Source organism: Helianthus annuus, chromosome 3 (genome assembly GCF_002127325.2).
Source record: "Helianthus annuus cultivar XRQ/B chromosome 3, HanXRQr2.0-SUNRISE, whole genome shotgun sequence".
NCBI lineage: Eukaryota > Viridiplantae > Streptophyta > Magnoliopsida > Asterales > Asteraceae > Helianthus > Helianthus annuus.
Genome location: NC_035435.2, coordinates 129,182,591 through 129,254,679, shown reverse-complemented (window position 1 = coordinate 129,254,679; position 72,089 = coordinate 129,182,591). Strand labels below are relative to the sequence as shown.

At 39.9% G+C, this 72,089-nt stretch overlaps 2 protein-coding genes across 3 annotated transcripts; both read right to left on the bottom strand.

The window, feature by feature from the left end:
* Window positions 1-25,496: 25,496 nt before the first annotated feature.
* LOC110902257 lies at window positions 25,497-28,193 on the bottom strand. Its single transcript, XM_022148962.1, has one exon. It carries the CDS (start codon window positions 28,191-28,193, stop codon window positions 25,497-25,499), a length of 2,697 nt encoding a protein of 898 aa, XP_022004654.1.
* A 23,069-nt stretch (window positions 28,194-51,262) lies between these two features.
* Window positions 51,263-55,770, bottom strand: LOC110900202 (putative ubiquitin-conjugating enzyme E2 38). Of its 2 annotated transcripts, XM_022147106.2 has the most exons (8): window positions 55,480-55,770; window positions 55,287-55,362; window positions 54,144-54,224; window positions 53,406-54,038; window positions 52,920-52,983; window positions 52,706-52,845; window positions 51,856-52,167; window positions 51,263-51,784 (listed from the first exon to the last, which is right to left on the bottom strand). In XM_022147106.2, exons 1-8 carry the CDS (start codon window positions 55,521-55,523, stop codon window positions 51,518-51,520), a joined length of 1,617 nt encoding a protein of 538 aa, XP_022002798.1. In that variant the 5' UTR covers window positions 55,524-55,770; the 3' UTR covers window positions 51,263-51,517. The 2 variants fall into 2 exon arrangements, with proteins under 2 accessions (XP_022002798.1, XP_022002799.1); XM_022147107.2 differs by lacking the exon at window positions 54,144-54,224.
* Window positions 55,771-72,089: the final 16,319 nt, after the last annotated feature.

Here is a 72,089-nt window from a genome sequence, read left to right as displayed (position 1 = left end):
TAAGAATTTTGTGTATGAGCTATATAAAAATAGATTGTAGAATAAGAAATTCGTTCATATAAACAATGCATGTTGAAATAAATAGGGATTTGGCTAATGATAAAAGATTTAGATATAAACGTGATCATGTTTACGTAATATAGTCTATTAAGGAAAATATCGGTAACGATCACCTAGGTAAGGGAATCACCCCTACTATGCTGGCGAGGCCGTTGCAAGATGAGAAAAGAAACGGAGTTAGTCGTCAAGGTAAGGAAATCACTCCCACCTTGATGATATGTCTCCATTTATTGTTACAAGGGGTATAAATAAGATTACGTGAAATCATGCATGTAAATAATGTATAAATGTATGATAAAGTATTTATACGATATATGCGTAGGAAATGAAATTTCAAAAAATAATAATTCGAATTCGAAAAGAGGGAGTAGATGAGACTTGGTCATAATGTTTGTTTAAGAAAGTGAAATTGATCACATAGCATAAAGGGTCACATAGCGTAAAGATTCAAGTTGATTTGCATAGTATAAAAGTTTAAACGTCTCATATAGCATAATCATGAATTCCACATAACATAACATGAATAAATGAAAGCATTGAAATTTAGTTTGTTCACGAGGGATTATTATCGTTTATGATTGCGGTATCGTGCAAAATGATTAAAACGACATTTCGAAATGAAAGAACGTTCAAGTATAAAATCACATATAAATTGAGTTACATAAAAGAGAGGCTCAATAAAACATAGGAATGTTTCGAGTAGAGAAACGTCGACAATTCCAAAGTGGGTCGAAAGTCCTTTCGATTTACAGATATTGTGCTTTGGCCTATAAGTAAGATACTCTCGTCGAGAAGCGATTAACGGTATCTTACTCTTCCGGTTACTACATATCTCTAAATGATTGGAACATTCGGGACTTTGGCGAGAATAAAATCAAGGAATGGGACTTAATCGACAAGATGCGGGTTTCACCCCTAACTTGACGATTTCGTACCCTAAATGTGGTTGGTACTTGTCGGCCAAAATAAAATTTTGACACTTTGACAAGGGTCCACTAGAGTTGAAATGGAAATTACCATTAAGTTGTGGATGTCACTCCTAGCTTAATGGTGAAATTTCGTGCAAAAATAGATTAAAGGTAGAGTGAGAGTCGTTTACCAAGTTGTGGGTTTCACGCCTATTTTGGTAAAGTTGTCTCGTTGATGTTACAAGAGTATAAAATAGCATAAGTGTATTCGTGTTAGCCTTAGGAAAGGCACATAAATTTAATAACAAGAAGTGTAGCTAGGAAGCATGCATGGTAGAGTACAAAAGTTTTAAACAACAAATAGGAGACAAAATTCCTAAAACTATAGATTAGGGCAAAAGCATGGCAATTTTTCCTAATTCCCTATAGTTATGGCTCTGATACCAATCTGTCACACCCCAACCAATGGCGGAAACATCGGGATGAGACGAAGTGTGAAGATTGCTCGAGACATCATAACGCTATTTGTGACAATAATTTAATAACCCAAATTTCATTTCCAAAATAAATTGTCAAAACATTACAAGAAAAGCAAATAACAACATTGTTCAACATAACATAAACAAAATTGATACAACACTTTAAACCTAAACGTCTAAGTGAGTGTCTAGGCATCTTTGCTACCCGTTTTCATTTCATCACCATCAACCTGTAACATGTTTAAAAATACAATTCAATGCAAAAGCAAAGGCGAGTATACAAGTTTGGTACATACATATCATAAGATAAAAGTGTGAACAATTCCTCATAGCAAGCATGCGATTCAAGATAAACATTAAATATGGCATGTGTCTAACATATCAAACCAAGAAAACGCAACTTGCTCATGACATAACCAAAGTTTCAGTAGAGGCGGGTCGTTAATCCTATAGCGCTACATATGTCAAGGTTTGGCTCGTATGAAGTTAATGATAAGTTCAACACATAAGAATCACCCAAATTTAAAGTATCAAGCCATCACATATACAAGCATGTTATAGGAATGTTCATGTGTTTAGACAAAAGTTCATGTGTAAGTTTCAATAGGTAAACATGTTACACCCCAAAAGTGGTAAAAGTAAAAAGGGGAAAAGTACGAGTATACTCACGGTTTACAAGTCGTGACTTGAAGTTCCGAGAGCAAGTTTGTAGATGAATTAGTTCGGAGCACCTTGTCCTTCTACACAAGGAAACGTAGGTGTGTGAGTTTGGCGTATAACGGAAGATTATAGATTCGGAGTTTTTAAAATATATAGAAAGTAACATAGGTGAAAATAATCATCTTGTACACATAACTCTTGTTCTTGACACTATTGAAACTCAAAAGAGTTGGTATGATTTCATGGATTCAAGGATCCATTAGAGTCGTAACAAGGGCATGGTCATAGATGATGTAACATATTCTTAACAAGTAACTATTAAGTTATCATCAAGTTTAGTTATTTAGGTATATACATATAGGTTAACTTAGATAGTATAGATTACAAGTCTTAAGATTCAAGCATGAGGTAGGAGATTAATGTCTCCATTTAGGTACCTCTTTGTGACATAGAGTTCATACATGAGGTAGGAAGAACAAGCTTCCATTTAGGCACCTCTATTGTTCACCACTACACTTGTTGTTATAAACAACAAGGAGGGTCATGAACATACAAGTATTAAGGTAATAACAACAACTAATCTATAGAAAAACATCAAGTAATGAGTGGATTCTTATGAAGGATAGCCTAGGCTAAACCAACCATCACACATACATCAAGTTTCACACTTGAACACTACTTGTGGGTAAAACCCAAATTAAAACAGAAAGTTTGTGAGGTTTTAACCTCTGATTTAAGTGTCTCAACCATGTTTTTAAGCTTAACCAACCATAAGAGAGGTTGTAAGCATTAGGACATTGGTGTGAGATGTGTTAGGCACAAGTTGGATAAGAAATAACATGTTGTTGATTAATAGTAAACAAAACAGAAAGTTTTAGTCCATTTTAGGGCAAATCCAAGCATGATTCTTCCAAGGAAAAACCAAGGATTCAAACCCAAGGACATAACAAAGCAATAGGAAGAAGAACCAAGTGATTTGGTTAAGAAATAAGCAAGTTACACTCACTTTAGTGAAGTTACAAGAATCTGTCCAAAAACTCAGATTTACTGCAGATTGAGAGTGAATTTGTGAAGATTAGAGAGTTGTGAAAGTGTCAAATGGGTTGGAGAAGGTGGGTATTTATAATGAATGAGTTAGAAGGTGATTGGAGGTGTTTAGAGGTGGATTAAAGGTGATTGGGTGGGTTGGATTATTGGGATTTCGTGCAAAATTGAAAGGAAACACACATTCTGCCGAAACAAGGGGCTCGCGTGACGTCTAGGACCCTCGCGTCACGCGGCGCCCTAGTGCCGGCAAGTTTCAAAGTTTTGCATTTTACCCCCCTGAAGTTTATGCTTGATTCTATTAGGTGCATTTTTGATAGTTTAGGGACTTGTTTTGATATAAAAGCATAGTATAAAGTGTAGTTAAGCATGATGATCATAACCAAGGTATGTTTAAGCGTATAAATGTCATAACCAAGTATCGTTCTCGTTCAAAAGACGTTCAATGCATAAGTTTAGATCAATTACAAGTTTCGCACATAGTTTCCAAGAATAACGATTAGACATTGATTGATTCACGAAGTCGAACATACGAGCATACATAGAGTGTGTTTAACATATATGTAACAAAATGCAAGCTTCATTAATGATCCAAGTCTCGGTTTGAATATGATTACAATGAAAGGAGCGATTACAAGAATACAAGGTTTCCAAAAATAGTATTTCAAGCAATGGTTTCTAAATAGGGAAATTATGAAAACGCAGGGCGTTACATGACTGCCTCCAGAAATCTTTCTTTTCTTCTTCGTCTGCTGACGTTCCTGAAACAAATGTCATTTTGGATTTAAAATCATGAACATATTTTTCATTTTTCTGTTTTTCTGTTGGAGTAAAACCAAGACCTTTCTTTTTGAAATTACCGTTATGGTTTGATTTCTTTTGGAAACCAGAACCAGAAATGTAAACTTTTTTCTTGTTTAATCTTTGTTGTACTCTTGAGGTGTATCTTTTAGGTTTTTCATTAAGATGTAAATCTTTTATTTCAGAAATATTAATTTATGTGAGTTTGAAAACCTTGTTTATCAGTTCAGTTTTGACACCTCTTATTGGAAATTCCTTATCAGAATATAATTTGTCAGAATCATTCAAAGTGTAAACAACTTTAAACGGTTCGTCATCCAAATTAGATTTTGATAACAGGAATTTTCTATCATACACTATTTTGTCTTGTTTTTCAGTTTGACCCAGAGTGCTTGACTCAGATTTTGACTCTGACTTGGACTCCGACTTTGACTCTTCTATCTCATCGTTATCTAACACATGATCCACGACTTTCTTCATCAATTGAGACTGTTGATCAGTGTCAGACGATGTATAAACGACATCAATACTTTCTGGTAGATTGACTGACGACTCCCATTGTAAGTTTGTTGCCTTTTTTACTCTTTCATCATTTGGATTTCTAGCCAAATATCCATTTTCCAGAGGGGGTGGACACTTGTTGTAACTGACACCTTGTTTCTTACCAGATGTCGTCTCTACAGTGCCTTTCTTCTTTTTGGTCTTTTTCACTGGAGTCTTTTCTTTAATCTTTTCTTCTGAAACTTTCTTTTCTTCAGTTACATCATTGTCCTCAAATGCCTTTAAGCTTTCAGCTGTCGGATAAATCATGTCAATAACATAAGATGAACATGAGTAACTCTTTAATAAACGGTTAACTCTTTCAGTTTCAATTCTCTGAAGTTCAAGTTTCTGTTCAAGAGCAGCACACTTCTCAATATAATTGTTCACAACTTTTTGCTTGACCATGAACGCTCCCTGAAGTGTTTTCATTGCTGTAGCCTGCTCTTCACTTGTGTCATTGTACATATTCATTGCCATGTTCAACACATCATATGATTCTTTCAATCTGTTCATGTTGTGGATCAATGAACTGTTCTGTTTCTTTACAGCTTCACAATTTTCACAAGTTATTGAACTCTTCTTTGCAATGGCTTCTTCACTAATCTCAAACTTTGGAGTTTCTTTCACTTTTCTTCTCACTACCGGTACTGTCTCATCATCGCCGCTAACCGGTGTTTTTACCTTCTTCTTTTTCTTCTTTGCCTTCTCATCTTCACTGTCGCTTTCTTCCATCATCTTTAGATGTTTTGCCATTTGTCTAGCATAATACTCAGAATCATCATCTTCACTATCTTCTTCAACTCTGGCAACAAAAGCTGTGTAAGCTGTAGCTTGATCAGGAACATAATCATCCCATGTGAAATTCTCCCAGCTAAAACCCTCGGGTAACTTTTCATCATCCTGATCGATCAAACAAGCTTTTCCATCAGCTGTGACATATTTATCCCAGTTGAATGGCTTCTTTTCTTCCTGATTAACCACACAAGCTCTCTTTCCAGAATCTTCAATTATGGGTCTTCCATGTGCAGTTTGTGCTTGATGTTGATGCTGTTGAGATGGTTGTTGAGCAACTTGATGGTAGATGGCTTTACGGTAGTAATCATTGTTGTTGAAAGGATTCTGAGCTCCACTTGCTTCACGGTTGGTGCACTCCCTCTTAAAGTGACCTTTCTCCTTGCAACGAAAACAAGTAACTTTAGATTTATCAAAACCTAAAGTAGAAACATTAGCCTCACGAAGATCATCTCTCCCCGTGATCTGCTTGAATTTCTCAGCTCTCCTTAACACGCTTGCCAAACACCATTTTATGTCCATCAGTTCCATCTCTTCAGCATCTATCTGGTCGTAATCTTCCTTGGTTAGCATTGGATTCCCAATACGACCTGCAACAAAACAACTGTAAGATTCTAAAACCATTCCTAATAAGACATGTGGTTTTTAGCAACTTCCTCAGAATAATCTTGATCATTTTCAAGATTTAAAACAATATTGCACTGAAGTTTTCTCCCATTTTTTGTTGCTGAGATGTTCGGATCAAAAGACGGAAATGATGTGAAACTTGTTTTGCTGTTTGATCCTGATGATGAACCTCCAGAAGAATTCTTGGCGTTGTAAGCAGTTTCTATTTTTGGAGATAAATTTATAGACTTCTCATTCACCCCTGCTTTATAATACAACCCAATATCCTGTTCCCAATCGAAATCTTTCATCCGAACAATCTTTCTTTGTTCCATTTCCTGAGCTTCCAACTTTTCAATGAATTTGCTCAAGGTTAACGTGCAAAAACCCTTTTTGTTTCTGAGCATCATCAGATAAGTTCCCCAAGTTTCATGTGGTAAAGCATCTGCAAGTTTTTCAATCAACTCTTCATTGTCTTTATTGATACTTAACCTCTTCATGTTCACTAACAAGTTGCAATATCTTTCAATAATTTGCTTTGTACTCTCATTCTTCAATCCTCTAAACAAATCAAACTCCTTTTTCAAAAGCGACTTCTTATTCTTCACCATCTCCTGACTTCCAACAAACTTTGAACGTAATGCTTTCCAGATGGAATAAGAACTTCCGTTGTGTTGTAACAAGACCATAATATCTTCCTTCACTGCTTGTTGTAGCAGACTTAACATCATTTTCTCATTTTTATATTTCTTCTTGTCATCGGCACTCATGTCTTTGATCGCAACTTCCTTTTCATCATTTAACGGTCTTGCATACTTTGTTTCAACACACTCCCATGCATCTAGGTAGTTAGCTTGTACCCAGTTCTCGAAACGACCTTCCCATCCCTTATATTCTTCAATGTTCAATAGTTTGGGTGGTTTTTGCATTGTTCCCGTTTCGTTTTCGAGCATTGTGGTTTGTGCAACAGTAATTGGGGTAACCGGAGTAGCGAATGCGTTGTAAAATTCCTCGTCCATTTTTCAGATTTTAACAATTTTTACAACAGTCCTTAAAAGCGAAATATCAACTGTCCTTAAAAGCGAAACCTCTGGTCTTGTTCACTGGAGCGAAACCAGTATGTTCAAATGAGCGAAACCTTCTGATATGGTGACACAAAAGCGAAATATGATGGTCAAATGAGCGAAATAGAAGTTTAAGTATCGCTATGAGCGAAACCAGGGTGTTCAAATAAGCGAAATTACAGAATGTACGAATAAGCGAAACCTAATCGGATTCAATTTTAGTCCATTTTTAGTTCGAATTCAGATCTCAAACTTTCCAGGGTTTGTTAATGTCCAATTACGCACAATCTGTGAAGTTTTGAGCTGATTTTGACTGGTAAAACTTTCTGAACTGAAGAAAGAAGGTGTAGAAGTAAGAAATTATGATGAAATCCAGCAAATCCCTGCAGAACTCCTCCTCCTGAAGCTCTGATACCACTTGTAGGATCGTGTTTTGACCCGAAGGAGTCGTTCAGAGGAGTTTTGATCAGATACAGGTGCGGAAAACAAGTATCTGACTTAGAAACAGCTAGCAAATCACTTTTAACACCTTTCTGTATTGATATCTGACAGATTACATCCAAATCTCACACCGGCAGCACCTCGGTATGATCTACAAGACAATGTTACATGGTTTCTCTTATGTGTCCCTTTATATAGGGCTTGAGGTTTCGCTCCAAGGACATGTCCTTATGAGCGAAACCCTAACATGTACAAATAAGCGAAACTATCAATTGACACATAAGCGAAACCTCTAGGACCATATAAGCGAAATCTCTATCTATGATACATGCTGTCCTATTTTCTCGTATAATGTGCCCTGATCTAACAATCTAAGACTAAGACTCGATACAAGACGAAGTCGACAGATGCATGCACCAACAAATCTCATAAAATATAAAAAAGAATCTAAAAAATGATAAAAATTATAAAAAATCAAAAAATTCTAAAAAACCAAAAAGATCAAAAAATTTCAAAAAAAAACCATAAAAATCCTAAAAATCAAAAAAATTCTGAAAATCATAAAAATTCTAAAAAATTAAAAAAGCTATAAAAATTAAAAAAAAATCCAAAAAATTCTAAAAAACAATAAATATAAAAATAAAAAAACTTCTAAAAATAAAAAATAGGATTTTTTTTTTTTGAATTTTTTTATTTTTTAGAATTTTTATGATTTTTTGAAATTTTTAATATTTTTTAGAATTTTTTTTATTTTTATGATTTTTTTTTAGAATTTTTTTGATTGTTAAGAATTTTTTTTTTATTTTTTTAAAATTTTTTGGATTTTTTATAATTTTTTTGATTTTTTAGAATTTTTTGGATTTTTTAGAATTTTTATGATTTTTGTAATTTTTTTTATTTTTTTTTTTTTGAATTTTTTGGATTTTTTAGAATTTATATGATTTTTAGAATTTTTTGAATTTTTAAATTTTTAAATTTTTTTGATTTTTATATTTTTTTTATAATCTTTTTTATTTTTTAGAATTTTTTGGATTTTTTATGATTTTTTAGAATTTTTTTGATTTTTTAGAACCCATCTTGACCCATTACCCATCCAACCCTTTTTATAAAATACCCATCCTGACCTATACCTATTCTAACCCAAACCCATTTTGACCCATTACCCAAACCCATCCAACTTGCCCACTTTGCCACCACTACTCCAAAGTATGCATGCCAAATTGAGAGGTCACATGATGCAAGTGCCACAAGCATAATGGTGGGATGTCCATGATCACCTCGCATACATTGACATTTCCATTTAATTAGACGGTTTTTCCAAGCCTAATGCATATAATCAATGCTTCCTAAGTCCTAACATTCTAGGAAACTTGTGCCTAGTAGAATGTTTCTCTAGTAACCATTGTATGTCACTTTGGTAAGGCTTTCTTAGATATTCTTCTGAGAAAAGCTCAATGACACATCTATAAAACTCTTGTAGACGTTCCATGGTGGTACCTTCACCAATGCGTATGCAGTTTTCCCATTGGTCAACACCAGTGACATGCCAACTGACGTATGGCACAAGTGCATTTCTGTAATAGGGACCCACCACACACTTTCTCATTTTCTTGGTCTAAAGTATGGTTAGACATACCTTTAATGATTCGATTTAAAAGTCGGCCACTGATTTGGAACCGACGTCTAAAGTAACTCTCACGTTACACCAAATATAGAGCAAAGTAATCATTCCAAAGGTGGTCGACCTCTTTTTCACGTTCCCTTTTTATATTTTTTATGTATCCCCCTTTGATCGGCTACAAATTAACCTCTCTTTGAGATGGTGATCCATCAATTGCAATACATGTTTTTGAAACCCATCAAGCATTGTTCTTCATACTACTAAATAGCTAAATGCATAAACATATCTTTAGCATTAGAAGGTAAAGTAGGAGGTGAAGTTGGCAGAATTTCACTATAGTTAGAAATCATTGTCATGTGAGAATTAAAACTGAGAGTTGGAAAGTGTTTTAGGGTGTGAGGAAAAATGAAATAAAGGATGTACTTTTATTGTGGAATATAGTTGTTGAAAATTGAACACAAGTTAATTAATGTGTGTGTAGTATGTTTTTTTTGAACGGCATGTGTAGTATGTAGATGACTGTTGGAAGATATTGGAAAGTGGACAAATACACAATCCGGCGCGTCCATGCAAGCCCTCTAACGTGGGCGTCCCTCCCCTGTCTGAAATCAAGCATTGGAACGTAAAGACTATAGTTTATATACTTAGGGTGAGAGGGGCACTCCCCTAAGAGGGGAGTCCCCTCTCTTACGCACCACCAATCAGCTAGTGCCACGTCAACTCCCCTCTTAAACTCCCCTAACACCCCAATTTGATGGCGGCACTCCCCTCTTAGGGGACTTGGGTTTTTTTTTTTTTTTTTGTTGTTGTAAAATTATGCATGTTTATAAATTAAAAAAATATTAATAAAAATAAAAATTAAATAAAAGACATTTCATTAAATTAAAAAAAAAAACAAACTAGAAAAATAAAAATTACATTCAAACTAGAAAAATATAAAAACAAACTACTCGTCGTCGGAACTCACTTCAAGGTGAGGTAGATCTAAACTTCCGAGATGCTCAACGAGATCGTGTTTTAGTCTCCAATGCGTTTCTTCGTCAATAAGCTCGCTATAAGCTGTATCATCGAAGACGGGTGTGGTAAAAAATTTGATTAAGTTGGTTATATTTATATTGTTAAAAAATTGATTTTTTTTTTAAATATGACCGTTGCCCAACGGTCCTCCATCGAATTTCGTGCATTCAACGCGGTGACTCCCCCCCCCCCCCCCGAATCCCCTCCCCGATTCGGGTCCCCGCAGGGATGGCGGCGGTGTTCCCGATCGGTGGATGGGGTCACCGAACCACTCCCCGCATGGTGCCCCGTTCACCCTTAGACCATAAAAAGCATGATTAAAATAACATCCAGTATTTTTCTATTATGCTTCATCAGGGGTTGGTTCTGGTACAAACCATATTTATTTTACAAACCGTAAGAACAGATCCTAGCACTTAAAAAAAGTTAAATTGGCACATACCAAAACAATACATATATAAAAGTAGCACTTTTGAATTATATTAGCACATGAAAATTAATCAAGATAATTGATTTTAGCACATATTTGAATGATATCAACACTTTTCTTAATCAGCACATTAAAAACAAAAGAAATATCCAAATAAAGAATTAATTGTTTGTTAGCATATTTATAGAGAATTCAATATAATTGGTATTATTTAGGATATTATTTTATCATTTCTCTATAATTGGTTGGATGTTACGTGACACTTTTTAAATGGTTCTTACAGTTTGTATGCAAAATGTGGTTTGTATTTGATTTCTGAAGGGGTATGGTCCCAAAAAGCCGCGCAAACCTCCTCTCAGGTTGCGCGTGAGACCATACTCCTTATTTCAGTAAACTTATTAATAAGATCCTCGCGCGGCACACTCCACGTTCTGATCTACCCCGCGCGAGGCACGGCCCTCAAGAGGCTCAGACATCAGCACTTAGCATAAAACAATGGAACAAATAAGCATACTAACCCCGCGCGGGTTAGTTTACTGTCCAACAAGAACCACACAGTAGGGAAGCGCACGGCTACCTACAGTGGTACACAAGGTACAAGTGGCAGTAAAAGGAGCCAATGAGCGTCCAGCAGGCTCTGGTCAATCGTGCGCCACGATCGCCTGACGAAAAGTACACAAGGACGTCTACGTGGCACCAATCAGAGGACGGAGACAACTGTCCCACGATCTCCACTTGTCTGCTGATGACAGAAGGACAACAAGGCCGACAACAATGACACGTGGCTCCAATCAAGGTGCGCCAGCACCGACGAACGTCTAGAAGCCACTAAGCGGTCGGCACCAGCGAGGCAAAGAGCATATCCGTTATGTCGTCCGTTTCCGGCCCAAGGCCCATCAGCCCATAACCTCTTACACCTCTCCGGCTATAAATAGAGACCTCATTCCACAGGTTAAACATTCTATTCCCTCTACTCTCACTCTTAGCACTTAATTACTCTCAAAGCAGTCGCTTATTCTCACGCCGGAGCCTGGTTAAGAGGGAAACCCCCACATTCCCCTCTTAACGAGTAACGGTGTTCTGTTTTGCAGGATCAAACCATTCAGGTCGGAGCTCAAATATCCATGAGAAGATTAACCACTATGATAGAAACATAAACCAATCTAAATTAATTCCCTAATTAGATCAGTGTTTCTTCGTTGGCGCCCACCGATTTTCTCTATAACCACCCTCATCTTCTTTTATTTGAGCCTTTGACATCTTTTTCATCCTTCGACTATGGCTGGTCAAGGAACCATTCCAGAGTTCGGTTTCGGAACCAACTCTAACGCGGTGTTGGGTGAAGGAATCCAAAACTTCCAAGCCCAACAAATCGAAGAAATCGGCGAAGTTGAAATCACCAATACGGGGGGTCCGCGCGGGAGCATCACCCGCATCACCCAAGTGGTCACCCCAGGGAACAACGGAGAAGGACCTTCGAATACAGCGCCAGTTCAAAATGTATCGGCATTACTAGGCTTACCAGAAGGCGAAACCCCAGCCTCGTGGTATGCTAAGAACATCGCCACCATCAATGCAGCGTGCCAATCGCTGATCGCGCAGCAAGCAGTTTTGACGGCAGAACCGTCCTTGGTCACCCCTCAGAGTCAGGGGGTGCGCCAAATGCCCCCGCCAGCCAATCTACAAGGCAGAATCAACAGGCCTCCCCCTACAAGACGTTTAAGCGTACAAGACACGCGCGATACAAGAGGGGAAATGGATAGTTACTACGACTACCCGTCGAACCTTCAACGAGGCCCCGTTCACAGCCGGCTCACGCCGCGCAATATGAACAACGAATGGGAAGAAACGGACCCGTATGATCCCACATGGGAAGGTGACGAGGAATCGTCAGTCTTTAATCGTTTACCAAAAAACCATGAGTACTACAAGCCAAGACAACACATTGGCTACACAGAAGAAGCTGAAAGAGATTTCCGCCTGGCATACCGACCAAGGAAGCTGCGGAGCACTCCAAGTTCATCCCGAAAATTGCACTCGCGCCGCTTTCACGAGAGAAGCTACCCCTGACTGTTGGGAAATTCAATGGATTGACTGATCCAGACGATCACGTCAGAACGTTCACAAGTGTGGGCTGCATGGGAGGTTGGAACATGCCCATGTGGTGTCATTTGTTCATTCAAACTCTTACCGGGGCGGCTCGCGCCTGGTTCGACAACCTTCCGCCTGGAAAGATCAAATCATGGACAGATTTCAAGACGCAATTCCTGAGCTACTTTAGCCAACAACGTCGCTACCAGCGCGACACAGCCGAAGTAGAAGATATTTGGCGAAGAGATGGTGAAGGTCTTGAGGACTTCATCACCCGGTTTAACAAAGAATGTCTGGAAATAGGCGGCGTCAGTGAACAACTGATGCGTTGTCACTTCAAGAAGGCCATACGCTGCGATAGTCTCATTAGAACTATCACAGGTAAAGATGGAATGCCGAAGGAGTGGGATAAACTAATGGCGGCCGCAAAAATCGTCGCGCAAACTGAGGAGTCCCTTGCTGGCGGCAAAGGTTACTATTCTGAAGATCGATTCTCCAGACAAAACACGCGCGACAACAACAACAAGCGTAACAAATACAAGAGTAATGACTGGAAGTCTGGGAGATCAAGAGGCCACGACGACAGGCCGCGCTACAGAGAAGATGCGCGAGAAACAATTGACCGAATTGGTTACAAGAAAGCGGTCAGAGACGACAATCGTGACAAGCACTGGACTCCGCTCACAAAAACGCCAAAGGAGGTATTGATGACGGAGAATCACGATTTCAAGGCTCCCAGGCCAATGACAAACAAGAAAGGGCAAGACCCCAACTTGTACTGCGATTTTCACAAAGATTCAGGGCACCTGACCGACGACTGTTATAGCTTGCGCCAAGAAATCGAGAGAGCGCTCAAAAGCGGTAAGCTAAGCCATTTGGTGAAGAATGTACGCAAGGAAACCCGTCAACTCCAGCGCCACGATGAAGGGAACCACAAAAAGGTCCGACGACTAGAGACTCACATGGTCAACGGACCCAGGTATAGCGCGAAAGAGAAAGGCAAACGCCCCTATGAACCTTCTTGGCAAGAGCAGCAGGTTATATTTCCGGTAGTGCGCGGCGGACCTCGCGCCACACGTCCCGTCGTCATTACCGGTATAATCGGGCATTATGAAACTGACTACATATTCATCGACCCGGGAAGTACAGCCGACATCATTTACGAACAATGTTTCAATCAGTTGGATGAGGAGGATAAAGCGAGACTCGAGCCAGTCGATTATCCTTTGTCTGGATTTTGCAACGAGATGGTGTTTCCACTCGGCCAGATCAGTTTCCCCGTCACGTTTTCTGACGGGAAACATTCAAGAACGACAAATGTGAATTTCATGGTGATGCCGGTAAAATCAAGGCATGATGTGCTAATTGGGAGGGAAACCCAGGGCGAGTTAAACATGGTAACCTCAACGCCCCATTCTGCGATAGGGTTCCCAACCAAAACAGGAGTGCAATCATCTATGCGAAGAAGGAAGTGATGTCAACCGAAGAAATGCGCCCAACGAAAGCGGCGAAGGTCTCCACGACCGAGCCAGAGAAATGGGTTTTAAACCGCAAATACCCAGAACAGACTGTGACAATTGGCCACGCCATTTCGTCAGACATCCGAACGCGTTTAAAGCAATTATTGTTTCGAAACATGGATATATTTGCCTGGACCCCGGCAGACATGACCGGTGTCCCGCGCAACATCACCGAGCATTGCTTAAACACGTACCCCTCTGTCGAGCCAAAGGTCCAAAGAAGGCGCAGCCTAGGAGCAGACAAGACGAAAGCAATGAACGAGCAAGTATGTGAGCTGCTCAAAGCCAGGATCTTGCGAGAGGTAAGATATCAGAGTTGGGTTGCGAACCTAGTGATGGTTGAAAAGTCAAACGGCGGATGGCGCATGTGCGTAGATTACACCGATCTCAACAAGGCGTGCCCAAAGGATTGCTATTCCTTGCCTGAGATCGATAAAAAAATAGATTCTCTCGCGCCATACCGATGGAAGTGCTTTTTGGATTGCTACAAAGGATACCATCAAGTTCAGATGAAGCTAGAAGATGAAGACAAAACAGCGTTCAGAACTGATCTTGGAATCTTCTGCTACACGAAGATGCCTTTCGGCCTGAAGAATGCTGGCGCGACATATCAACGCTTGATGGACAAGACCTTCGCAGGTGACATCAGAAAGCATATTGAGGTTTATATCGATGATCTAGTGGTTAAAAGTCCCGAGGAGGACCAAATGTTGAAAGACATCGAAAAAACGTTCAACTCATTGCGCAGCGTAAATATGAAGCTAAATCCAGCCAAGTGTTCTTTTGGCATGGAAGAAGGGAAGTTTCTAGGCTTCATTGTCACAAACGGCGGTTTCAAGGTGAATCCAGAGAAAGTACAAGCTATAGAACGAATGCCCTCACCGCGAAACATTAAAGAAATGCAACGACTGGCCGGCCGACTGGCCGCGCTTAATCGTTTTCTCTCCAATCACGCCGCAAAGTCGTATCCCTTCATTAGCACGTTGCGCAATTGTGTGAAGAAACAAGAGTTCAAATGGACCCCGGAGGCCGAAACAGCTTTTCAACAAATGAAAGCATGTCTGATCGAACTCCCTACCCTGACTACACCATTTGAAAAAGAGCCCCTCGTACTGTACTTGTCCTCCTCGGACAAGGCAGTAGGGTCAGTATTATTGGTCGACAGAAACGGAGTACAAACCCCGATCTACTATGTCAGCAGGGTACTCACTGACCCAGAAACAAGATATTCCACAATGGAAAAGCTGGTTCTTGCGCTATTACACGCCTCCCGAAGGCTGCGCCGATACTTCACAGGCCATGTGATAACTGTGCTTACAAACTTCCACATCGGCACTATACTACAGAAGCCTGAGACATCAGGCAGGTTGGCAAAATGGGCCATTGAACTGGGAGGCCATAACATCTTGTACAGGCCGCGCCCAGCCATTAAGGGTCAGGTCCTAGCCGACTTCATCACAGAAGTGCCGGCCGATAAAATTAAAGAGTGCGAGCTGATAGAGACTCCCGAGAAAGATGCAACGGATGAGACTTGGATGCTTTACACTGATGGGGCATCAAATGAAGATGGCGCGGGGGCAGGATTGCGCCTAGTAAGCCCAGAGAACCACGAGTTTACTTACGCCATTAAGTTGGACTTCAAAAACACCAACAACGAGGCGGAGTATGAAGCTTTTTTGGCAGGCTTACGCCTCGCCATCAAAATGGGAGCCAAAAGCTTGCGCGCACATGTTGACTCACTCCTGATAGCCAGTCAAGTCAATGGCATATACGATACGAAGGGAGAAGTCATGGCTTTGTACCTGGAGCAAGCAAGAGAATTGCTTCAACAATTCAAATCGCACAAGGTTATCCACATCAATCGCTCCGAAAACAAGCCAGCTGATGCCTTGAGCAAGCTTGCCTCGACTTCTTTTCAACATCTTGCCAAGGATGTAAGGATAGAGGTGCTCAAGAATCCATCCGTGCTATTGCGATAAGTGAACGTGATCGAAACGGGGCAACCATCGTGGATGACCCCAATAATCCAGTACTTGCAAGAAGGGGTACTCCCTGAAAACAGAGCGGAAGCGAGAAAGATCCAAAACAAAGCCCTACACTATGAAATGAATGGTGGTATTTTGTACCGAAAATCCTTCCTGGGGCCACTACTGCGCTGTGTGGACCCCCAGGATGCGAACTACCTGATAAGGGAGATCCATGAGGGGATCTGCTGCATTCACTCCGGACCACGGATGGTTGTCGCGAAGATCATGAGCGCCGGTTACTACTGGCCTGGTATGCATGTCGACGCACTGAAAGAGATCCGCAAATGTGACTCTTGTCAGAGACATTCCCCAAAAACACTGCGCCCTAAAAATGATCTTATCTCTGTATCCACTGCATGGCCTTTCCAGCAGTGGGGAATCGACATGGTGGGACCCTTCCCGGATGCTCTCGGCGCCGTCAAATTCATCATAGTGGCCGTTGATTACTTCACAAAGTGGGTGGAGGCCAAAGCCCTTGCTTTAACCACAGCTATGATGGTGCGCAAGTTCATCTGGGAGCACATCATATGCAGATTTGGCCTCCCGCTCAAGATTGTAACTGACAATGGCACCAACTTTGCTTCGGAAGACCTCAAGAAGTGGATGAAGGAGATGAAAATTGAACACACTTTCACATCTGTTGCGCACCCCCAAGGCAACGGACAAGTGGAAAGCGTGAACAAATGCATTGTCGAGGGAATAAAGGCCAGACTGGGCACAAGGCGACGAGGCTGGGTAGATGAGCTCCCTAGCATCCTATGGGCTCACCGAACCATGCCTAAAACGAGTACGGGCGAGAACCCTTTTAGCCTAGTCTATGGTTCAGAGGCGGTTATCCCGGCTGAGATTGGCCTACCCTCACCACGCATGACAGCGGTCAACACAGTCGACAATGAAACGGAGAGACGCCTTGACTTTGACCTGTTAGAAGAAAGGCGCGAAATCGCGCGAATCAGAGAGGCCAAGTACAAGACCCAGCTGGAAAGGTACTACAACACAAGGGTCCGCATTTGTACCTTCACTCCAGGGGAATACGTCTTTCGCGACAATGAAGCGTCAAATGCAGAACGCCCAGGGAAGTTGGCACCCAAATGGGAAGGCCCGTATCTGGTCCACAAGGTGCTGGGCAAAGGGGCCTACAAGTTACGTACCTTAGATGGCCACATCTTACCGCGAACATGGAACGCGCAACAACTGCACAAATGTTATATGTAATCTACTTCGGCCTTGCGCCCCCTTTACTTTCCTACGTCGGTTATACGCCATTAGCAATCAATGTATGAAGGCCTAAGTGCCAATTTCTGATTTAATGAAAGCATACGACATGTTTTCTATTACATTTTTTCGCTACAAATGCATGCTAAACTTTTGATTAACGCGAAAACACTCCAGCATTTCAGAGTTTGTTAAACAAGAACCGCCTCCAAGGTCCTCCGCGAACAAAGCGCGAGACCGGGCGGTCACCTTTTACTTAAAAGACACTTCCATTTATTCGAGCTAATTTAACCTAAGTTTTGACAGCAATGCAATAATTGCAACGGAAAAAACGAAAACGATTCATATAATGTAAACATGCGCAACAGCGCAGCATTTTACAATCAAAGTTGCAAAAGAAAATTACAAGGCATAAACGCCTATCAACAGCCTACTCTATTCATCGCGTCGATCACCATCATCATCTCCGTCATCATCGCCATCATCATCGTTGCCATCATCATCACCATCTCCACCGTCATCACCAGCCGGCTCTTCATCGGACAATTCGACGGTAACTGGTGGATCGAGAACTGCTTTAAGACGCTGACACCAGTCGTCTTTCTTCAAAGATTCCACAACCAGATCCATAACGGGCAAAGTAAGGTTGTCATATGAGTTTTCAGCATGTGCAAGCGCGGCATCAGCCTGTTCAGTCACCGAGCAATGGCTCACATCAAATTCTTGCCCAAGCATCTGCTCAACATGACTGGCACATTCCAGGTAGCCCCCTCGATGACCCACCGCACGCGCGGCATCCGTGAGTGCAGCAACGGCGCGATCTAATTCCCCAGCATTAAGAATGGAGTTGGCAACCTTCAACAAAAGTGGAGCATCAGAGGCAACTCGGACGAAAGTAGAAAGCACATAACAAAATTACAAACTTACCAGCACTACTCCACGAGTGCGCATCCACTCCGCCTCAGACACAAGCGTGTCAACGATGCCTTGGGCCTCGGAGTAGTTGGTCTGGGCCACATTAAGCGCGGCAGTGCTAACATCACGCGCCTCTTCAGCTGTGGCAGCCTTAACCTTCTCGGCCCCCAGGTCGATCTCCAAAGACTCACATTTGTCAATCTGCTCATTCAAGCGACGTTTGAGCTCAGCAATCTCAATGTCCTTAGCTTGGAGATCTTTATCCTTGCGGGACAACTGCACCTTCGCCTCAGACAACTCAACCTGGAAATTGACAAACGACTTATGCCATTTTGTAAACAACATAGCAAGAAAAAGTGTTTTTAAATAAACTAACCTCCATCTGCTGCTTGGCAGCCTTCTCACCATGCGCCTCTTCAACCTTCGATGTCAACTCAGCAACCTTCGCTTCGAGGTCAACAATCTTCTGCCGAGCCGCGTAGGCACGCTCGTTATCCTGGGCACAAATGCGCTTGAACTCGGCCTTCTCCTTAGCCAGTTGCTGTTCAGCATTTTGGAGTTTATTTTTCAGGCCCTCGCGCCCCCATTCTTCGGCCTTCTTATCAGCATCAAATTTGGCCTTCTCCTCATCGAAGGCAGCTTTCGATTTGTCAAAATCAGCAATGCGCTTTATCATGCGCTCGCGATAACCCTCCCAATCTACTCGCTCCCTAACCATCGTTCGCCACTCGCGAACTATCTGATGATTGGCAGCGCGAGCATTGGCCTCTCCAAGCACAAAGGTTCGATACAACAATTCATGAGGTTTCGCCCTTTGCCGATTAACCTCTGCAGGGGTGAACGAGTTCAAGAACCACTCGCGGCAAGGGCCGAATTCCGAAAAGGTATCCTTTTGCTTCAAGCTCCAGGGAGCTCGGTGAGGGGCGTCACCGCGTTCTTCTTCGGTATAAGTTTTGTAATATATGTCACCAACAGTGTCCTTCGCCCCAATCACGTTTGGGTTATAACCCCCAGCCCCACCAGAGCTCGCGCCGCTAGAAGTAAACCGACCCGACCCCTTAGAAGTAGTGACCTTGGATCGATCATGGGTCTCGACATGCGCGGAGTGGGTAGGTTTGGCGACCTCAGGCCCCTGAACATTGACAGGCTGATCCATAGCCTTCTTCTGTGCCAGCTCCTTCTCCAAGGCCTTCTTCTTCGCCTCTTCGGCTGCCTTCTCCTCCTCCGCCTTCTTCTTTCTCTCTTCTTCATCTTTCCTCCTCTTCTCCTCCTCAATTTTCTTTTTCCTTTCTTCTTCCCTCTTCTGATTCTCCTCTGCCTTTCGCTGCGCCTCGGCAGCCTTCGCAGCGTCCTGAGCAGCAGTATCAGAAGACTTGATGGTAATCTTCGGCCTCTTCGACCCTGGCTCACTGAACTTGACACCCTTCTCAGGGGTCTTCTTCTTGATCTCTGTGAAAATAATACAAGTACATTAAGCAAGGAAGGTAAAAAGTAATGAGAAGCAAAAAACATTCCAGGAGAAAACTTATACAACGAGCGCAGGTTGCTCGTTTTCCCAACCACGGGAATCACAACAGCAGTAGCCGCGGAAGCCACACCAGTCGTGGCCTCGCTTCTACCCCTTTTCCTGCCAATCAACTGGGCAGCAGCATCTTCTTCTTCAGCCTCGTCATCTTCAGGCACAGATGGGGTCGCGCTAGCATCAGGGTTACGAGAACCCGCGCTCCCAGAGCTTTTTGAGCCGCCCGCTCCAGTTTTTGTTTTAGCTGTGCGCGATAACCCTTCAAGTGAGTCACTGACTATAACAAAATCGTCTAAGTCACTTTGTCGAAGGCGAAGAGTACCTTTATCAGCAGCAGCGGTTGCGCGACTAGTGCCAGTCCCCTTGCTGGTCACTTCAGAATCTACCTTCGTCTTCTTCTTCTTCGGGGGTTTCTTCTTCTTCTCTTCTGGGTCAATCCACAGGTCGCGCAACACACCTGCAAAGATGTTAGACCACGAACTTAGCTTGCCGCTGGAAGACCCTACTGACTCCTCGCTGGAAAGATAGAGAATCTCTTTCCCAGCAGAAGTCACAGAGCGCAAAGGACGATGTTTAGGAAATTGCGCACCTTCAGTCGTGGTTGGCGGCGAAGCAAAGGCACCATCAACCGGAAGCATGAAGTTGCCCTTGATCTGGTCATACCAGCTCTCTTCATCATCGCGCAATGGGCGCACGCCCATAGAACCACCAAACGTGGCGAAGGCAGCTTAATACAGTTGCGCCTCTAAACATGAATGTAAATAAGTAACAATTAAAGCAAAGCACTTGGAAAAAGAAAAAGGAGATAACTGACCTTGATCGCCGATCTTCAACACCGGAACTTCCCTGCTGTTGGGTGACCACTGGTCACTCATCTTAGCCGCTACTAACACGTTTTCCCCAAACACCCGATTTGGGGTTGGGTTCAACTGCTGATACCACCGGGCATTCTTAGGAATCGGAAGGTCTTCCTTCGGTATTGCTTCAGTCCAATCCCTGAAGGGCATGGCAATCGGCAACACCTCTTCACGGATGAAGAAGAACTTGGGTTTCCAGTCATGGAAACTCTTAGGGGGGTTTAGCAGAATTTTCTTCGCCGCACCACGGCTTGCAAAAGAAAAGAAACCCATCATCCTCTGCAACTGGTAGAAGGCCCGGAACTTATCCACAGATGGCTCGATGCCATGAGAATGACACAAGAACTCGAAGTGACGAACCCTAACCATCCCAGGTGGGCTCATCTGTGACAGATGGAAGTTGTAATGATGAAGAATACGCCCCATAAAGTTTGTAGCCGGTAACCTAAAGTTACCCTGCAGAAAGAAATCTTCATATAAGGTAATATAACCAGGTGGCGCATCAGCCGCGGTCTGGCCCTGAGCCGGATACCGGGCATCCCACTCTGGTGGGAATCGGAAACTCCGAACAATCTGTTCGAAGAGCCCGAGATCCCATTTGAGGACGGGAACTGGCCCTTCCTCAGCAGCAGCAACTTCTTGATGTTCTTCACTCATATCGGAAAAGAATTTCTGGAAAAAACTTGAAGGTTTGAAGAAATCTTGAAGATGTGAAGAACAACTTTGAAGATTCAAAGAAGGAAGTTTGAGAGAGAGTAAGAAAGCAACGAAGAGAAGTGAGGATCTCTCACATCTCTTCGGATATATATACCCATCGCATTTAATGCGATGGGTAACCGTGCCGCTTTCGCCGCTAGGCTAACCAACGAGAGGCTGCCACGTCAAGCGGAAAACCAGGGGTGACGGTTACCACGCGCGCGTGGGCCTCACTCTCCTGACATGAAGTGCAACCGTCGCAGTCGGCATGATGACATTCGTGCCAGGGGTCAACTCAAACGTCGCACTCAATGACTTATCCTACCAACTTGTCAGAGTTCAAATTTCGAAGTTTCCCGCCATAAAAATTACAAGTAACTTTAGGCAAAAGTTACATGAGCCGCGCAAGCTAAACGCCACCTTCAATAACCTTGCGCGCCTGATCGGACAAACAATAAATCCCTCAAGACCTGCCTTGGTAGCTGCGCAATTGGAAACAACAATTTCCACATGCGCCACACTAACCAAGATCAAAAGCACATTTCTCCTTTTACTTTTATTTCTCTTATTTTTATTAAGTCCAGAGCTCCAACCACTTGCGTTGCGCATGGTGCAGCACTGGACTGGGGGGACTTGAAGGGGTATGGTCCCAAAAAGCCGCGCAAACCTCCTCTCAGGTTGCGCGTGAGACCATACTCCTTATTTCAGTAAACTTATTAATAAGATCCTCGCGCGGCACACTCCACGTTCTGATCTACCCCGCGCGAGGCACGACCCTCAAGAGGCTCAGACATCAGCACTTAGCATAAAACAATGGAACAAATAAGCATACTAACCCCGCGCGGGTTAGTTTGCAGTCCAACAAGAACCACACAGTAGGGAAGCGCACGGCTACCTACAGTGGTACACAAGGTACAAGTGGCAGTAAAAGGAGCCAATGAGCGTCCAGCAGGCTCTGGTCAATCGTGCGCCACGATCGCCTGACGAAAAGTACACAAGGACGTCTACATGGCACCAATCAGAGGACGGAGACAACTGTCCCACGATCTCCACTTGTCTGCTGATGACAGAAGGACAACAAGGCCGACAACAATGACACTTGGCTCCAATCAAGGTGCGCCAGCACCGACGAACGTCTAGAAGCCACTAAGCGGTCGGCACCAGCGAGGCAAAGAGCATATCCGTTATGTCGTCCGTTTCCGGCCCAAGGCCCATCAGCCCATAACCTCTTACACCTCTCCGGCTATAAATAGAGACCTCATTCCACAGGTTAAACATTCTATTCCCTCTACTCTCACTCTTAGCACTTAATTACTCTCAAAGCAGTCGCTTATTCTCACGCCGGAGCCTGGTTAAGAGAGAAACCCCCACATTCCCCTCTTAACGAGTAACGGTGTTCTGTTTTGCAGGATCAAACCATTCAGGTCGGAGCTCAAATATCCATGAGAAGATTAACCACTATGATAGAAACATAAACCAATCTAAATTAATTCCCTAATTAGATCAGTGTTTCTTCAATTTCATTGATTTATAACTATCTTCATCCATACAACACCTTAATTTATTTTATTTTAATTGGATTGGTGCAATTTCATATTTGTTTTTATTGATATAAAAAAATATTATTAATTTTTCTATTTCTAACAAGTAAATCATGAATATAATGATTATTATTAAAGAAATTTAGTAGTTGCCGTTTCAAATTTCACGGGCCACTCCATGAATCCATGATTATTGTCTTATCGATGGGCCTGCTTGAATGATCTTCTTGGGCCTATGGAGATCGAGAGCACGTAATGGGAAGACATGATCTTCAGGTATCAAATTCTGCCTTCTGCAGTTAATTGTTCAGTAACCTATACATTCAATGGTGAATCCGTGGAGTTAATTATATTATATGCCTTTTGCCTTGAATCTATCTAGGGCTTATAACAATGTTTGAAAAAATCTGATTACTTATGGAAGTAATTGATGACACAAAGGCAACCACACTTTAATTAACTTGTTTTGTTGCCACTTTAATCAAACTTATTATCAGTTAACTAGTTTTAGACTGCACATCTCATACTGAACATGTATTGTGCTGTTAGGCGATTAGATAAGGGAAAATGACCACTTAAAAAGTTAAAAATATATTGGAAGCGTCTGCACAGCCCGAGCTGCCTAAACCGAAGGAAACGGCTAGGGCTTAGACTTTTTCCCCTAACAGCCCAGCTACAAAGCCGTTTCTCTGAAAATGCCACGTGTCAGCAAGTAGTAGGTCCGTCTGTGGGTCCCGCCACCAGAGAAAACCTCTACATCACAGCCTTTTAAGCCAAGTATCACTTTCTGAAGACACTCATTTTCGATGAAACGCCTACAACAAAAACGTTTTCAATTTTCATTTTTGCATTTTCCATTTGATCAATGTTTAAAATGGTGATTTTCCCATTAGATAATGTTATTGCTTTGTTCCCTAGTAAATGTAACTTATATATAACACAGAGGCCTAATGCCAAAAACTAGGGGTGGCAATAAAAACCCAACCATGATATTTTGGGTTATTTTGGGCCTCTTTAAAAAAGGAAATAAGTCAGAATGGGCTGGTGATTTAGTTAATATGGGTTAGGATGGGTTTTAAAATACCTATCTAAATTTTAACATGGGTCAGGATGGGTTTTAAAAAATTTTCTGATTTTTTTTAAATTTTTAGCCTATCATGACCGAAACCCATTGTGACCTAAACCCATTCTAACCCATCTCTTAATAAACCCATCTTAACCCAAACCCATTCTAACCCATACCCATCCTAACCCATTACCCAAACCTACCCAACCCACCCATTTTGCCACCTCTACCAAAAACTCAAGACGGGGGTGGCTTTCGATCTTTCGTTGACCTTGAATAGAATAGTGCATGTATTATTGATTATCTAGTAAGCAGACAAAGCAAGTAGATACAAGTTAAGGCTTTGATGTTATCGTTGATGAATCTGGCTGCCTTTTGGTTGTCTCATTTGTTATTTATCAATATCTCTTGTTTTACATGAATTGCAAATACATCATGGCATCATGCATATCCTAAAATGTTACCGGAAACAATTGGATTTAGGGCTGTAAACGAACCGAACGTTCAGCGAACAGTTCGTGAACCGTTCGGCGGGAAGTTCGTTTATGTTCGTTCGTTTAATAAACGAACGAACATGAACAAGAAATTTCGTTCGATTAGTTAAATGAACGAACATGAACAGAGGTCTCGTTCGTTCGATTGTGTTCGTGAACGTTCGGTAAGGTGTTCGTGAACGTGTTCGTGAACATTCGTTGATTTGCGTTCGTTTATGTTCGTATATTTGTGTTTTAATTGAAGATCTTTGTACTTTCTTATATTTTATTTGTATTTTTTATATTATTAAACTTTTATTTATTTTATTACCCAAACAATAATGAAAATAGGGAACTCACTTTCATCTTGTTTAGACCATGTGTAGTGGGGCATTATGGGGCATTATGGGGGCATTATAATTAAAAAAAACGCTCACTCTTCCATTACATAGGGCATTATGGGGCATTATGGGGGAAAAAAAATTGCTTGGGCATTATAATTATAACGCCATTTTGCACTTGTTGGAGGTATGACTTGAGTTGACCCACCAATGAGAAATCACTTTGTTTTTTTTTTTTTTTTTTTTTTTTTTTTTTTTTTTTTATGGATTGAAAGGGGCATTATCCCCACTACACCACTTTATGCTATAATGCCCCATGCTGACTGGGTTGACACGTGTCGGATAATGCCCCATGGTGGGGGCATTATAACAAGTTACCACTACACATGGTCTTATGCATCATTTCCTTTCATTTCTCATTATTTACATCGGCGAATACGATCGACCTCCGTTCCACAATAAGGGATTCAAGTTCGAGTGCTACTCTCTGGGCCATCTATCTTTATCATTCGCCGCGTTCGCCAAATTTATTTGTGTTCGCTTGTGTTCGTGAACCGTTCGCGAACACACTCATTTCCTTAATGAACGAACACGAACATAAAATCTTGTTCTGTAAGTGTTCATGAACCGTTCGTGAACACATTTATTTCCTTAACGAACGAACACGAACAAGGCCTTGTTCGTGTTCGTTCGGTTCGTTTACAGCCCTAATTGGATTGCTACCTGGAAAAGAAAGTAAAATGCCACACAGACATTAAGTGATAGATTACTCATTGCTTGTTACAGGCACCATTTCATACTCAACATGCTGCTGGAATCGCTTCGGAAACATAAACCGACCACCAAAACGTTGCTGCAAGAAAATGATCACTGCAAACACTAGGCCTCCACAAACAATGACAATATCCCAAGAAGGTGAGTAAAAATCTGCTCTCGGATTTGCATAAATATATAGCCTTTCAAACCGATGGCGTATATACTTTTGACCCCTGTAAAGATCATACGCATGAGGTATTAATCGGACGAATGTGGTCCCTATATAAAACCAATGACTCAAAGCATTTCCTTTAGATCTCTGGAAAATATTGAGTATTAGTTGTGGGAATAGGAAACCATCAAGGGTTAGTCCAGCATAAGACCTCAAATCACCCCAGACGGAACGTTGACTTTGACTCGAAAGTTGACTTGAAAAACTGTCATCAGTGTTCTTCCAGTTCACTAGCAACATTGCTGACCCACCGATAACATACATAGGTAAACAAGTGACAAGTGTCCGTATCTCATGAATCCAACGATCCTTTTTCGCAATCCATGTTAATTGAAGAAGACGGAATTGCAAAATGAAAGCCACCATCGTCACTATCCTCACAATCACCTCATTCACTTCAAGCAACCCATTACTTCCAATCGGTACATTTTGCTGATTCCTAGTGTTCGAGAATATCGCCTCGAAGTTTAACACTAAAGGAACCATGTGCCCGAGAGTAAGAATCAGCATCATCAAAACCGAAATGAAATTAATCATTTCAGGCCTCTTTTTCAAATGCAATAGTTGTCCTCCTGTAAACACGCACATAAGTGTGTCCGTTATCAAGACCATGATGATTTCTAAATCCATTCTCCATATTGATTCTTTCGCTTCAGATTCGGAGAACGTAAGTGAAAAGATATCAAGATTCTCAAAGTACAAAACATCGGTTTTTTTACGTAAGCTCCGAATATTCCCCTTTATTAAACTTTGGTTACCTTGTGGGAATTGGAAGTTTACCAGGATCTCACAGTCAAACGAAGCGTTTTTCAAGTTTCTACAACCAACCATACAAACTTGGCCTGTTTCATCGTCATAAACCCCTTCTGCAGAGATCTCCACCGACGTTCTATCATTATCGGTAGAGGATAGATTTAGCGACGAAATCCCGCTTCTTGAAACGGAACTAATGTTCAACATAAAACTGATCTCAAAGCTGATGTTCACTGGACCGTTGTATGCAGTGGTTGAAATAACTCCCAATGGGGCTGCCGCCACTAGCCATGGACTTAAGTTTGGATTCCCAAATGTGTAATCGTTGAACCCTCGACCTCCCACAAAGACCGGGACTATAGAACCTCTCGAAACCATGTTCTTATGTTTGACAAACATGTCAAAACCATAATACGATGATTGATACTCTCCCCCTACATGCTTCTTTTTCGGGCATTTCCTTTTTACTTTTTCCATTTGTGTATATTCATACTTCAACCCGTAATGCTCCCTGCTATGATCAAAGCTTTGAAACTTAGCCATTTTAAACGACCCCAAATCATCTGTTAACTTGGTAGTCCAAATTTGACCCTCGGTGGTATGTGTTTTCGTGATTGACCAAACCGCAGGGAACCACAAAGTCAACCTAATCGAGCAATCCCCAACACGGGCGCTACCCATAGGATCACTTTGGTTCAAGATGCGACACGCAACGATGCACAACTCATCTTTTGTCCCATTCCATGTTCCTTCACCGATTAGTGATATGTCAGGTCGGAATGGTTGATCATATGGAGTAAACCTTCTGTCTTGAAATTCTACTAAAAAGCGTAGCTTTTTGTCTTGTTGAGAACACTGTATCGCGTACAGTGACACGAAAGTAGGCAAGTAACCGTTATCTTGACCCAAAAATGAACAATTCGTACATTTACTCGGATACTCCAACTTGTAAGTTGTGAATCGTTGAGTGAAAATCGAACATATATCTTTCGTTTTCATACTAATTGCCGAATCTTGGATGGTCTTGGTTTTAGTTACGTTACACTCTTCATTAGATACCAACGTATAGTTGTATTTGAACGGAGCCACTCGAGGGAAACCCAACATTGAAATCGGGTCAAAGTAATCAAAATCATTAGGAGAAGCTAAACTCTCCAACATTCCACTTACTAAACTGTTATCCAAGTTTATGAACCGAGCGAATTTAAGCTTAAGAACAGCGTTTAGTTTAAGTGAATTACCTTCTTTTGTAAACCAACGAGCCGATCCAACCATACAAAGCTTACTCGTAGACACTGACCAAAACCCGTCTAGATAAAACACCAACGTACGACGATATCTCCTACCAACCCGTGAATAACTAGACCTGATATTACTAAAATTGGTCGGGCGATAATATATATTTGATGAAATGAAACTCAACCGGGCCTGGATTTTGTACGTGTCAACGACGTTTGTCTTGAATAGGTTACGGGTGGCTTCGAAGAGGATGGACCTTTGTGATGGGCCATCTTGATCAAGAATGTTTTGACCGCCTGTGTAATGGCTAGTTACCGGTTCAAGAAACGGGAACCGGGTGAAGATTCGATCAGTAGGAGTGGCTTCCGGAGCGTAAGAATTGCAGTGATCAGAGTAGGAGATTGAAGAAGATGTAAAAAAGGCTTTTGAAGTTAAAAAAGTGAAGAACATGAAGAAGAAATGGAACAGGAGTGAAGGATTCATGGTTGCAGTGAAAGTTTTTTGATGGTTTGACTTGGTTTTGATGTTATCATGTGATGTTTATATAATGGGTTTAAATTTTTATTGGTCAATGTAACATATGTTACCTTCCAAGAAATTGAGATGATCCCAATGAAGTGGGTTAAAATAGTCATAAGTTATTAAAATGGTTTATATTATTAAACTAATGATGTTAGAAAGGCTGCAGACAGATCAGCTTTGATTAATATTAATCAAATTGTATATAGATAATGAATTAGAAGATAATGGGTTTGACTATTTGCATTAGCTACTTTCTTACCTGGTTTTCTAAATTCCCTTATTTTCTAAGGGTAGCGGCGCAGCTTGTTACTCGCTTACCTGCGATATTGATGTAACTCGGCCAGTTGTTTATATATAAATAAAAGAACAAAGAAAAGTCAGGTAGGAAAAAAAAAATATTACAGCTACTTCGTTTTCTTTTAAATATGGTTGGTTGGTTATATGAACATAAGAAATAACACTTAATGATATGACGAATAAGTAATAACGCTTAATGATATGACTAACAAGTAATAACATATGATTGATTATACATGGTCACACACAAAAAGTAAATTAACACGAGTTACATGTTAAATGTAATTTAATTAAGTAAGCTAATATTATTACGAGTGTTATTATTTATGGGAAGTAATATGTTTATAAGGTTAACTATATAAATACAATAAGAATATTAAACATTATTATTTAACATATATATATATATATATATATATAGGGAAAGGATGTATAGGAAACTGATTTGTAGTAAGAAAACCTAGTAAACTCTATGATAACCATTGATCAACATAATCCAATGGTTGAAATTATTAGATAGTAATTTGATTTAAATTTAATAGCATTTAAGTGGCTGGAGGGGTATTTTGGTCTAGACATATTACATACAAGTACATAAAAATAATATTTAATAACATTCTCTCTCCACCTTTCATTTCACTAACACTCTCTCTCCACCTTTTTCTCTCTCACCAACATTCTCTCTCCAGCTTTTCTCTCACCAACATTCTCTCTCCACCTTTTCTCTCACCAACATTCTCTCTACCTTTTTCTCTCACCAACATTCTCTATCTACCTTTTTCTCTCACCAACATTCTCTCTCTTACTTTATCTACAACTTTATTTTCCTTTAAATTAATTTTAAATTTCAGATTAAATAAATTCATTTTATTATGACGAGATTTTTTTGTTCGTAGTTATACTTGTAATTGTTACATATGTAACTAGTTAATATGTGAGACTGGTATAACAAAATAAAGGGGAGACATAGATTGTATAAGGTAGGGCGTCCAACCACTTCTCACACCATTTTTCCGGTTTCACATCGTGGTGACTGATTTTCAGATCTGAAGTTATGGTGACAATTTTTTAGATCTGGAAACGTCTCGTACCAGCAACCAACTTCTTCCAACAACTAACAACCACTAACACAATCGTCTTCTTCCTTGTTCGCGTTAAGTAAAACCGGATTTGGCAACACCATCAACAACCACTAACACAACCGTTTTCTTCCTTGCCGGTGGTAAGTGAAACAGCCATCGTTAAACGTTGTAGCCGTCAATCAGTAAGTGAAACCACCTAGTGTACTTTAAACAAATCGTCTTCTTCCAACAACCACCGTTGTTAAATGTTGCAACAGCCAATCAGATGTTGTGATTGCTGAAACCACATTAGATTAGTGGCTAATCGGTTGTTTTGTGGGATATGATTTCAATCATTGGCTAATCAGTTGTTTTGTGCGATATTATTTTTTGGGTCAATGTGGCAAGTGAAAAAAGGATAAGAAAACAATGATGAATCGAATTGAATGTATTATAGGTGAAAAAAGGCAGGTGAAATTGATATGTTGTATCCATTTTAGCATTTATTCCATATTTTGTATTATTCGAACATTTAGCATATGTCATTTTGCTTGTGCAACTTAATTTGATCTCTTTTTAATTTGTTACATGTGTTACCTTGTTTTCCAAGTAACATGTGTTACTTTGCTACATCCTATGCAACTACTTTATGTAATATGTGTAACACATGCTACATCTTGTTTTCTCTAAATAAAGGTTACATGTGGTAACATGCGTAACGTGGCTATACAAGTGCTAGCATCTGGTGTAGAACATGCAACTACTCTATGTAACATGTGTAACACATGTAACATCCTGTGTTATCTAAAGTTATGTTACAATCGGTGTAACGCGTGTTACAAATAAAAGATAACATGTGTAACCTTGCTATATAAGTGTTGGCCTCTGGTGTTGATCACGTAACTACACTATGTAACATGTGTTATCCACTTTGGAGTGACACACGCAAAACATGGAAATTGATAAAAAGATATTATCCAATCAAAACCTTCATGAACATATGAGCCCATACGTGGTAATGTTTGACCTTGATTGGTACGTGGAGGTAATGACAAGTCGCCATACTCATCACTCAGTTGATCTATAAAAATGGTGGGAGTGATAATTACCTAGGGCAAGGCTAACTGTGACAATTTATACACACTAAAAAAATTTTAGCATAGGGGAACCCTTGTAGCGTATACAACAAATATACTAGTTAAAAATAATTGAATATGTTGTGACACATGTTAACCAATATGTTGTGGATTTTGATACGTTTAAACCTTTATAAGATGAGGGTGGAACAAAGATCCCAATATATAACCATGTAACAGATGTTCCAAGCAATGTTGCATGTATTAGGAGTATAAAGTGTCGTACAATCCAACAATATTACATCATTTATGGAGTAAAAAATACGAACGTGTAAGAAGATCAAGATATGTAACTTGTGCCTAATCCCACCGTTTAAGAATGTAACTTGTGTTACGAGTGTCAAATGTAACTTGTGCTACGTATAACTTTCTAATATAACACATAAACAACTGGAAAAGGAAAATTTATAAGGGTGCAAACACTTCAAATCTAACTTGTGTTACGTGTAGCTTCCTAATATAACACAATGAAAAAAAATATAGTGCTTCTTAATATAACACATAAACAGATGGAAAAAAAGGAAATTTATAAGGGTGCAAACACTTCAAAATAACCGATTCTATTACACAGTCCAGATATGTAAAAGATCACACTTTTGTTTTGTGACTTTTTGACTGAAAAATCTGCTTGATCACTAAAATTTTTATACATGGCAAGAAGAGGATGGAACCGCTTGTCAACAATAGGTGTCTAGGATGGAATTACTTGTCAACAATAGGTGTCCAGTATTTCATGGCGTGGGGCTGTTGTTGATCATCTGTAGAAAAGTAGACATGTTAGAGCTTAAAAAACACATTAACACGTGTATACTCAGGTTGTAGACCAGAGTCTCTAACATAAGGGTGTAATGTGTATATCATGAGTATACATACGTTACCACTTATGTAAGAAATGTAACTCCATGTATGTAAATGTATGTTACATGAGTTATACATACATGTAACATATGTAACCTGGATATACATGTGCTATCCTCTGGTATAGAATATGCAACGACTCGATGGAATTACTTGTCAACAATAGGTGTCCAGTATTTCATGGCTTGGGGCTATTATTGATCATCTGTAGAAAGTAGACATGTTAGAGGTTAAAAAACACATCAACACGTGTATACTCAGGTTGTAGACCAGAGTCTCTAACATAAGGGTGTAATGTGTATATCATGAGTATACATACGTTACCACTTATGTAAGAAATGTAACTCCATGTATGTAAATGTATGTTATATGAGTTACACATACATGTAAGATATGTAACCTGGATATACATGTGCTATCCTCTGGTATAGAATATGCAACGACTCTATGTAACATGTTTAACCTGGATATACATGTGTTATCCTCTGGTATGAATATGCAACGACTCTATGTAACATGTGTAATATGGATATACAATAATTATAAACCAGATTAACACAAAACGTTGGTCATGTCATTCCTTTTGTCCAGGCGTGTAACATTGAAAACAAAGATAGACAATTTTAAGATGCCTATTGTTATTTGAAAAAGATATTAAGATGCATGTTGTTATTTGAAAAAGATAGACAATTTTAAGATGTGTAACACATGTTACAACTACCTATTGTTTTGAAGTAACAATGAAAAAAGATATATTTACTGTTAACTCAAAACAATAAGCAATTGTGACATGTGTTACACATATTAGGAAAGATTGTAATATAAGAGCTACATGTGTAACACATGTTACAACTGCTTATTATTTTCAAGTAACAATGAAGGAATCTTTTTTCACAACATTATGCAGATACATGTAAGAATGCCTATTACTACTTTAAAACAATAGATAATTCTAACATCTGTAACATATCTTAGAAGGCCCACATGTAAAGGTGTCAGAAATGTAAAAAAATGCAGATCTGTAACACATGTTACAAATGCTTATTGTTTTGAAGTAACGGTAAAGATATCTTTCTTCACAACCATTTATCTTAATAGTTAGATGTGTAACACATGTAATACGCCTAACGTTTGTTGGGAGACATTGTAAGACAAGAGCTACATGTATAACACATGTTACAACTGCCTAATGTTTTGAAATAAGAATAAAGGAATCTTTTTAAAATGCCTATTGTTACTTCAAAACAATGGACAATTTTAACATGTGTAACACATCTTAGAATTGTCTATCGTTTTGAAATAACAATGAATTTATCTTTTCTTTTCAGAACCACTTAGAGTAAGGGTTACATGTGTAACACATGTACAACTATCTAAAAATTAAAAAAGGCAGATCTATAACACATGTAACACATGTTACAAATTGTTTTGAAGTAACAGAAAAGGTTGTAACGTAAGAGCTACATGTGTAACACATGTAAAACATGTTCCATATATTAGGTGTAATATATCTACTAACTTATTTGTCTGGTAAGTAGCATCGAACGCTAACACATCCCCAAAAGCCTTGTAGTTTAGCTTGGAGATCTCATCAGCCCAAAACATAGCATTCAATTTCCCATCAGATACAACAAAGTCATAGTAGAAGTTTGGAAGACTTTCCCTTCGATCACGAAGGCGATCCAGAAAAAGTTGAGCATCTCGGTTACCTATAAAAATCCTCAACTTCTGGCTAAAGTTTTTAAAGTCGTCGGGAGTACCATGCACATTGTGATGACCACCTTTAATACTTACATATAGTTGTGTTACACATGTTACATATAGTTGTTGCATCAAAAAAAATTTTCCTTCCCAACAACATCCGTATTCATACTTACAATGAAAATAAAAATGAATTTTATATCAATAGTTGTAATGCTTCTAAAAATGGTCATCACAACAACATCCATCTTTACAACACATAGCATCCAACCAAAAAACACACCATCGTCACCACGAAAACCTGATGATGCATTGTAATGCTTCGGCGGGCTTCGCTTCTTGATAACCATCTTCATCTTGAATACAAAACATCTTTTCACCTATGAACAAAACAAGTACATCAATATTAATCTTCTAAGTTAAAAATTATTAATATCCTATGTAACATATGTAACGTGGCTATACATGTGTTACCTCTCTAGTGTAACACATGTTACAAACATGTGTTACATATGTGCAACCCCCCTTTGTGTCTAAAAAAAGGGTTGGGGTAACTATAAGTAACTTATGTAACGTTGTTGCTACATATGTACGTAATTATCCCACAAAAAACATGACTTTTTATTTGTAAAATAAACGAGATATTCTGAATAAATTATGAAGTTTATACATTTTGTATCATTTTTATATATTACCCTTTTAATGATGTTATGGGTAACATTTAATGTTATATTACCCTTTTCTGACATTAAAGTTTACGTATTTCATTGAATGGTTTACAACAACATTTTTATGGTTTACTTTTAATGATATTATGTGGTACATGTAATGTTATATTACGTTCAACAATACTCCTCTTTACGAGATGTAATACTTCGTCTGATTTTAAGAGAATCTACTTATGTTAACATATGTAATACCCTATATGCAACATATGTAACCCGCAGTGTAACACGTGTTACAACATATATGACAAACAATTTAGAAATTTTAGCATTAATCTTCGTAAAAATATCAATATACTCTGTACAAACAATTTAGAAAGTCAACATTAATCTTTGTAAAAAATATCAGTATACTCTTCACATAAATGTAGCTGATAGAAATGTAACATATGTAGCAAATTATGCCAGTAAAAAACACGAATTTCTATTTGTAAAACAAACCCGATATCCGATTAAATTATGGACTTTCTAAAGGTAATGATAATGTAATATCGGAGTGAATTTATTCAAAAAACAACTAAACAACAAAGAAATTTGAAACATACATCGTAAAAATTATGGATTTTCAAACTAATTATCTACCATCAATGGTGATGCTGAATTTAAACAAAACCAGAAAACAAATTAAACCAAATCCAATTTATAAACCCTAAAAAAACCCAGCTCACCCATAGCCCCCCCCCCCACACCCACACACACAAAAAAAAAAATCCAACTAAAAGCAATCATTAACTTAAAATCACTGGATAAGCAATTTAGAAATTTAACATTAATCTTCATAAAAAATATCAATACACTTTAAAGAGAGAAATACAACATACAAAAATTTCTTCTAGATCTTGATTTAAAAAATAAAATAAACAAACAAGCTCTGATTTTAAATCTACCAAACATTATACAAAGTATAAATCTAAACAAATTACATAAATAACAAAAGTAAGATCTTTAAACCTGTTTCTCTCTCACACACTTGTGCGTGTGTTCTTGGTGTCTAGGTGAACAAGATGAAAATTGTTGTTTCTCCTTCCAAAACATTAGCTTTCTCTCTCTAAAAAACAGAAACAAAGATGTGATTAAAATGTCACCGAGCTTCCTTTTCTTTGAGAGCTTTGATGGTGGCTTCGATCTTCAATGGTGGCTTCGATCTTCAGATTTGGTGGCTTCGATCACCGATGAAGTTGTTCCAGAATACACGTCTAGGAGAGTATGCACTAAGATCATCCACAAAGGGCCACTCATGAAACACCGATAAAAAACTAGCACTATGTTTGAGTTGTGTGTGAGAGAGAAAGAGATGAGAATGATCAATGGGAGAAAGCAATGGAGTTAGGGTTTTTGAAGAAGAAAGGAATGAGGGATGAAGAAGGAAGAAAGAGATGGATTCTGTATGTATTTTTTGGTTTAAAAAAGTGATGAGATGATGGGTAATAAATGACTTGATGGGATGGGGAAGAGGGTGAAATGATAGCTTGAACAAATGACTAATTTGCCCTTTTAACATGTTTTTAAATATATGATGTGGATCAATCTTGACCACACAATTCAGGTTTGCCAAGTTTTCTAGATTAAATGGGTTTTTCATAGATACTTACATTATATATATATATATATAGGCTAATTATAAGGAGAAAACCCACTCCAGTTGACGAAACCCTGAAAACCCACATGTGTGGCTACAATTCAGCCACATCACATATGCATAAAGATTGACTGAGGGGCATATTGGGAAATTTGCACTAGACAATGCATTAAATGCACCAATTGACATTTGAACTAGACATTGACATTTGACACACACTTCTCTCTCTCTCTTTCGACACACACACACTTCTCTCACTCTCTCTCTCTCTTTCTCACTCTTTGGATAATCATTTCCAGATCTAAGATCATTCATAATCAACAATCAAAATTCTTCTTCTTATCAAAATCATTCAAAATCAACCACCAAAACTCTAGATCTACAAGTGTAACAACTTGGTGATGGTGTAGTTCATAATTCTTCTTCTTATCCATCGATCCACCACAAATCATCACCAAAACCACTGGTTTTCTTGGCGGATTTAGTGCTTTGAGTGGTTCAAGATCTGATGGTGGTTCCCAGATCCGGCGGTGGTCAACAAATCCGATGTTGAAGATGTTGTTTCAGATGTTGAAGATGATCCAAAAGATGTTTGATGTTGAACATGAGGTTCAGAATCTAAAAGATCATCCAGATCCATAAGTATGTTTGTGTTTTTGTAGATCTTTATTTTTTTTGTGTTTTGTAGATCTCCAACATTTTTTTGTAATTTTTTATGTTCTAGATCTAAAAGGTCCTCCAGATTTGCACTTTTCAGATTTGCAATTCTTTGTGTTTTGTAGATCTTCATTTTTTTGTGTTTCGTAGATCTACATCTTTTTTTTTAATTTTTTTGTTTAGATGAGATGAATGTTATTACTGATTTTATGATTGAATCTAAAAAATCTATTGTTGTTGGATTTTTGTTAATGAAGCGATATTTTTTATATAAATTTTGTAACATTTCTAGTTACGTTACTTATGTTGGATTATCGTTAATGAAGTTTATTTTTGATGTAACAATTCTCATAACAATTCTTTTGTGTCTTAGTTACGAAATGAAACAATCAAAGAAAAAATGCATGTTACATTTTTTTGTGTTACATAAATAATGCATGTTTACTGAAAATAAAGTGCATTGTTTCACTTTTTTAGATTGTTGTAAAAACAAAGTGTGTTGTTACATTTTTTCCAGATTATTGTAAAAATAAAGTGACTGTTACAGAAACAAAGTGTGTTGTTACATTTTTTTGTGTTAGAAATGCAACAAACAGTCAAAGCAAAAATGTTTGTTACATTTTTTTGTGTTACAGAAATAATGTACGTTACAGAAAATAAAGTGCATTGTTACACTTTTCTAGATTATTTGTAAAAATAAAGTGTGCTGTCAATTTTTTTTCCTGATTATTGTAAAAAATAAAGTATCTATTACAGAAACAGAATGTTACATTTTTTTGTGTTACAAAAAAAGTGTTACATATGCGACGTAAAATTGATCATGTAAAAATTATGTTACCTTTCTATGTAACATTTGATCATGTAAAAATTATATGTTACGTTTCTATGCTATATTTTTATGTTACAGAAATAAAGCGTGTTATTACAAATGTGGCATAAATTGACAATTAAAAAATGTATGTTACATTTTATGCAATACAAATACAAATGTATATAAAAAAGAAATAACAGATCTGATGTATATAAAAAATGAAAAAAAAGAGAATTACATAAAAAAGAAACAAAAATCTGACACATACAGAGTTTTTGTTTGTTTGTGTCAAATAAGTGTAAAATTCTTCCCATTTTACCCTTTAGGTACACATTATATATTTTAATAATGAGAGAAAGAGATAAAAATAATCAGATATGCAAACAATCATCCTAGCCATTCATCCACTCTAATCAATGGTTATTATTGGGTTTTCAGGTGTCACACCCCCAAAATCCACCTGCGGATAACACCCGCTTCGAGGGCGTGACTGACCAGGATCCAGCCACCAATTATACTGAATAGTTAAGTTGATAACAAAAGTAATACTTACTAACCATAAGATTAGCAAATATCAAGTCCAGAGTTTAAGGTTTTAAGTTCAACAGTTAATAAGTAGCGGAAGCATAAGTAAGACAGTTAAAACAAAGTCCATAGTTCAAAATAAGGTAACACCCAACACAAGGGTGGACAGACACTACTCGTTCCCAAGCAGCAAGCTCCTTCGTCACTGGTTACCTGCAAAGCATGCAGTAAGGGGTCAACAATAATGCTGAGTGAGTTCACTAGTTGTCCAGTTTTAATTACCAAAAACTTGTTTCACCAGTTAATTTATCCGTTTATACATGCCATGGGGAGCTACCCCAAAAGTTAGCGACTAAACTGTTTTTCCAATACCGAACACTAGGTAACCGTTGCGTATCCGCAGGATGCCCCGATGTCAATGTTCTATCATCATTGACGGATGCCAGAGTACATTAGTTCACGACCGATCCCAAACCAGGGCACGGTGTGAGGCTGGTAAAACCTAAATAGCGCTATCAACTAATAACCCGTTCGCCTGACCCCGGCGACTAATCGGTATTTGTAGTAGGGACTTGAGTGATAGAGTTTCGTTTAGTGCCGTTAGTTGCAATCCGTATAAACAGTAATTAACCAAAGGTTTCCCAATACAAGGGAAGGAAAAGTAGGTTTGTTCCCAGTAACTAGGGAAGGAATGTAAATGGTATCCCCTTTTACAAGGGGATAGGGTTGTTTTAGTCTCGTGTCCCAAACCACCGGGACGCATGCTTTTAAGTTGTGAACTCACCTTGGGTTGCTCGGTAGGTTTAGGTTACTTGTCAATCACGTTGGTCACCACGTCCTAACATGGTTACCGGTATAGGTCAGGTTTGGTGTACAAGCATTCACGTAAAACACATACAGGTACGTAACATGCATACAAGTAAACAGTCATGGGGTTATTGGGCCGGCCTAAACATTTAAGCAGTCAACAGTAATACATAATCCAGTCAACAGATAGTCCAAGTTAAACACATATTGGCCCAATAACCAAAATGGACAGCCCAGTCGCAACCGGCTGGTCTCGAGTCGCAACCAGGTGGTCTCGGCTTGTCACGCTGTGGTTGCGAGTCGCAACCGTGGTCTCGAGTTGTCACGTTGTGGTTGCGAGTCGCAACCGTCGTAGTCTCGAGTCGTAATCGTGTGGTTTCGACTTGTCATGCTATGGTTGCGAGTCGCAACTGCGTGGTCTCGAGTCGTAATCGTGTGGTTGCGAGTCGGAAGCTGTCCCTTTCATGTACACGTGATGATGCAGATAAGACAGTCCAATTTGTACCAAGTAATCAGGCCCAAATCGGGCAACAGCCAATGAGGTTTCACAAACAACTTTGCCTAATCTGAATATTAGTAAACTTAGATCAAACTTTGCCATTTTTTGAATCTTCAAACCACATTCAAACAAGTTCATCTTACATTCATAATTTTCTAGGGTTTTCTCCTTAACATAATCATACATTTTTGAACCAAAAATCACATATTTCTAGCAAAAATCGTCATGCAAGAACAAGAAAACATACATTTAGTGATATTAACATAACTCGGTTGGCCCTAATCATCCTTAAACCATTATTCTATAATCATTCAAGCATGTTAGCAAGTATTCATACATAAGGTTTAACACACATAGTTCAACTTCACAAATTACCCAAAAATCATGTATAACACTTACTAACCAAGCATTTCTAGTTCATACAACATACATAAATCTTATATACAAAAAGATAACACTAACCGGTTATGAAAAGGGGGAGCCGAAAACAAAGAGAAGAGAATGAGAGAAGATGGAGTGTCCGAGTGATGATCTTGACCGAGTCCTTGTCCGAGATCCTTGCTTGAACCGAGATTTTGGAGAAGGAAGTGGTGTTTGTAGAGGGTTTTCTAGTGAGAGAGAAATAGGAGAAGTGTGTTTGTGTTTGGTGACTAAAGAATGAAGAATGAGGGGGAAGTTGGGATTATATACAAGGTTCCAACATAAGCTAAGGGTCTCGGCCCAAACCGGTTACGGCCCAAAGGCCCACTCGAGACCGAGTGGCCCACTCGCAACCGGGTGGTTGCGAGTCATGGTCTCGGGTCGTGGTCTCGACTCTCATATATATATATATATATATATATATATATATATATATATATATATATATATATATATATATATATATATATATATATATATATAATACATACGACACATAAAATGCATAAAGGATCACATTTTCATTTAATATCATATATATATACGCAAAAATTACAACGTGTACGTTCGGAAAAACCTAGAGTGTCACATTATCCCCAAGTTTTAAGAACTTTCGTCCCGAAAGTTAAGGCAGCCACTGCCAAGCTAGCGTGTTTTAACGGGGTGTCACATCATCCCCCCGTTAGTTTGGAATTTCGTCCCGAAATTCGGTTGTAGCTTCAGTGCTGGGGTTTTCGTTAGGGAACAACTGGGGGTACTTGGACTTCATCTGGTCTTCCCGCTCCCAGGTAAACTCTGGGCCGCGTCGTGAGTTCCAACGAACTCGCACAAGGGGTATCTGGCTACGTTTGAGGGTTTTGATTTCTCGATCCGTGATCTCAATCGGTTCCTCAGTAAAGTGTAGCTGTTCACCAATCGTCAGTTCCTTGAAAGGGATTATGAGCGTTTCATCTGACAGGCACTTCTTCAGATTAGACACGTGAAAGACATTGTGCACTGCACTCAGCTCTGCAGGCAGGTTCAGTCTATAAGCAACCTTACCGATTTTCTCGGTAATTTCGAATGGTCCAACATATCGTGGATTCAGCTTGCCTCGTTTACCAAAACGAACCACACCCTTCCAGGGTGAGACTTTAAGTAGAACCCGGTCCCCGACCTGGAATTCTAACGGTTTCCTACGCTTGTCAGCGTAGCTTTTCTGACGGTCACGAGCTGCCGCCATGCGTTGCCTGATCTGGGAAATCTTTTCCGTTGTATCTACCACTAGTTCTGGGCCTGTGAGTTGACTGTCACCTACTTCCGCCCAGCAAAGAGGTGATCAGCATTTACGACCGTACAGTGCCTCAAAAGGTGCCGCCTGAATGCTAGTGTGGTAGCTGTTGTTGTAGGAGAATTCCACCAGCGGTAGATGTTTCTCCCAGTTCTTGCCAAAATCGATCACACATGCTCTAAGCATGTCTTCCAGGGTTTGGATGGTGCGTTCGGACTGCCCATCCGTTTGCGGGTGGTAAGCGGTGCTCATGTCCAAACGTGAGCCAAAGGATTTGTGCATAGCTTGCCACAACTCGGAAGTAAAACGAGCGTCTCTGTCGGAAATAATAGAAGTTGGCACCCCGTGCCTGGAGACTACTTCCTTTAAATAGATTTCTGCTAAGGTAGAAAACTTGTCTGTTTCCTTAATGGCCAGAAAGTGTGCAGACTTAGTCAATCGATCTACTATCACCCAAATAGTATCATTCCCGCGTTGAGATCTAGGTAGCCCCGTAACAAAATCCATGGAAATTTGCTCCCATTTCCACTTCGGGATTTCGGGTTGCTGTAGTAGGCCTGCTGGTTTCTGATACTCGATCTTGACTCTTGCGCAGGTCAAACATTTGCCAACATAGGCTGCTATGTGGGCTTTCATGCCAGGCCACCAGTATGTGGTTCTTAAGTCGTGGTACATCTTATCTGAACCAGGATGTACTGAATAACGGGACTTATGGGCTTCGTCCATCACAAGCTCTCGTAAATCTCCGTAAAGTGGGACCCAAATGCGCCCTGCCACATAGTAGGCGCCGTCTTCTTTCTGTTCTAGTTGCTGCCTCGATCCTCGCAGGGACTCAGCCCTGATGTTTTCCGGTTTCAGAGCTTCAATCTGAGCATTTCGAATCTGGGTAGGGAGACTAGACTGGATGGTAAGTTGTAATGCTCGCACGCGCTTTGGTATAGTGTCTTTTCGGCTGAGGGCGTCTGCCACGACATTGGCCTTGCCCGGATGATACTTGATGGCGCATTCGTAGTCATTCAAAAGTTCAACCCATCGACGTTGTCGCATGTTTAATTCCTTTTGCTTGAAAATATGCTCGAGACTCCTGTGATCGGTGTAAATGGTGCACTTGGTACCGTACAGGTAATGTCTCCATATCTTAAGCGCAAATATCACTGCTCCCAGTTCCAAGTCGTGTGTTGTGTAGTTCCTTTCGTGTGTCTTAAGTTGTCGAGAGGCGTAAGCAATAACTTTCTCGCGTTGCATCAACACGCAACCGAGCCCATGAATAGACGCATCGCAGTAGACCACAAAGTCGTCAGTGCCTTCAGGTAACGAGAGAATAGGAGCACTGCAGAGGTTATCCTTAAGCCTCCGAAAAGCAGATTCCTGTGCTTCATTCCACTAGTAGGTGACGCCTTTCTGAGTGAGCGTAGTGAGGGGTTGTGCAATCTTTGAGAATCCCTGAATGAATCTGCGGTAGTAACCTGCCAATCCCAAGAATTGACGAACTTCAGTGGGGGTCTTAGGGGTAGACCAATTCTTTATAGAGTCGATCTTAGCCGGGTCGACGTGGATTCCATCCTTGTTAACCACGTGCCCAAGGAAATGGACTTCTCGAAGCCAGAAGTCGCATTTCGAGAACTTGGCATACAGTTGCTCATTGCGAAGGAGTTCGAGGATAAGGCGTAGGTGCTGTTCATGCTCTTCCTGACTTTTCGAGTAGATCAAGATGTCGTCTATAAACACGATCACGAATTTGTCGAGGTAGGGTTTGCACACTCGGTTCATGAGATCCATGAATACCGCAGGCGCGTTGGTCATTCCAAAGGGCATAACGAGGAATTCATAATGACCGTAACGAGTTCTGAATGCAGTCTTGGAAATATCTTCATTACGGACCCTTAACTGATGGTAGCCTGATCGCAGGTCAATCTTGGAATAGTAGCTCGATCCTTGCAACTGATCGAATAGGTCGTCGATTCGAGGGAGAGGGTAACGATTCTTGATGGTAACCTTGTTCAACTCACGATAGTCAATGCACATTCGGAACGTGCCATCCTTCTTCTTAACAAAGAGTACCGGTGCTCCCCAGGGCGATGAACTAGGACGGATAAATCCTTTATCCAATAGTTCTTGTAGTTGCGTCGAGAGTTCCTTCAATTCTGCGGGGGCTAGTCGATAAGGCGCACGAGCTACAGGCGCTGCTCCGGGAGCTAGCTCGATTTGGAATTCGACCTGACGATGGGGAGGGAGTCCAGGTAATTCCTCAGGAAATACCTCGGGGTAGTCACGCACTACTGGAAAGTCTTCGATCCTCTTTCCCTTTTCCTGCGTGTTGGTGACAAGTGCTAAGATAGCGGTGTGCCCTTTTCGTAAACACTTCTGGGCTTTCAAGAACGAGATAACGCCGGAGATTTCTCCACCTTTGCCACCTTGTACAATGAGGGGTTCGCCAGAACGGCGAGGAATACGAACTGCTTTCTCTTGACAGAGGATCTCAGCGCGATGCTTGGATAACCAGTCCATACCAATAACGACGTCAAAGCTTCCAAGAGTAACAGGGAAAAGATCGATACTAAATGTCTGACCAGACAACTCTAGTTTGCAGCCTTTGATAACATGTGAGGCCTCGATGTTTCTACCATTAGCTAACTCGACGATATGAGGAGAACTTAGTAACGAAAGCGGACGCTTAAGCTTCTTACTAATACGTAGGGATACATAACTAGCATCGGCACCGGAATCAAATAACACAGAAACATAACGATCATCGAGTAGGAACTTACCCGCCACGACATTGGGGTCATTCCTTGCTTCTCCAGCTCCAATCACAAAAGCCTTTCCTCTAGCACCATTCCCAGCATTGTTGTTCTGATTGTTGTTCCCAGCTCCCTGATTATTGTTGCGGTTCTGATTTAGTTCAGGACAATCCTTCTTAAAGTGCCCTGTTGCCCCACATTTAAAACATGCTCGGTCGTTTCCCTGCTGCTGTTGCTGTTGAGGTTGTTGCTGATTCTGTCTTGCTGGGAACTGGCTTCTACAATCCTTGGCTTCGTGCCCCATCTTGTGGCATCGCTGACACTGACCCTTGTTACATGCCCCATTATGGTGTCTGTTACACTTGTTGCACTTAGGGTAGCTTCCCCGGTAGCCACCCTGTTGCTGAGTGCCTTTGTTGTTTTCAGTTTTCCTTTGCTGTGCTGGGGCCTGAGTGGGGTTAGCATCCTTGCCCTGACTTCCTTCCCACTTACGCTTGTTGTCACTAGAAGTTCCGACAGTAGCACTGATCCTTTTGGGCAATCTGCCCTCTTCTACGGCCTGATCAGTAAGTTTGTGAGCAAGTCGAACAATCGGCTGAATGGTAGTGTGGTTGGCTGAAGTTACATGGCTTCGAATTTCTGGAGCCAAACCCTTGATATACAGTTCGATTCTTCGATACATAGGTCGAGACATGTTTGGGCAAAGAGCAGCATAGTCATTAGACAGCTTGGTGTAAGTTTCAATTTCCGACCCAACCATCTTGAGCTCATAGTACTCATTCTCAAGCTTGTGGATGTCATCCCGGTGACAGTATTCATCCTTAATCATATCCTTGAAATCCTCCCACGCAGTAGCATTTGCAGTTTCCAATCCAAACATCTGAATCTGCGCCTTCCACCAAGAAAGTGCGCTTCCTTCAAGCGTAGCAGTAGCAAATTTCACCCAATTTGCAGGGGGACATTCGCAAACAGCAAAAACAGCTTCAATTTTCTCAATCCAATGCAGAAGACCTATGGCACCCTCAGTGCCGTTGAAAGGGAGAGGCTTGCAATCCATGAAAGTTTTGAAAGTACACACTGGTGGTTGCGCAGGTGCATGCTGACCTATAGGGTGAGAAGCGAAACGTATAGGTTTAGAGGCGAAAAGTCGATGTGGCGGTAGGATCTAAACATCCTAAAACAACGAGCTTACCTATAGGGTGAGCTGCAAAAGCTGCAGCCACTGTGTTGAGTAGGTTAGTGAACTGAGCCTGAGTCATGTTGATGTTTCCCCTTCCGCGTCCACTCATTGTCTTCATAACCAGAAAACACAGTATGAGTGTGATGTCGTAGTGTAGCGAGAATGAGATAGAAGAGAGAGGTGTATCTATCTGATTTAGGCATACTAGTACGTATAGCAAATCAGGAAACATAAAGCAAACAAGTAAACACTGGTCCGAGCTATGAGGTCAAATGTGTCGAGCCTTGCACTTGGAGTGTAGTGTCGTTACGAGTCACGGGTTATAGTCTGGTTTTCTCCAAAAAGATTTTCCCCTTTTTAAAACCAAGTTCACTATAACCAATGGCTCTGATACCAATCTGTCACACCCCCAAAATCCACCTGCGGATAACACCCGCTTCGAGGGCGTGACTGACCAGGATCCAGCCACCAATTATACTGAATAGTTAAGTTGATAACAAAAGTAATACTTACTAACCATAAGATTAGCAAATATCAAGTCCAGAGTTTAAGGTTTTAAGTTCAACAGTTAATAAGTAGCGGAAGCATAAGTAAGACAGTTAAAACAAAGTCCATAGTTCAAAATAAGGTAACACCCAACACAAGGGTGGACAGACACTACTCGTTCCCAAGCAGCAAGCTCCTTCGTCACTGGTTACCTGCAAAGCATGCAGTAAGGGGTCAACAATAATGCTGAGTGAGTTCACTAGTTGTCCAGTTTTAATTACCAAAAACTTGTTTCACCGGTTAATTTATCCGTTTATACATGCCATGGGGAGCTACCCCAAAAGTTAGCGACTAAACTGTTTTTCCAATACCGAACACTAGGTAACCGTTGCGTATCCGCAGGATGCCCCGATGTCAATGTTCTATCATCATTGACGGATGCCAGAGTACATTAGTTCACGACCGATCCCAAACCAGGGCACGGTGTGAGGCTGGTAAAACCTAAATAGCGCTATCAACTAATAACCCGTTCGCCTGACCCCGGCGACTAATCGGTATTTGTAGTAGGGACTTGAGTGATAGAGTTTCGTTTAGTGCCGTTAGTTGCAATCCGTATAAACAGTAATTAACCAAAGGTTTCCCAATACAAGGGAAGGAAAAGTAGGTTTGTTCCCAGTAACTAGGGAAGGAATGTAAATGGTATCCCCTTTTACAAGGGGATAGGGTTGTTTTAGTCTCGTGTCCCAAACCACCGGGACGCATGCTTTTAAGTTGTGAACTCACCTTGGGTTGCTCGGTAGGTTTAGGTTACTTGTCAATCACGTTGGTCACCACGTCCTAACATGGTTACCGGTATAGGTCAGGTTTGGTGTACAAGCATTCACGTAAAACACATACAGGTACGTAACATGCATACAAGTAAACAGTCATGGGGTTATTGGGCCGGCCTAAACATTTAAGCAGTCAACAGTAATACATAATCCAGTCAACAGATAGTCCAAGTTAAACACATATTGGCCCAATAACCAAAATGGACAGCCCAGTCGCAACCGGCTGGTCTCGAGTCGCAACCAGGTGGTCTCGGCTTGTCACGCTGTGGTTGCGAGTCGCAACCGTGGTCTCGAGTTGTCACGTTGTGGTTGCGAGTCGCAACCGTCGTAGTCTCGAGTCGTAATCGTGTGGTTTCGACTTGTCATGCTATGGTTGCGAGTCGCAACTGCGTGGTCTCGAGTCGTAATCGTGTGGTTGCGAGTCGGAAGCTGTCCCTTTCATGTACACGTGATGATGCAGATAAGACAGTCCAATTTGTACCAAGTAATCAGGCCCAAATCGGGCAACAGCCAATGAGGTTTCACAAACAACTTTGCCTAATCTGAATATTAGTAAACTTAGATCAAACTTTGCCATTTTTTGAATCTTCAAACCACATTCAAACAAGTTCATCTTACATTCATAATTTTCTAGGGTTTTCTCCTTAACATAATCATACATTTTTGAACCAAAAATCACATATTTCTAGCAAAAATCGTCATGCAAGAACAAGAAAACATACATTTAGTGATATTAACATAACTCGGTTGGCCCTAATCATCCTTAAACCATTATTCTATAATCATTCAAGCATGTTAGCAAGTATTCATACATAAGGTTTAACACACATAGTTCAACTTCACAAATTACCCAAAAATCATGTATAACACTTACTAACCAAGCATTTCTAGTTCATACAACATACATAAATCTTATATACAAAAAGATAACACTAACCGGTTATGAAAAGGGGGAGCCGAAAACAAAGAGAAGAGAATGAGAGAAGATGGAGTGTCCGAGTGATGATCTTGACCGAGTCCTTGTCCGAGATCCTTGCTTGAACCGAGATTTTGGAGAAGGAAGTGGTGTTTGTAGAGGGTTTTCTAGTGAGAGAGAAATAGGAGAAGTGTGTTTGTGTTTGGTGACTAAAGAATGAAGAATGAGGGGGAAGTTGGGATTATATACAAGGTTCCAACATAAGCTAAGGGTCTCGGCCCAAACCGGTTACGGCCCAAAGGCCCACTCGAGACCGAGTGGCCCACTCGCAACCGGGTGGTTGCGAGTCATGGTCTCGGGTCGTGGTCTCGACTCTCATATATATATATATATATAATACATACGACACATAAAATGCATAAAGGATCACGTTTTCATTTAATATCATATATATATACGCAAAAATTACAACGTGTACGTTCGGAAAAACCTAGAGTGTCACATCAGGGTTTCTTCAACTCAAGTGGGTTTTCAATTTATCCTTGCCCTATATATATATATATATATAGGGAGAAGATCATGCGAGAACCACCTCTTATTGTGAGAACCGCGAGAACCAATGTGAACACACCAAAAATGCCTAAAAATAGCTAAAAATCACACAAAAATTTTTTTTTGAATTTTTTAATATTTTTTTATAAAAAAATCGCTACTTTTCGAAGCCAAAAAAAAAAATTTTTTTTGGCTTCTAAAAGTAGCGATTTTAACATAAAAAATATTAAAAAATTCAAAAAAAAAATTTTAGATTTTTTTAGGTTTTTTGAGGGTTTAGTTTTTAGCATTTTAGCTTGGGGGGTGGGGTGGGGTGGGGGGGGGTTAGGTTTTTGGGGGGTGGGGGAGGGGGGTTTAGGTTTTTTTTTTTTGGGGGGGGGGGTGGGGTTAGGTTTTTTTTAGGTTTTTTTTAGCATTTAGCTTGGGGGGGGGGTTAGGGTTTTTTTTTGGGGGGGGGGGGTTAGGTCTTTTTTTTTTTTTGGGGGGGGGGGTGGGGGGTTTAGGTTTTTTTTTTTTTGGGGGGGGGGGGTGGGGGTTAGGTTTTTTTAGGTTTTTTTTAGGTTTTTTTAGCTATTTTAGGTTGTGTTCACATTGGTTCTCAAGGTTCTCACAATAAGGGTGGTTCTCGCATGAGCCCCTCCCTATATATATATATATATATGCATATATATATATATATATATATATATATGCAGGGTAAGGATAGTGTAAAAAAGGGCCTAAAGAGTAAGAAGTGTATTATAACACTATATATAATACTATATAACACCATATAAACACACCGTATAACAATATGTAACACCATATAATACCATATAACACTATGTAACACTATATAACATTATATAACAAATATAACACTATACATCTATCATAGACATTCTATCAGACAACCTATAGTGTTATATTTGTTATATAATGATATATAGTGTTATATAGTGTTATATGGTATTATACGGTGTTACATATTGTTATACGGTGTTTATATGGTGTTATATAGTATTATATATAGTGTTATAATACACTTCTCACACTTCTTACACTTTGAGCACTTTTTACAGGATCCTCTACCTATATATGCACATATACATGTATACACGATCATTGAGATTAGATACTTTTTTGAGATATAAATTCTCTCTATTTCTCTTAATATATGTTTGTATATAAAAGAAACGATGAAATAGAATACGGAGAAAGAAAGATCCAGCTCGGAATTGATGATACCGTCATTAAGGGGGTGTTTGGCTAAGCTTATGAAACCTCTTATTGACTTTTTGGAAAAGTCAGGATTGAGTGACTTTTTGGAAAAGTCACTTTTCCCCTCACATACATCTAGGGCTGTAAACGAACCGAACGTTCATCGAACAGTTCGTGAACCGTTCGGCGGGAAGTTCGTTTATGTTCGTTTGTTTAATAAACAAACGAACATGAACAAAAAATTTCGTTCGATTAGTTAAATGAACGAACATGAACAGAGGCCTCGTTCGTTCGATTGTGTTCGTGAACGTTCGATAAGGTGTTCGTGAACGTGTTCGTGAACATTCATTGATTTTCGTTCGTTTATGTTCGTATGTTTGTGTTTTAGTCGAAGATCTTTGTACTTTTTTATATTTTATTGGTACTTTTTATATTATTAAACTTTTATTTATTTTATTTCCCTAACAATTAAACTAGAAAATCCACTTTCACCTTGTTTATGTATCATTTCCTTTTCATTTCTCATTATTTACATCCACGAATACAATCGACCTCCGTTCCACAATAAGGGATTCAATTTCGAGTGCTACTCTCTGGGCCATCAATCTTTATCCTTCGTCGCGTTCGCCAAATTTATTTGTGTTCGTGAACCGTTCGCGAACACACTCATTTCCTTAATGAACGAACACGAACATAAAATCTCGTTCGGTAATTGTTCACGAACCGTTCGTGAACACATTTATTTCCTTAACGAACGAACACGAACAAGGCCTTGTTCGTGTTCGTTCGGTTCGTTTACAGTCCTACATACATCCTCATTGCCAAACATCTTTTTAGAGCTTATGACTTTTCGAAAAGCCAATAAGTCAATAAGTTGTTTCAAAAAGCTTAGCCAAACATGCCTTACTAACGGCAGAACCGCTCTACAATCATCAATCCACACCTCTCTCTCTCTTTTCCTCCCTCCCTCCCTCCCCCTCCCCCTCTCCCTGACTAAGGCCCCATGTGAATCCATAAATCTGAGGAGCATGCCGCAACAAAAGGATGGTCCCCTATGGAGACAGGTGGTTAGGCGATATTATAACCTTTGGCTAATCGCAATTCCATTTCCCTCTCTTCCTCTCCCTCTCACTTTCTCTCTCTCTCTCTCTCCCTCTCTCTCTCTCTGGGTTGAAGGGGTGAAGGCACCATTCTTTTAAACGAATCAAGACTACCTACGACTCATGTCATGTTCATTTCAGTTTCCTTATTAATAGATGTATAAATTACAGGTGTTTAAAGTGTGTATCATGGTCCATATGGGGTCATATTCTCAAAATCCAAATGAGGGGGTTTTAAAAATCCAATATTTTACACTAAAAAATTCGGGAATATTGGGTAAAATTAACACTACGAGCAAAAATCAGTGGGGGTCGGGGCACCCCTGGCCACCAAGAACCTCTGCCACTAGGTGTAGTACTGTAGTGCGTATGTGTTGTATGTATGAGAATTTAAATGATATGATCGAAACCTGCTATCCATGGGATTATGGGAATATGGGTAACACAGGGTCGGCCTAACGAGCTTGTTTCTAAAGCAATGTCTCTAGACCCCTAAATTTTGTGGCTTCCATTTTGATACGAAGACTCGTATGTGCTATAAGCCTCTAAAAGGTTCTTCATCGGGTTATTTTACTTATTTGTTATTGGTAGTTCGGTATCATTCGTTGTACATGTAAATGCATAAAAAAATTCCTAATTTTTTAAATTAGTTAATTGTTTCAATTGTTATCTTTTTAGTTTGTTAGTGTCGGTCCCGACCTTGAAATTGATCAACCTCATGAATTAAGTAAGTTTTTTTTAGACAATATGTGGCTAGCCCACTTGATAGAGGCTTATGCTTCTTAAAGGTAAGGTCTTAGGTTCAACTTTGGGCACGATAGAGGGTGACTATCTCCTTCTTCATAAATCCAAGCTTAAGCCATACTTGTACGTGGGTAGAGATTGTTATCATCCAAGCATAAATTTGACACCTACAACAAAGAACTCAATACTATGTGATACTTCATTGTTTTATTACTTTTGCAATACCCAACATTATTCTAAGATAACCAACCCCCAATATGAATCATTAAAGTTTAAACTATATTTCACAGACATAAACATCCTACCAGTTTTCCACAAAGACAAAAATACAAGACTTAAAAGCTACAAAGACTCTTTCAAAAGTCGCTTGTTATTTTCCAAGTCCACTATGCCATCATTTTCCTCAACTCTCGACATAATAACTTGGATATTATTTATACTATCCAAATTCTAGACCATAAAGTAGTTACATAACTAGAAATACCAAAAAAAGACTACCACCTCATGAACCTTAATCCAAATCGAATAAAACTGTTTAGGAGGTTGTTAACATTAAAAATACAATTCAACCATCCAACTAAGCTCAAGACACATTTAACAAAGTACTAAACTATATCAAAACATTTAACTATATTTTTTTAAATGACCAACAAAAGCCGGATCACTCGGTAAACCCAAAGGTAAAATGCCACCCAAGCCCACAAACGCAAGCGGCGCTGGTGACTGGCCCGCCACCATTCCAGAGGAAACCCACCGTCCGAATGCCCAGTGTGGTAAAACATCTAGCTCAAGCCAGAACATTTTCGCTCCGGGTAAGACTCGAACCCATGACCTCCACTTTGGAAGGTCATAGAGTTGCCAATGCACCAGAAGTTCATCGGCAAAGATTTCTTTTTTTTTTTTTTAACTATTAACAGAGTAGATCTAAGAAATTGTTTGCATAATAGATACCACTTATAAAGCCCAACATATAATCAAGAATCCAACACATTATCAGTCTTTTTTTTTAATGAAAAACCCAAACCCTCAACTTAAAAGGCATAAACTCTTCCAAAAGCTCCAAGCTTTTTAAACATCAAAGGACTCTATCTATACTATACTTTCTAAGGTAGACCATAAAATAGGGGTTAAAAGGGACAAGTTTCCAAGTTATTTACATGATCACAAATCAGCTCCCCACAAACTCTCTTTTAAAAGCCCAAAAAGGCCCTTATTTTCTGAGTAAAATTCTGAGTTGGGGGCAAGAATTCCTCCAAATTCTCTACTCCTATTTGTTTAAATGCTTCTACAAGTGTCTTCATGTACCCTTTCACATCATTCCGAAACCCCCGTGAACCCGTTTGCTCACCCATGTCAACACCACACCCGACTCTCACACCTTTCGTATATGCATTACAACTTGTCAGAATACCTCGTGCACGATCACAAAAATGCCCAATCACCAAATCCTCAAAATGCTGCATCCAAAAACATCAAATTAGCAAAAAGAAGCATCCGGAACATGCTATACACAATGCCAGTTGCATACCTTGGGTGGTTTCCTCATAGTGTAAACCATAGTTTTGAGTGACAGAACCAGAGTGCGCTCATTGTATTGCAGTGATTTATTTTCTCCACTAGCAGATCCGCTTGTTCGTTCATATCCAGGTTCATTGAAATATGGTTTCGCGTTCAAAATCAGACCCTGTATAGAGAGCAAAACTTGGAACATAGTTGAGACGCCAGGTGTCCATTTCTCATTCTTCGAACCAACCCAAGTGTTTAGAAGGCTCAAGCAAACTTTGCCATTGTGATAAAGATTTGGATTAATTCTTAGGCCACCAGAGTGATAGTGCACTTGCTGAGAAGAATTGTATAATATTAATAGCCTTTAGATCTTTAAATAAAACCATAGGATAAACTGATAAAGTGAAAAGAGTAAAATGGCATTTTCGTCCCTAAGGTTTGGTCCGTTTTGCGATTTTCGTCCAAAGGTTTGTTTTTCCGCATCTGGATCCAAAACGTTTGAAATCTTGCCATTTTCATCCGGCTCGTGAACTCCGTCCATTTTTCTCTGTTAAGTCAAGGGTATTTCCGTCTTTTTCTGTTAACTTAAGGGGCAATTCGGTCTAACGGATACGGACAAGGGTATCTTAAATGTTTGTACATAAAGTGAAAAAGACCGAATTACCCTTTAAGTTAAAAAAATACGAAAATATCCCTGACTTAACAAAGAAAAATGGATGGAGTTAACGAGCCGGATAAAAATGGCAAGATTTCAAACCTTTTGGATCCAGATGCGGAAAAACAAACCTTTGGACGAAAGTCGCAATACTGGCCAAACCCCAGGGACGAAAATGGCATTTTACTCAAGTCAAAAAAAGAAAGAATAAACATACAGGTGGATCATGAGGATAGGTTTTAGGGAAGCACACATCAAAGAAAAAAAGACCGTCATGATACGGCGTCCCTTCAGGTCCCATTATCACCGCTCTTAAAAGATCCATCCTCGATTCATAAACCCTAACATATATCATATCTATAACCAAATAACAAACGTTAGATCAACTGAAATGTAAAAACATAAAACTTGCAAAATTTAGCAAAACAGACCAGGCAAGTCTTTCTCGAGAATCCTCCATTCTTCTTGAATCTTTTTAGCCCAGTTTCTCGGTGGCTGCAAAGTTTTATTAATCATATAAAAATGAGTAAGGTACACGGATGATCCCTGTGGTTAACAGAAATTTTGGATTTAGTCCCGAGCTTTCCAAAAGTCCACGGATGGTCCCTTTGGTTTGTACTCTATAACGCATTTAGGCCCCAACTTTTGCCAAAAGTACATGGATGGTCCCTGTGGTTAGCACTTTGTAACGCATTTAGTCACTAAAGGTTGGGGACTAAATTCGTTACAAAGTGCAGACCATAAGGACCATCCGTGTACTTTTGGCATAAGTTGAGGACTAAAGGCGTTATAAAGTGCAAACCATAGGGACCATCCATGTACTTTTGAAAAGCTAGGGACTAAATCCAAAATTTTGGTTAACCACAGGGACCATCTGCGTACTTTACTCTAAAAAAATCAATTAAAACAAGACTTGCCTCCATCGTCGCTGAACTTGACCCTGAATAGTGATGATCCGAATAATCCTCAACAATATCAAACTTTTTGAAGTTTCGATACTTCCTAAGTACGTCATTGTTGCCAGAATCTTGGACGACGGTTTCATCTTCCATAGATATAACTTCTCCATGATTAGTGACATGCTCTAACCGGTCATGCTTATTATTGGAACTGTCTCCTACTGCACCGGAGGACCCTTTATGGTGTCGAGTTTTGACCGGTTTCTTTACAGATTTAACCTTCATTGCGCCCCTTTGTACCCGCAGACCCGAACCTGCTGATGTTTTTGAACCGTTGGCAGGCTCAGCATGAACCTTCATTGCACCCCTATGTACCCGCAGACCTGAACCTGCCGAGGTTTTTGAACCGTTAGCCGGCTTAGCGTGAACCTTCATTTTGTCTTTCGTCTTGATCAAACCCGAGAACTGTGGAATGGCAGCTTCTACTCCGGTAGGAAGATCAATTTTATCGAAACGAGACTGCAAAACTGCATAGTCATCCTCGGATTCAGACTCATCGGAAGATGAATTTATATAATCTTTGCCGTAACGGGAATCGTCATCTGAATCTATATCTATTGGACCACCAAGTGTTGATGACGTAACAACGCCCTAAGAAAACGAAAAACTCAAAGTGTTAATAATTGAAAAACCGTCATGGTGGATGTAACAGTGTTATACATCTAAAATGCAGCAACGAAAAATCAAGATTTATACCTTTCCCTTTTTATCTGACTTGACCTGTTCTGAAGACTGGACCGCATCTATAGTTCCTGAAGATATCATTACCAAAGCATCCTAGGAATACACCCTAAGGTTAAAATCAAGAATGATTTGGGATGGGCTCGGTACCTAAAATACCGGTCCCTAAGGGTGTAGGGAGTGGTTAAACACTTTGGAGTGGCAAACCAAAAAACCGACCAATCAGAGCGCGCCATGTCAATCAGTCAAAAGTGTTTAAACTTTGGTGAAAAGTGTTGGCAATGGTTTAGACACTTGGTGAAGTGGTAAACTATTTAAAAAAAAAAGTGTGATTGGTTGAGATAGGAATGGACCCCACCCACAATACCCTCTCTCTCTCAATCATCTTCTTCCCGAATCGGTAACCTGTCACCGATTGCTTTGCTTTGCCGCCTCGCCAAATAGTCGGCGCCGGTGTTTGCCGATCGGCAAACTTGTTTGCCGCCCCTTGCCGCATGCCACACCGTACACCCTAAAAACCGCAATAATGGGTACCGAAAATAACCGGTACGGTACCAGTATTTGAAGGTAAATCAACTAAAATACCGTTACCGGTCCCGAAAAAAAAAAATAGGTACTGGTACCAAATGCTCATCCCTGAATGATACAGCCACAACAACCATACCCAGTAAATCCCACAAGTAGCAAAGCTACTAGTAGGGTCTGTGGAGAGTGGGATGTAGGCAAACCTTACCTCCATCCCTAGAGATAGAGGGGCTGCTTCTAGAGAGACCCTCGACTCCAAACACACAACAGCTTCTAGAGAGACCCTCGACTCCAAACACACAACAGACAAACAAACAAATAGAACCAGATGTATTGAAAAAGAAAGCTACAACAATTAGTTAGTTAACTTGTGAAAACTCTATTGAAATATTTGGTAGGCGAAATTGGTTTCCCAGGTACTCTTTGAATGAATTTTTTTTACTGAACATATTTCATTTATCAACTGAATAAAGTCTATATCAAGACACCTATCACATCATTTCTTACTAATTACTAAATCATATCAAAACCTTAAAAAAAAAAAAAAAAAAAAATCATCTTGATCATACCACTTAAACAAGCTAATAAACAATCAAGAAACCAACACTGATCTTATTATCATATCATTATTACCTCATTTTGTTTAAGCATCTTATTCTTGTGACTTATAGGCCCATTATCCGGTGAACTCCCTGGAAACACTCTTTTCCTGAAAAAAAAAAAAGAAGAAGAAGAAGATACATCAACAAAGAAATTCTGCACACATAAACACAAAATAGATAGATTAATATACATATATAATGTACTGAAACATAAAGAACTTTACTTTGACTTCTGGGGAATACATATTCCGGTCGTTGACGACCCCATTTCATCAATATGTTAAAGATAAGATAAACAGGGGATATGTAAAACTGAAAGAAACCCTGTTTTTAGGGTTTTTGTTTCTTGATCGTAATCAGATGGGTATCATTTCGAGGAAAAACCGGTATCTTCTTCTTTATCGTGAAATGGGTAAATGGGTTTTAGTGATAAAGTTTCAATTTTTGAGATGATTGATCGTCAAAACCTATTGAGCAACTTCCCCTTTCTACTCTTCAACCAAACTTCCTAGCGTTTTCTTGGATTTTTCTTTATTTTATTATATAAAAGTTTTCTAGGATTTTTCTTTATTTTATGAGTTAAATGCTTGATTGGTTCTTGTGGTTTGTAAATATTGCAGACTAGATTTACCACCCGTCGCAATGCGGCGGGGATTCAATAGTTATATATCATGTTAGATTAGATGAAAGACAAATGTTTCTCACATGACCACGAGCCTGTGTGTAAAACTGAGAAAAAAATAACTAAGTCGATCTCTGACTCGCACGTTGCGACAGACCTATCAAATGGGGAAAAATAGACGCGCTGCGACGGAAACGTCAAACAGGAAAAAATAGATGAAAAAACGTTGAATCTCACACACACGTTGCGGCGTGTTAACTCGGAAATTTAGAACGACACGTTAAACAGAGAACTTATGAAAGATGAAAAGTATATAAGAGACTAAAGTTGAAAGTAAAAAAAAATGTTGAGATTAAATTGCAAAAGATGAAAAGTTTTGAATTTAAAGTAAAAAAAATTAAAGAAACAGAAAAAAATAGATGAAAAAACGTTGAATTCCACACGCATGTTGAGGCGTGTTAAGTCGGAAATTTAGAACGACACGTTAAACGGAAAACTTATAAAAGATGAAAAGTATATAAGAGACTAAAGTTGAAAGTAAAAAAAATGTTGAGATTAAATTGCGAAAGATGAAAAGTTTTGGATTGAAAGTAAAAAATTTAAAGGGGTTAAATTGCAAAGATGAAAACTTTTGAATTAGAAATAAAAAATCAAATTAATCAAAGAGGTTAAAATACCAAAGATTGAAACTTTAGACTTTTAGAACGACACGTTAAACGGAGAACTTATGAAAGATGAATATAAGAGACTAAAGTTGAAAATAAAAAAATGTTGAGATTAAATTGCAAAAGATGAAAAGTTTTGGATTGAAAGTAAAAAAATTAAAGAAACAGAAAAAAATAGATGAAAAAACGTTGAATCCCACACGCATGTTGCGGCTTGTTAAGTCGGAAATTTAGAACGACATGTTAAACGAAGAACTTATGAAAGATGAAAAGTATATAAGAGACTAAAGTTGAAAGTAAAAAAATGTTGATATTAAATTGCAAAAGATGAAAAGTTTTGGATTGAAAGTAAAAAAATTAAAGGGGTTAAATTGCAAAAGATGAAAACTTTTGAATTAGAAGTGAAAAATCAAATTAATCAAAGGGGTCAAAATACCAAAGATTGAAACTTTAGACTTAAATTGACAAAGATCGAAACTTTAGAATTAAAAAAGAAATCAATTAAATAAAAGAGATAAACAGATTTATTTAAGTTGATGTTTAATATTATTATTATTATTTAATAAAAGAAATAAATAAGAAAATAAGGGTGAGAAATTACCAGAGAATGACACGTGTACAAAAAGGATTTTTGTTTATTAGTATAGAAAGATTTGGTTCTAGTGTTTTAATAATTAGGAATAATTGTATATTTCCTCTTAAAAACAACCTTAATTGCATATTTACCCAAGCCTAAATAAAAATTGCATATTTTCCCAACTCTATTAAAATGACAAAACTACCCTTCTCAAAATAAATAAAAATTGTATATTTCTCATTCTCTATTAAAATGACAAAACTACCCTTCTCAAAATTAAAAGATCAAGCTTAGAGAAAAATCAGATCATTCTAATTCACACACGACGTTTCACTTTCTTCTTCTTCTAGGGCGACACAGCGATTCTTTAGGCCGGCGATCTTCTTCTTCTACGGCGACACAACGATTCTTCAGGCCAGCCGACATTTGTTCAGGTTAGTTATTGTTTTATTTGTAAACTTATTTGTTGGTCAGTTCATGTTCATGGCTGATAGACCACGTCTAGGGATTAGTCTTCAAGTCCCTTTCCCATTGGTAGATCTCGGATGCTGAGTGGTTCGCATCACAAATACTGACCCGTATATCCAGTCCCTTTCGTGTGTGACTCCATTTGATTCACCTACAAGTCCCTTTCTCATTGTTTTATTTGAGATTTCTAGTTTGTAAACTTTAGTTAGGAAAAAAGTTGTCACACCCCGATTTCCACGTGTTTCACCGGTGGGCCCGGTGGGGGATTACCGTGACGATGTTGGCAACAATATAGTCAAACCACACAATTATATAATGCACAGCGGAAGCTTAAAGATAAATATATAAACTTCAACCTCTGGTTGTAATATCAAATGTATTACAGAAGTTGAATATATCCACAGCGGATCAAAATAGTAAATATTGTTCATTCAGATGCAGCATCGAGTTTGCGAGACTATGTACGATGCTTAGGACGCTTATACCAGCCCATTTCGTATAGTACCTGCACTTAATCTTTTTGGGGAAAATACGTCAGTTTACACTGGTAAATACGTTCAACTGACACATTTGAAAATGTTTATTTAAAATTGATTTGAATGCACAAGGCACAAACTCTTTTATAACTTGGGAAAATTATTAAAATCTTGTGAACGTTTTACATGTTCTTTTATGCGTTCGGTAGCCCGGGTCGTGCCGGGTTAAAGATTTATAGACACACCACATTGCGTAAAACCGTAGTATGGAAACCAACGGCTACGTCTTTTAATTTAATGTCGACAATATATACCAGGTGTACGCCTACACCGGGATGTCGATGGTCGTGGCCATTTCGTAAAATGATGCCAAGGATATCCGGGACAACGGTCATTAAACCCCCCAAAGGCTTTTAAGAAACAAAACTGTTTAAATGAGCCGATCATATTATTTAATTAACCACCTAAGCGATGGAAAAATATAATGCTCAATCAAGCGGTATTAACATACCGTAACCCAAGCCCGTATAGGGGAAATAAGTTAAAGTATTTACCTTTGCAAGTATATATCCTTAGTTCGATTAAATCGCCGATAGCTTTTACCGGGGCTCCTAATATGGAACGAAGGTTTTAATTAACCTCTTAGAATCCTAACGGGTCCTTATATTAGCCGTAGCCTAGACCGGTTGGTTCCGATATATATAGATATGGTTTAATCGCGCGAAAAGGCGAAAACCGAGAATGGAGTGTGATTCTGACCCAACAAGTTCAGAGACTTGTTTTATATGGGTTTATGGTTCACACTCTGGATTTTGGGGTTCAAATAATATAATTTGACCCGTATCGGCTAAATTTATGAAAGCTAGCTTCATAAGCCGAACCGTGCGCGCAATAGGCGAAACGGTTAACCATGAGAGTCTTATGCTTATTTCCTAAGTCAATATGCCTCAAAGAGGTTGTGGTATCAGTAGGATACCTCCCGTGATGCCCGTAACGAGTTTAAGTTAATATTATGCCCCGTAGGGGCTTTTCGGTCATTTTAAAGACTTTTAAAGAGCTTTTCGAGTTCTACAGGAAATCTGAGTTTCCCGAACAGCTTATAAAGCTTAAAATACTTTATTTATTATTTGGAACCAGTAGCAACTGGAATCGGGTCAAAAGACCTTGTAGAACTCATGTTTTGGCCGAAAAGGGCATATTCGGTATTTACCGAACCGTAGCCATAACCGCAGGTCATGAGCAAGATAAAAATTATTAAAAATCTTTAAAATTCCCAAAATATTATTTTATAACAGTGGGTAAAAGTTTTGGTGACGAAATCTTGGTTTAGATAGGTGTTATGCTAATTGCGCCGTTTATTACAAAAGTTTATTTTAATTGCGCTATTTAGCATAACTCTCATTCTAGACCTCGGATTGACGTGAAACTTTAAGGACATGCTTATAATTTAATAAGCAAGGTTCTGGTCCGTTCACGTGTCCGAAATACTCGTTTTATTTTCAAAATGGCGTTACGGTCAACTTTTAGGCGTTTGACGGAATTACGCAAAAGACTTGGATAACTCATGAACCGATCACAGAGGTTTATACCAACATGTGACCTGGTCCTAATAGGTTCCTAAGGTATATCTATACCTCACTAAAACGGGTCAGAACTGAAGTCAAAGCAAAAGTCAAACTTTTGCGACATTCGGCTCCGAACCGGGTCAATATAGCAAATGGTCGATTCAAACGAGCGCAAACAAGTTTATATGCTTAATATCATGTTTTATGAACATCAAAACAAGTTTCATAACGTATACATTACAGATTATGTAGAAAACGGCAAAATGACTTTCTGTTGACTTTTTAAGTGCGCGTTTAACTCGATATTTGACATAGTTAGAGTGGTGATCAGAGGGAACCCTTTTTGGGGTTTATTACCCACATAAATACCAGCTCATAACTACTTTTGATCCGTCATAAGACTGAACCATTTGCAAGTTATTGTAATGACAACCGTTAGTTACGACGGTTGTGTTTATAAGCTATAACTATGAAAATGCAAGACCATATTGATTGTGAACGACTTATAGAAGTTATTTCTTGCTTATAGAGCAGAGATGGATGCTTGGGAGCCTTAGAATGATCAGAGGTGAGTTGTTTGAAGTGTGGTGAACTTATGAGCCAAGTGTGGCTATTTATAGTGTTCAAAAGACCTCAAGATCATCACAACTCAGTCTACATTTGATCATGGATCATGGGCAGGTGTCCCTAAGTGATATGGGTCGAGCATAGGGTGCCCATGCCTCATTTATTGGTTGTTGGTCGTTCAAAGGCTCCAAGAGGCAAGTAGTTACAAGTTTTCTGCATCTGGGCGTCTAATGCGGCCCGCATGGGAGTTCCATGCGTTTCTAATACGGGCCGCCTGGGATTTAGATATCAGGCGAGTAAAAGAGGAGGCTCGCGGCCCGCCTCAACTTAACCACAAATGCAATGCGGGTCGCGAGGGGCCTGTTTTTCAGATTTTTAAAATCTTTTGAAATGATTACGAAATCCTGGTAATTAATAACGAAATCTTTCGTAATGATTTACCTGACCTTTCGGGTTTGAAGGGGTAACTTTGCGGTTTGGCCCTCGGTTAATTACGACTAAGGACCTCGTGTTATTTACCCGCGCTATTAAGTCCCCGGTTAGTTTATTAATTATTCAGAAAGCCTTCACTTTCATTATTGACGCTTTTAAACCTTCTCTTACGAATTCGATCGTAATTTTCTCGTTTCATAACGAAACTTCGTGAAATTTATATATTATATCTTAGTGAGTGTATAATACCGTTACAAGCCTTGGGAACGTCAAAAGGTCACTCAGAGGTATAATTAAACATGTTGACACGGTTAACCCCTGTAGCTTGTAATCTCTCACTTTCTTTCGCGTTTCGCTTCTGTATGATCTATGATTTATTCGTTTGAAGGTTCAAGCATTATTTAGAGTTACTATACAGTATATTTACCCTTGTTGACATTTATAACCCTCGAATTTATATACTTTCAAGGTTTGTCAAAATTAGTCCTTTATTTAATATCAATGCCACGTGTAAACAAATGACACGTGTTAACACATTATTGGACACAAAAATTCGAGGTGTTACATCCTCACCCCCTTAAAATAAATCTCGACCCGAGATTTACTCAAATAAGTAGGGGTACTTTTCTTTCATTGTGTCTTCGACTTCCCACGTATATTCGGGACCTCTACGAGCATCCCATTTGACCTTTACAATCGGTACGTGCTTTCTTCGAAGCTTCTTCACCTGTCGATCTTCAATCGACAAAGGTTTTTCTATAAATTTTAAGCTCTCATCTATATGCACATCTGTGTGTGGAATCACCAATGATTCATCGGCGAAGCACTTTTTGAGATTGCTGATGTGGAACACATTGTGAATTCCATTGAGCTCTTCAGGAAAGTTCAACTTATAGGCGACTGACCCGACCCGTTCAATGACCTCAAAAGGTCCTATATATCTCGGACTCAGTTTTCCTTTCTTGCCGAAACGCATCACCCCTTTCCAGGGCGATACTTTAAGCAACACCTTTTCACCCACTTCGAAGTGAAGATCCTTACGTTTTGGATCGGCGTAGCTTTTCTGCCTATCGCGGGCAGCCTTGAGACGTTCCCGGATCTGGACAATCTTGTCCGTTGTCTGGAAAACAATCTCTGGTCCTGATAATTGGACCTCTCCTACTTCCGCCCAACAAACAGGCGATCTACATTTCCTACCGTATAATGCCTCGAAAGGCGCAGCCTTTATGCTGGTGTGGTAGCTATTATTGTAGGAGAATTCGATTAGGGGTAGGTTCTTATCCCAGTTACCACCTAAATCGATCGCGCATGCACGAAGCATGTCTTCTAGCGTTTGGATAGTACGCTCACTTTGACCGTCCGTCTATGGATGGTAAGCCGTACTAAAGTTTAAACGCGTGCCCAAAGATTGCTGGAAACTCTTCCAGAAATGAGACGTGTACCTGGTATCCCTGTCGGAGATAATAGTCACAGGTATGCCGTGTAAGGCTACAATCTTATCAACATAAAGTTGGGCTAACATATCGGAGCTATATGTCTCCTTGATGGGTAGAAAATGAGCTGATTTAGTCAGCCTATCGACTATGACCCATATTGTATCGTTTCCCTTCCTGGTTTTGGGTAACTTGGTTATGAAGTCCATAGTTACGCATTCCCACTTCCACTCGGGAAGCTCAGGCTGTTGTAGCAAGCCAGACGGCTTTTGGTGTTCGGCTTTGACTTGAGCACAAGTCAAGCACTTTGCTACGTGGGCGGCCACAGACTTTTTCAAGCCTATCCACCAATAGTTTGCCTTTAAATCTTGATACATTTTGTCTGCACCAGGATGGACTGAGTATTTGGAACTATGGGCTTCCTGGAGGATAACATCTCGTAGTCCTCCATAGATCGGAACCCATATACGTCCGTTCAGTCTAAGGATTCCATCCTTGCTAAGAGTCAACTGCTCCTCAGTTACTCCTAACTTTTCATTAGGATAATTAGCTTCCAACACAGCCTCTCGCTGTGCAGCTAAAATCCTTTCAATTAAATTGTTCTTGACCTCAATGCTCTTGGCATTGATTCGAATAGGTTTTACCCTTTCTTTCCTGCTTAAGGCATCAGCAACCACATTCGCTTTGTCGGGATGGTACCTGATCTCGCAATCATAGTCATTCAAGGTTTCCATCCAACGACGCTGCCTCATGTTCAACTCCTTCTGGTTGAACAGGTGCTAGAGGCTTTTGTGATCAGAATAAATCACAAATTTAATACCATAAAGGTAATGCCTCCACAATTTTAGTGCAAATACAACGGCACCCAACTCCAAATCATGGGTGGTGTAATTCTTTTCATGCACCTTTAATTGCCTTGAAGCATAGGCAATCACCTTACCCTTCTGCATAAGCACACACCCGATGCCTGTGTGTGATGCATCGCAGTAAACTACGAATTCTTCTGTACCCTCAGGTAAGGTCAACACAGGTGCGTTGCTTAGCTTTTGCTTCAGTATTTCGAAGGACTCTTGCTGCTTTGGGCCCCAAATAAACTTTTCTTTCTTCTTGGTTAGGGAAGTCAAAGGCGCAGCGATCCTTGAAAAATTTTCAATAAACCTCCGGTAGTATCCTGCTAATCCCAGGAAACTACGAATTTCGGTAGGCGTCTTTGGCTCTTGCCAGTTCATGACTGCCTCTACCTTAGCGGGATCCACTTGGATACCACGCTCACTCACAACGTGACCTAAAAACTGAACCTCCCGTAGCCAGAATTCACATTTTGAGAATTTGGCGTAGAGTTTCTCACGCTGTAGTAATTCGAGAATGCAACGGAGGTGCTTCTCGTGGTCAGCTTGGTTCTTGGAATATATAAGGATATCATCGATGAAGACTATGACAAATTTGTCCAAATACGGCTTGCAGACGCGATTCATGAGATCCATGAACGCAGCCGGTGCATTTGTGAGCCCAAAAGGCATCACTAGGAACTCGTAATGACCATAGCGAGTCCTAAATGCTGTCTTATGTACATCCTCATCTCTGACCCTTAGCTGATGATAGCCCGACCTCAAGTCGATCTTCGAGAAATAGCTTGCTCCTTGCAGCTGATCGAATAGATCATCGATCCTCGGCAAAGGATATCTATTCTTTATGGTCACTTTATTTAGCTCTCGATAGTCGATGCACAACCGCATCGATCCGTCCTTCTTCTTTACAAATAGGACTGGTGCTCCCCAGGGAGATGAACTAGGTCTGATAAAACCTTTCGCCAGCAGTTCATCCAACTGGGTCCTCAGTTCTTTCATTCCGTTGGAGCTAGCCTGTAAGGTGCTCTTGCTATCGGAGCCGCTCCAGGAATGATGTCTATTCTGAACTCCACTTGTCTATCTGGTGGCAAACCAGGTAGTTCTTCAGGAAAAACTTCGGGGTATTCAGAAATGACAGGAAGATCCTCGATCTTCGGCTTAGGTTCTTCTATTATCACCTGAGCCATGTAAATTACACAGCCTCTGTTTAAACACCTTGAAGCTTTGAGCATAGATACGTCCTCGGGTAACCCGTACTGCGTATCTCCTCGAATGGTAAGAGATTCACCACTCGGAGTCTTTAAAACTATATGCCTTTTGCCGCAAATGATTTGGGCCTGATTACGGGATAACCAGTCCATGCCTAGGACTATGTCGAAACCCGCTAGTTTGAAGGGAAGTAGAGATAGAGGAAAAGAATGGTTCCTAATGGACATTTCACATCCTTCTAGAACAGTTGAGACGGTTTCTATCGTGCCGTCTGCTAACTCTACTTCGTATTTCATATCAAGGGTTTTGATAGGCATATTTAGTAGTTGGCAAAATTTATGGTCTACAAAGGATTTATCGGCGCCAGAATCGAATAGTACTCTTGCAAATATATTATTTACGAGAAAAGTACCTGTAAGCACATTGTCGTCCTGAACCGCTTCCTTTGCATCCATGCGAAAAACTCTCGCATTTGACTTCTTGGTCTCTTCTGCCTTCTTGGCATACTTAGGGCAGTTACTCTTGATGTGCCCCTTTTCATTACAACCATAGCAGGTTGCATCCTTGATCTTTTTGCACTCCACAGTCTTATGATCCTTGGACTTGCATAGTCCACAGGAAGGAGTCTTTGATTGCGACTGTGAGTTCGATGCAAATCTGCATTTCCCCGAGTGGGGTTTCTTGCAGATTTTGCAGTTGGGCCTTTCACTAGCTTGCCCATCTTTCTTTGTCTCAGCCCCTTTCTTGCCGTCACCGTTTCCACGGTGCTTCTTTCCAGATCTTCGTGAGGTATCATCCTCACGTTTTCTCTTCTCAGCCTCCTTGCTCCTTAGTATCCTCAGACGGACAACATCTAAAGTTAGAGACAAGGAGAGGTCAGTAACTGACCTGAAGGTAGTCGGCCGAGAGGCCTTTACGCTAGCCTTTATTGCAGGCTCTAATCCCCCAATGAAACGGGCGATTCTTCTGGGTTCTGGTGTCACAAGGTATGGGACCAGGCGAGACATCGTATTGAAGCTCGTCAAATATGCCTGGCAGTCCAGGTTCGTCATCACCAGTGATACAAAGTCAGCCTCGATCTTCTCAACCTCATGCTGAGGGCAGTAGTTTTCCTTAATGAGAGCAATAAATTCCTCCCACGTCATTTTGTATAAAGCAGACTTACCAGATGCCTGCACCAACGCCCTCCACCATGCCAGGGCCTCGCCCTTAAATGACTGGGACACATACTTCACCACATCCCTCTCTGCACACCCGCTGATGTCCACAATAGTGTCCATCTCATCTAGCCAGGTGATACAATCCACAGCACCTTTCTCCCCTGTAAATTCCCGGGGCTTACAAGATACAAAGTATTTTTAGGTGCAACCCTTAGCATTTGATGCATCAGTATATTCTCTATCGCGATGAACGCTGTTCTCAGTGGACGAGTGTTTGTCGTCATCTTTCTTGGGTTGAGAGGGTGGTTTGGAGTGTGTCTTGGGTTTAGAGGGTGGTTTTGATACTGTTCTGCCTTGGGACTCAGTATATTGACGATCAAGAGCTGCCTGAACAGCATTGTCAATCAGAGCCTTTAGCTGTGCGCCTGTCAGATGCACTGGCGCGTTGTCGTAGTCATCTTCATTTGTATGGCTGTTCTCTCCATTGGGATCCGCCATTGTAACTTGAATCTGTTACAGAAGATAACAAAATTTTATTCAGGAGATTATTATATAATTGTATTTTATGACAATTTGTCAACCATGGTAACAGAGACCATATTTGGTTAACTTGTTACTCATTAATTCTTAGGATTTGAATATATCCTATTTCAGCTATATCAATAATATTGGCGGCATAAAGCCTAATCACGAGGATGTTTTATATTATTAGCCGAGATTTCAGAGAATCAAAGGCATAGAGATTTGAACCGTAGTTCGTTTATCTCTTTCTGACAGAGAGTCATAGACTACCACTGCCTTTTGTCTTTATAAGACAATTATTACGGCCCATAAGCACCACACCACTAATGGATGTTTTAATAAGGTTGGCCCGTAGGCACTACATCACTAATGGATGTTTTAATGAGATTGGCCCGTAGGCACTACATCACTAATGGATGTTTTAATAAGATTGGCCCGTAGGCACTACATCACTAATGGATGTTTAAATAAGTGATCATCTCTACTGATGATTTAACCCATGATTTATAAATCATTTAGTTGGGTTTTGAAATCCTTAAAGGGTTATTGTATAGGAATGACGCGCGTGATTTTAACGAATCACGTCTGCCATGGTTGTTAACATGCCTGCAGCGGTTAACAAGGAATCTGAATCTTTTAGTTAAGTCCTACCATCTTGACCGGATCTTAAAAGACACCAGGCTAGGTTTCACTCTTTAAGATTCTTTATTTAGGCAGATCAATTTAAAAGGATTGGTTTTGATTTATTTCATACATATTAAAACAAATCTCCTAACATACATTCCATAATCTCAAATACAATTACATATTGCCCTAAACGGGTCTTTCAAATAGTACATACCTCCATAGAGGTTTAAAATAAGTGACAAGTCCACGCAGGGTCTAATACAAGATAGGTGTCCATGTAAGGACTAAAATATAAGTCCACGTAGGGACTGAAATACGATAAGTGTCCACGCAGGGACTTATTTCAAAATAGAAATTACATTAGTACAACTATTAAGGGCTAATGGTCACGTTTCTTCTTTTTGCCCTTTAGTAGGTTCGCCAAGCCTTTGAGAAATCCTCGGTGGCTTTTCTTCTCTTCCTCGAACTCTCTCTCCACACGATCTAGTCGATGGAGTATCTCTTCCTGTTCAGGAGGAGAGAAACGTGGTTGTGGCGCTTGTTGCGGAACTGGGGGTCTGGGAGGTATTGGATACCCATGAGCTGAGTAGTCCGGTGGTCCCATGTTCCCATGAGCTCCGTCGAGGTAGCGCGCATTATATCTAGCCGACACCACATATGGGTCGCGCTCATAATTGTAGTTGTATTGTGCTTGTGACGGCTCGAACGGGTTGTAAGCCGTTGGACCCGTGTAAGCAGGTATGGGTTGGTCATACCCAAATGGTGGCGAATTTGGTGCAGCTGGTGCGGAGTTCGCCTCCTGTATAGGACTTGAAGGTCCTTCTTCCTGTAGTGGCGGATAGTGGCTACTACTAGAGTGTCGAGGGGTGCTGAAGTGGATACCCTCTCCTCCTCGTGTGGACATACGAGCATTTGTCCTCCTACGCCTTGGCGGATCAGGCATTACTGGTTGCGCCGGTGGCGGAGGTGGTGGCGTAACTGCCTCAAAGCGTGAATCCTCAGAGGGATCCTGTGGATGTCGCGGTTGTTGTGATGTCTGTTGAGGTGGCGTGTAGTACCACTCATGTCGGTCGAACAACGCTTGGAAACTGTCTGGTCCCTGATAGGGTGTGCCATGGAAGGATGACCCATCAGAGACTTCTATCGGATGCGTGGGCGTACCACGAGCAGGTTCAGTTGGATCAGTATCTTCATCCATATGGTCCTCGGAGAAGTGATCTTGTGGCCCTAATGGAACAAAGCCTGAAGGTTCCTGTATGTAGTCAGCCGGATTAAACTGACCTATGAAGTATGGAGTAGGGTCATCGTAATTTCGGTGCGATACCGAACGTTGTAGAGGTATGAAGGAAGGTTGTGGGTTGTTGGGATCATTCTCTGAGTTTGGCCCAAAGGAGTGCCGGTAGGATGGCGTCGAGCTGTGCGAGGTGGAATGCCTCGCAGGTTCATAAAGATCTCTTCGTCGTTGTGGTTCTTCGCTCCTTGTCATTGAAGGATGTCTTGTACCTGATGGTCCAGCTTCGTTGTCGTGATGTGTCACGACATCTCCTCTGCCTCTTCTTCCCCTTCCTCTTCCTCGGAATATAACAGGTGGCATTTTCCTGCTTTATAAAACTTTAAATTCCAATAATAAAAGAAAAGACAAAATTGGAATAACAATTCGAATTTGTCCTAAGTTCTTGTCTAGACTCAAGTATGTGCAATTGTGTCATTGAGATTAAACACATTAGGATAGTGTTTAATTCACTCAACGTTGGCTCTGATACCAACCTGTCACACCCCGATTTCCACGTGTTTCACCGGTGGGGGATTACCGTGACGATGTTGGCAACAATATAGTCAAACCACACAATTATATAATGCACAGCGGAAGCTTAAAGATAAATGTATAAACTTCAACCTCTGGTTGTAATATCAAATGTATTACAGAAGTTGAATATATCCACAGCGGATCAAAATAGTAAATATTGTTCATTCAGATGCAGCATCGAGTTTGCGAGACTATGTACGATGCTTAGGACGCCTATACCAGCCCATTTCGTATAGTACCTGCACTTAATCTTTTTGGGGAAAATACGTCAGTTTACACTGGTAAATACGTTCAACTGACACATTTGAAAATGTTTATTTAAAATTGATTTGAATGCACAAGGCACAAACTCTTTTATAACTTGGGAAAATTATTAAAATCTTGTGAACGTTTTACATGTTCTTTTATGCGTTCAGTAGCCCGGGTCGTGCCGGGTTAAAGATTTATAGACACACCACATTGCGTAAAACCGTAGTATGGAAACCAACGACTACGTCTTTTAATTTAATGTCGACAATATATACCGGGTGTACGCCTACACTGGGATGTCGATGGTCGTGGCCATTTCGTAAAATGATGCCAAGGATATCCGGGACAACGGTCATTAAACCCCCCAAAGGCTTTTAAGAAACAAAACTGTTTAAATGAGCCGATCATATTATTTAATTAACCACCTAAGCGATGGAAAAATATAATGCTCAATCAAGCGGTATTAACATACCGTAACCCAAGCCCGTATAGGGGAAATAAGTTAAAGTATTTACCTTTGCAAGTATATATCCTTAGTTCGATTAAATCGCCGATAGCTTTTACCGGGGCTCCTAATCTGGAACGAAGGTTTTAATTAACCTCTTAGAATCCTAACGGGTCCTTATATTAGCCGTAGCCTAGACCGGTTGGTTCCGATATATATAGATATGGTTTAATCGCGCGAAAAGGCGAAAACCGAGAATGGAGTGTGATTCTGACCCAACAACTTCAGAGACTTGTTTTATATGGGTTTATGGTTCACACTCTGGATTTTGGGGTTCAAATAATATAATTTGACTCGTATCGGCTAAATTTATGAAAGCTAGCTTCATAAGCCGAACCGTGCGCGCAATAGGCGAAACGGTTAACCATGAGAGTCCTATGCTTATTTCCTAAGTCAATATGCCTCAAAGAGGTTGTGGTATCAGTAGGATACCTCCCGTGATGCCCGTAACGAGTTTAAGTTAATATTATGCCCCGTAGGGGCTTTTCGGTCATTTTAAAGACTTTTAAAGAGCTTTTCGAGTTCTACAGGAAATCTGAGTTTCCCGAACAGCTTATAAAGCTTAAAATACTTTATTTATTATTTGGAACCAGTAGCAACTGGAATCGGGTCAAAAGACCTTGTAGAACTCATGTTTTGGCCGAAAAGGGCATATTCGGTATTTACCGAACCGTAGCCATAACCGCAGGTCATGAGCAAGGTAAAAATTATTAAAAATCTTTAAAATTCCCAAAATATTATTTTATAACAGTGGGTAAAAGTTTTGGTGACGAAATCTTGGTTTAGATAGGTGTTATGCTAATTGCGCCGTTTATTACAAAAGTTTATTTTAATTGCGCTATTTAGCATAACTCTCATTCTAGACCTCGGATTGACGTGAAACTTTAAGGACATGCTTATAATTTAATAAGCAAGGTTCTGGTCCGTTCACGTGTCCGAAATACTCGTTTTATTTTCAAAATGGCGTTACGGTCAACTTTTAGGCGTTTGACGGAATTACGCAAAAGACTTGGATAACTCATGAACCGATCACAGAGGTTTATACCAACATGTGACCTGGTCCTAATAGGTTCCTAAGGTATATCTATACCTCACTAAAACGGGTCAGAACTGAAGTCAAAGCAAAAGTCAAACTTTTGCGACATTCGGCTCCGAACCGGGTCAATATAGCAAATGGTCAATTCAAACGAGCGCAAACAAGTTTATATGCTTAATATCATGTTTTATGAACATCAAAACAAGTTTCATAACGTATACATTACAGATTATGTAGAAAACGGCAAAATGACTTTCTGTTGACTTTTTAAGTGCGCGTTTGACTCGATATTTGACATAGTTAGAGTGGTGATCAGAGGGAACCCTTTTAGGGGTTTATTACCCACATAAATACCAGCTCATAACTACTTTTGATCCGTCATAAGACTGAACCATTTGCAAGTTATTGTAATGACAACCGTTAGTTACGACGGTTGTGTTTATAAGCTATAACTATGAAAATGCAAGACCATATTGATTGTGAACGACTTACAGAAGTTATTTCTTGCTTATAGAGCAGAGATGGATGCTTGGGAGCCTTAGAATGATCAGAGGTGAGTTGTTTGAAGTGTGGTGAACTTATGAGCCAAGTGTGGCTATTTATAGTGTTCAAAAGACCTCAAGATCATCACAACTCAGTCTACATTTGATCATGGATCATGGGCAGGTGTCCCTAAGTGATATGGGTCGAGCATAGGGTGCCCATGCCTCATTTATTGGTTGTTGGTCGTTCAAAGGCTCCAAGAGGCAAGTAGTTACAAGTTTTCTGCATCTGGGCGTCTAATGCGGCCCGCATGGGAGTTCCATGCGTTTCTAATGCGGGCCGCCTGGGATTTAGATATCAGGCGAGTAAAAGAGGAGGCTCGCGGCCCGCTTCAACTTAACCACAAATGCAATGCGGGTCGCGAGGGGCCTGTTTTTCAGATTTTTAAAATCTTTTGAAATGATTACGAAATCCTGGTAATTAATAACGAAATCTTTCGTAATGATTTACCTGATCTTTCGGGTTTGAAGGGGTAACTTTGCGGTTTGGCCCTCGGTTAATTACGACTAAGGACCTCGTGTTATTTACCCGCGCTATTAAGTCCCCGGTTAGTTTATTAATTATTCAGAAAGCCTTCACTTTCATTATTGACGCTTTTAACCCTTCTCTTACGAATTCGATCGTAATTTTCTCGTTTCATAACAAAACTTCGCGAAATTTATATATTATATTTTAGTGAGTGTATAATACCGTTACAAGCCTTGGGAACGTCAAAAGGTCACTCAGAGGTATAATTAAACATGTTGACACGGTTAACCCCTGTAGCTTGTAATCTCTCACTTTCTTTCGCGTTTCGCTTCTGTATGATCTATGATTTATTCGTTTGAAGGTTCAAGCATTATTTAGAGTTACTATACAGTATATTTACCCTTGTTGACATTTATAACCCTCGAATTTATATACTTTCAAGGTTTGTCAAAATTAGTCCTTTATTTAATATCAATGCCACGTGTAAACAAATGACACGTGTTAACACATTATTGGACACAAAAATTCAAGGTGTTACAAAAGTCACAGTAATGATTGCAATCCTTTTTTTAGCTTGATGTAGGTCATTTGAGAATAGTCATTTGTCATAGTAACTTTATTTTTATTATTGTTTTGTTTAGTTCTTGTATTTTTTTTTTGTTAGATTGGATTGATTCAAGATGGAAGATGATAACATGGGAGAACATGGCTCAATCACCAATACTTGAGCCAAATGTTTTTCAAATAGTGTCCAAGTATAAGATAAAATTAAAATATGGAGGCTACTTTCGATTAGCTAAGAACTCGTCTAGGAAACGGTATTGTTTTGGTTATCAAAAATGTATATACATTGATACATACACATACAACTTTGATGATTTAATTGAAGAGGTTACAAATCATTATCCATCAAATAGGAATCTCGTTTTCTCTATTTATTTCGTTGACAAGCATGCCATAGATCAATCTATTATCAAGCTCGATTGTCATGAGAAATATGAGTTGATGCTTAGAATGTATGATGTGGAAAAAGAACTTGTCATTTATGTGACAAC

What these genes read in the sequence shown, in the direction of transcription:
- LOC110902257 (XM_022148962.1), bottom strand. Translation starts at nt 28,193, where the DNA reads ATGAATCCTTCACTCCTGTTCCATTTCTTCTTCATGTTCTTCACTTTT.
- LOC110900202 (XM_022147106.2), bottom strand. Translation starts at nt 55,523, where the DNA reads ATGGGGTCGTCAACGACCGGAATATGTATTCCCCAGAAGTCAAA. An exon ending in AGTCAGATAAAAAGGGAAAG is followed by an intron (nt 54,039 to 54,143) that starts GTATAAATCTTG and finishes TCGTTTTCTTAG; the next exon opens with GGCGTTGTTACGTCATCAAC. An exon ending in CAAGTTCAGCGACGATGGAG is followed by an intron (nt 52,984 to 53,405) that starts GCAAGTCTTGTT and finishes AAAACTTTGCAG; the next exon opens with CCACCGAGAAACTGGGCTAA.